The 72,089-nt window shown below is 40.3% G+C and overlaps 1 protein-coding gene and 1 pseudogene across 1 annotated transcript; one reads left to right on the forward strand and one right to left on the reverse strand.

Annotated features, from left to right (window-relative positions):
- Positions 1-18,129: 18,129 nt before the first annotated feature.
- LOC148010204 (protein THYLAKOID ASSEMBLY 8-like, chloroplastic) lies at positions 18,130-49,509 on the reverse strand. The gene is made up of 2 exons (XM_087672682.1): positions 49,022-49,509; positions 18,130-18,874 (listed from the first exon to the last, which is right to left on the reverse strand). Exons 1-2 carry the CDS (start codon positions 49,418-49,420, stop codon positions 18,494-18,496), a joined length of 780 nt encoding a protein of 259 aa, XP_087528808.1. The 5' UTR covers positions 49,421-49,509; the 3' UTR covers positions 18,130-18,493.
- LOC148010205 (uncharacterized) lies at positions 36,227-38,386 on the forward strand (annotated as a pseudogene).
- Positions 49,510-72,089: the final 22,580 nt, after the last annotated feature.

The following is a 72,089-nucleotide window of genomic DNA, read 5'->3' on the forward strand; positions in this document are numbered from 1 at the left end:
ATACATCTGATAAACACTTTGTTCGGCTATCGTGTAAAGGCCATGGAACATTTTCAATGTGTGAAATTGGATAGCATGAATCATCACATCTACACATAACGTAGAGTTTGTAAATCTTGCATTTCTCCAAACCATTCAACATGACTAATCATATGATTAGATCCACATGAATCAACATACAATACATCATCGTATGTCTTCTCTCTTGTAACAACATTCATCATATGATACATAACAAACAGACACTCATTTTTGTCTTCATTCTATCGTAAAGATTATGCATAGTTTCCTTGCTACAATTTACCATTGTGGATATTATATTTCTTAGTATAACAATGGGCTGCAATGTGACAAGTTTTACCATAATAATGATAAAAAATACCATAATTACCATAACCTCTATTATGCCATCCACCTCTTCCTCTTGAGCTTCCTCTACCTCTAAAGTTTTCATAGCCTCCTAAAACTTGTATTTCACCGAATTGTTGATTCAACCTGTTTTGCTAGTTATCACCAACACGTCTCATACTGTCTTCTCTTAAAGAAAATCTGCCATGCCTCCTTCCCTGAATTTGAGTAAAATTCTTGGACCTATTCACCACCTCTTTTAGACAATTCACCCCTACATATTGATCTCTTCAATAATCATAATAGAGACCAACTCATCAAAAACTAGAAACGCGGTTTTCATACATACACAGAAATGACAAATGATTTTCAAGCCTTCTCATTATTAAGGCTATCCAAAGTAGATGAAACCAAATCTTCATCGTTAGGGATTGCATAAATACTTGCTAGCACATCTGAAATGCTTCTCACTTTCAAAACATACTCATTTATAGACATATTTCCTTTCTTTAAGGTATTCAACTCTTGCGTGAGTTGAAACTTCTATGCCTTTGTATTTACTAAAAACATATTCTCAAAGATTGTCCAAGCTACATGTGAAGTTTTTGTATTTCTTATATACCCCAACATAACAAATAGCCAATACATCACATTTTTATCCTTTGTATTTCATTCTTTCCATGCCTTTAATTCATCTATAATCGTATGGTTACTCAGTTTTGGCTCCTTTTATTCACATGAAATGAACTCATAAATGCATTTTTCAATAACAAAGTTAGTCACATGGAAATTCCATGATGGTTAGCTTTCTTGTCTAGCTTCTCGATGATGGGATTTCCATTGTTCTCTACCACTATCACAAATTTGATACAAAATAGTAAACAAGTCTTCTACATCATTTCACAATAAGTGCACAACAATATACCAAGCAACCTTTTTCACTAGTTTCTCAACTGTACAAGTAATCTGCAATCTATTTGTAGATAAAACTTGTCTTTGTTTCCTAGCAAACATCTCAAGACTTATAGATTCAAAATCTATAACATGTGCATCCACTTTCGATCAATACAAGTGAAATCTCAATATACCTTGAAATTACTTTTCACAATGTTGAGGCTCTAAAATAGAGCCCAAAATGGCCTTAGATGATCAAAAAAATAGCGGCCAAGTCTCATAGGACTTATCTTCAAAATATACACTGCTCTGCCTGTACACTAAATCTCATAAAAATCTAAGATTTTTGCTCTACCCTACTTCTAGTGCCTCAACAAGCACTATCCAAGAGAAAGAGTAGAGGAATGGGAGAGCTTCTTACCTATTGCTTGTTTGCTCAAATCCTTGCTTCTTCTCCTTTTCTTTAGCCTTCAAAACCAGCCTCTCTCAGTGGCATGGCTCTAGTACCATGTCATGAATCATGTGGTGGGGGGACTTGCTTGAGTTGTTGTACTAAACATATACCATACATACAAGAGGAAGCTCACTCAATAATATAAGATGAGAGATGGATGTCAAAAAATTTTATTGTTGGTTTCTTCTTCTTTTCACACAAAATGCGATGTACAAAAAGTATAAATAAGATACGACATAAAGAAAAGTGACCTACTAAGTCAAACAGTGTATAACTAACAATATTTATCGATTGGAACTATAACTATGCCAGATGTAGGTAGGTGCAATAAACTAAATATAATAAGAGATAAGTTAGTGGCCATGTGAGAATCATCATGACCACTGATGATGGACCCATCTAGCTAGGTGGTCCATCATCGATGTCTGCACATGGTGAGCTTGCCATCTCTCCCTCTCCCTCTCCCTCTCCCTCTCTCTCTTTTAATCACCATATTGTTAATCCATTTGTTCGTTGTATGCTTACTCATATTACCACCATTAATTTTCCAAAAGGCCTTGCATTGTCTTAGCCATCAATTTTTGAAGGGCCCATAACTTCCAACTAGTTTTGACATGATACCTTGCAGTCCAGGGAAGTGTTCCTCACTTGAGATTTTTGCTTCGCCCTACTTTTGGTGCCTCTATAGGCACTATCCGAGAGAAAAAGTGGAGGAACAAGAGATCTTCTTACCCATTGCTTGCTTACTCGAATCCTTGATTCTTCTCCTTCACTTCAACCTTCAAAACTAGCCTCTCTCAGTGGTGTTGCTCTGATATCATGTCACAAATCATATGTAGGGGGACTTGCTTGAGTTGCTACACCAAAGACACACCATACACACAAGAGGAAGCTCATTCAAGAACACAAGAAGAGAGATGGAGGCCAAAAGGTTTTCTTATTGATTTCTTCTTCTTCTTTCATACACAATAAAATGTACACAAAGTATAGATAAGATACAACATAAAGAAAAGTGGCCTACTAAGTCAAACAGTTCATAACTAACTATACTTATCAACTGGCATTATAACTATTCCAGTTGTAGGTAGGTGAAACAAACTAAATATAATAAGTGATAAGTCAATCATCATATGAAGATTATAATGACCACCGACGTGCTAAGTGTAGATATACGAACCCATCTAGCCAAGTAGTCCATCATCAATGTGCACACATGTTGAACTCTCTCTCTCTCTTGTTGAGAAACACGGACTCTAGAGCTAGTTAGCTATGGTGGATGTAAATCAAACACACGATACATTATCAAAATGAGAGATTGTAACTCAAGTGAATTAGATTAGCTTGGACTCATAAAGACAATCTTGAGTAACTCAAACTGATATTTCCATTTTCTTGAAATGAGTATCAACCAAGTACATGCCTTTATAGCTTTTTGGATAGTACCACTGTTCCTCACCATGCTTATGGGATTTTGGACCTCTCTTCCTAGAGCTTCTAGAGCATACATCTTTGTCATATCTCTCATACAAAGCGACTTATAGGAAAGTCTCTTTTGGTCATACATCTAGCCTTTATGGCCAAGCAACATTTTCTATTCTCAACACCCCCCCTCAAATGGTGAGTCTCTATCCTTGTTGGCTTTTGCCACCCATGCATATAAACATGGACCAAGAGACTAGCTCTCTGGCAGCCTAATCAAGTTAAGGCTTGAAACTTTACATTTTGGTAGGGTTTTTACATCCACTATGGGAAATTCTTTGTTGTCAACAGCAAAAAGTATCTTTTTCATCTTCTTTGAGCTTCTTTGGCACCCTTTGATGATGTCTTCGATCTTCTTGGTCTTTGTTTTATTTTCTTCATGCTCTTCATTATCTTGTGCTCTAGTCTTCTTTCTGAGGTCCTTTTGATCTTCTTTCTCAATGAGTTTGAGATGGATACAAACAAGTACATTGATGTAGCTTGACATGGCATAAACTTTGGGATGCATAGATTTGGAGATTCCATGCAGCTTTACAAGATAGATATATTTCTCTTTGGAACGCTTTGGCTTAATGAAAGGGCTTGACATGACGTTGAATTTCCTTTTGGACTCTTGTGCATGGTGTAAGCAGATCATTTTAAATGCGGGAAGGTCTTATCGGACTGACTTTTCGCACAGTGGTAGTGTCTAATCCCTTTTACAATGAGGTTTAAATGTTAACACAAATTGGCAACACGATTGATGTGGTGGTAGTACTAGGATTTTTCACCTATTTGAATAAATTCTAAAGTTTGAATATGGCTTTAGACGAGCTGGTTTGGATAACAACATGTGTGCACAGGGTTCTAAGACTGAACCGGTTTGAGAGGACAAAGTGTGAAAATGTATATGTAGTTTGTGAGCCAGTGTGAATTGACTCTATGTGTGAGTGCTCTGGCCTTAGGTTAGATAGACTAAGCTTATGATAAAGAAACAATGTCAGAATGAATCGGCGCAGTTTGGATGCCTCTCAATATGCTAATGAGTTCACCACCTGTCAGCAACCTCTTCATGCCCACGTTCAAATCTTTGATGGGGCTTCCCTGCAATATTGACGCACAAACTTTTTCCATCCACCTCCATTCCGTTCATCTTGTTAAGAGCCTTATTCAGTTCATCTTCAGACGACATAGTGACAGAGCCAAACCCCCATAACCTTCTAGTCTTCCTGTCCAACACGATTCTTACTTCTCCTGGTAGTGCTGCCAGTGATGGCACTATAGCAGCAGTGGCTGTAGGTGGTGGTGTTGCATGAAGAGCCACAGGTGACCACCAACCTCCCCAGTAGCATGGCTATGGACAAATGCTCTTTGGAATTGTCCAGATGGCGATTTCTTGGTCCTAGTTAGAGGGAGAGGGGTGTTGATACAACATCTGCCTCTTCTTGCTACTTTTCTTCTCTATCTATTACACCCACTTTTTCTTTCTCTTCTCTGTCAAACCAAAAAGCACACCTTTTCCTTTTTCTTCAAAGCAAACCCCCATAACCTTCTAGTCTTCCTGTCCAACACGATTCTTACTTCTCCTGGTAGTGCTGCCAGTGATGGCACTATAGCAGCAGTGGCTATAGGTGGTGGTGTTGCATGAAGAGCCACAGGTGACCACCAACCTCCCCAGCAGCATGGCTATGGACAAATGCTCTTTGGAATTGTCCAGATGGCGATTTCTTGGTCCTAGTTAGAGGGAGAGGGGTGTTGATACAACATCTGCCTCTTCTTGCCACTTTTCTTCTCTATCTATTACACCCACTTTTTCTTTCTCTTCTCTGTCAAACCAAAAAGCACACCTTTTCCTTTTTCTTCAAAGCAAAGCCCTTGCTTGCAACTGAAAGCAAGCTCTCAGCTTGAGGCCCCCTCTTCTTCTTCTTCCAAATGACAGCTTCTGAAATGAGAAATGAACCTTAGTACCTTTAATTTGAACTCCAAACCAAGCTTCTTAATTAAGCAGCACCCTAGCGCCTTCTTTCTTGAGCTTCTTCACCTCGTACACAACACTGGATGTTGACTTGAAAGATTGGAAGTAGAGACAGGCATGTGCAAGGAGAAGAATGAGATGGAAAGGGTTTAGAATATGCAAGGAGAGAAGGGAATGTTAGGAAGCTATGCTCACTAGCTATCTAGCTCAGCCATGGCTTTGATATCATGTTGAGAAACACGGATCTAGAGCTAGTTAGCTATGGTGTACGTAAATCAAACACACGATACATTATCAGAATGAGATATTGTAACTCAAGTGAATTAGGTTCCAAGATAGATTAGCTTGGACTCATAAAGACAATCTTGAGTAACTCAAAATGATATTTCCATTTTCTTGAAATGAGTGTCAACCAAGTACATGCCTTTATAGCTTTCTAGATAGTACCAATGTTCCTCACCGTGCTTATGGGATTTTGGACATCTCTTCCTAGAGCTTCTAGAGCATACATCTTTGTCATATCTCTCATACAAAGCCACTTATAGGCAAGCCTCTTTTGGGCATACATCTGGCCTTTATGGCCAAGCAACATTTGCTATTCTCAACATCTCTCTCTCTCTCTCTCTCTCTCTCTCTATATATATATATATATATATATATATATATATATATATATATATATATATATATATATTGTCAATCAATTTGTCCAGTGTATGATCTTGCATATTATCATCATCAATTTTTCAATAAGGCCTTGTATTATCTTAGCCATCAATTTTCGAAGGGCTCATGTCTTCCGACCAGTTTTGACATGATGCCTTGTAGCCACGAAAGTGTTCCTCCCCTAGTGAGCCAGTGGGTTGCCCCAATTCCATGCTTATCTATGATGTAGCTCGCATGAACAAAGTATCATGATCTTCTAACATGAGAGCTGCTTCATTGGTCAAGCATTCATCCTCTTTCCTAAAGCATTTTTGTTCAAGGTTAAAAGTTGCATGCATGTCTGCCTATATTTACTTGCATAATGTACCCCCAAACCTACACACTGCAAGTGGTGGACACCCATCACTATCACTTTATTCCTTATATTTTTTAGTGGTAATAAAATAAGGGAAGGAAGACCACACATTGATGGTTGGAGTTCCCACACACCGGCCTCCTCTTGCTTGAACCTCCATAGCTCTTGCTCTCTTCTTTCTTCCACTTGTGCTTCCATTTTTGCTTCACCTTTCAATTTCTTCAAAGAGATCCAGATTGTTTCGAAAGACCTCAAGTTGGAGGCCAAGCACTTCCTTTGTCGAACCAAGCTTCCGCTTAGTGAAATCAACCTTGGGGATGCAAAATTTCTCTCTTCTTGTAAGAATGACTCATACACTTGCAAAGCCTCAAGTACATAAGCAAACTTCAATTCTGATGACACAAAGGCTTGGAAGGCCATAAAGGAATGTCTTTACAAGCTTTCCTTCCCTGAAAGGCACTTAGCCAGGGTGGACTTTGGAGAATGTATTGGTAGGGGTATGGCATGTAAAGGAGCTCATCATGTTCAACCTTGGTCACTTTTCATTGAGGTTTGGTTTTTGTAATATTTTGCATATACTCTCTCGCTTTCAAAACTTTTATAAATTGTATCTATTTTAGTCTCAAGTATATCTATCAAGCACATATAAGCACAAAAGAATCAATATTAAGCCTCCAACATATCTGTGCCATATGCTATCCACATGCCAATGCCAGTACATGTGTTGCACACATGCACACAAAAGCATATTTTTTTAACCATACACATACACACATACACATATGCACATAAAAGCACATTTTTTTTACCAATTTCTCTTACATGTAGATATATTCCTTACTTCACAAGATTGAATAACATTATTGTAAATATTAAAAGCTAGCAAAATTTTATGGTTCTTGTGATGGACTAAAAGATTTATGAGACAAAGAGAGAGCACTTGTGTGTGAGCTCACAAGATATATTGGCACTTGATATGCACCAAAAACACCCACAACTTGCATGAATCTAATGCAAATCACATCCATAGCTTTTGTAAAACATGAAAATATTTATAAGAGAGAAAGCTCAAAAAATGCAATGATGCTTGGTACACACCTTATGAAATAAGAGCATGTTCCTATACCATCTACGTTGATACGAAGTAATCTATAAGAGAGAGAGAGAGAGAGAGAGAGAGAGAGAGAGAGAGAGAGAGAGAGAGAGAGAGAGAGAGAGAGAGAGAGAGAGAGAGAGAGAGAGAGAGAGAGAGAGAGAGAGAAGGGGGGCTACATTGCACATCCACACTCAATAGGGATCCTCACACCTCTACTTGCATGATGCCAAGAGACTTGGCATGTGTGGTTAAAAGACACTAGGTCTCAGATAAGAAGACCTCATAGTAGAGAAATTTGGATTTCATTGGAAAAACATGAAACGAAAGAGAGAAGGTATGTAGATCCAAACACAGGGGATCAGATATGCTCAAAACATAAGTATAAATGTCATATATTCCATTTTTTATACTTTTGCTTAGCATAAATTTGGGTATAATCAACCCTACATGTAAATCCAAAATTATCGTGTCTATACATAAGAACAATCCTAGACTTATTCAACCCATATAAACACAATAATCCCTATATTGGATCATCAAAGAGCCCCTCTTTCACCCTTATACATCAATCTTACAAGTTTGAAAAGCACTGAACTAAGAAAGTATCAAAACAATTCACTATCTTCATTGTCCAGGAACAACCACGTACATAGAGCACAGCTTTATGGCAACTGTTAAATTTCATGGAAGCAGGAAGGAGAGCAACACAGAGTGAAGCAACATACTTCCACTCTCTATTCTTCTTCTCATTCATTTAGCACACACATAGTGCATATACAACCTTAGGTCATAAAGACCATTCACACTAGAAGTAACACCGACTTATTTAATACACCTAACTGATCTAGCCAGACTAGCTGTGTCTAGCTCATGTCGGTCAACACACAAGTACAAGCTTGATATTCTAACACTCCCCCTCAAGCTCAAGACAGCATATGTACTCCAAGCTGTTGTCTAAAACTACAAAACTTATCTTTACCCAAGGACTTGGTAAAGATATCCGCTACCTGTTCATCAGTCTTCACATGCATAAGATCAACTCGTCCTGTAAGAACCATCTCTCTGATGAAATGGTAGTGTACCTCTATGTGTTTCGTCCTGGCATGATAGCCTAGATTCATAGCCAGGAGTACACTACTCAGATTGTCACATAGCAACTTCACTGGAGTATCTACCTGTATGTCCAAATCAGCCATAAGCTTGAGCAGCCATGAAATCTCGCATGCTGCCAAGGCAGTACTTGACAAAGCAACTGTAGGCTGCTTCTTGCTGCTCCAGCTAATCATGCCGCTACCAAATCCAAATGCATATCCACTCATAGATCTATGATCATATGAGCAACCTGCCCAATCTGCATCCGTGTATCCAATCAATATCAAGGGTTTATCTCTGACATAGAACAGCCCATACTCTATAGTGGACTTAACATATCTCATAATGCGTCTAACTCCATCCAAGTGTGGCTTTCTAGGCTTCTGCATAAACTAGCTTATAAGCCCTACAGCATAGCTCAAGTCAGGCCTAGTGATGGTCAAGTAAATCAAGCTGCCAACCATCTGCTTGTACATAGTCACATCCTCTACTTCAGCCCCAGTGTTCATGTCTAGCTTGACATTCTTATCAAGAGGTGTATCTAGCGGTTTGCATTCAGCCATGCCATACTTCTTCAGCATCTCTATGGCATAGTGCTTCTGCATCAGCCATAACCCAGTGTCAGTTGGAATTACCTCAATGCCTAAGAAATATTTCAATTCTCCCAGGTCTTTCATGTCAAATTCAGATTTCAACATCTTCATTGCATGCTGTATGTCCAAGTCATCATCACCAGTGATTATCAAATCATCAACATATATGACCAGCACTACTAAACCACTATCTATCTTCTTTGTAAATAGGCTATGATCAGCCCTACCAACAGCAAAACCCAATCTCTGCAAGTAGTTACTGATCCTAGCATGCCAAGCTCTCGAAGCCTGTTTCAGCCCGTATAATACATTTTTCAGCCTGCATACATAATGCTGAAAATCAGGTGCACATACCCTTCCGGCTGAACCATATAGACATCCTCTGCTAGGTCACCGTTAAGAAATGCATTCTTAACATCCATCTGCTGCAATTTCCAACCTTTAGCAGCAGCCAAGGCAATCACAGTGCGTATAGTTGCCATCTTGGCAACAGGGCTGAATGTTTCCTCATAATCAAGTCCATACTATTGGGCATACCCCTTTGCAACTAGCCTGGCTTTGTATCTCTCCACACTGCCATCTGAATTGCATTTGATTTTGTAGACCCATTTGTAGCCAATGGTCTTTTTCCCTTCAAGCAGTGGTACTAAATCCCATGTTTTATTTTCAGCCAAGGCATTCATTTCTTCATCCATGGCTACACACCAATTCTCATCTTTCACTGCTTCAGCATATGTACTTGGTTCTTTGACCTCCATCACTTTTGTCATGTACGCATAATGCTTTGCAGAGTAGCCACTGTATGTCAACCTGTCAACAGGGTATCTTACCCTCTGCGAGCGTCTAAGCTGTGGTGCACTACTCGATTCCCCTCTCTCATGAGGCGGAATGTACCTGCTCTGCCTTGTGCCAGGCGTATAGACAGTCAGAATACCAAGTTCGCTGTCTAAAGTATCACTAGACTCATAGCCCGAAGTCATTCTGCCAGGTGTCATCATACCAGATGCATCCTTAATAACTTTCTCTTTTCCTTTGCTGTCCAAGACATCATGTCTCCCCCTCACTGACATACCTGTGTCAGTGGACGGTGAGCTCCTCAATCTCCCTGTCCATGGGGATATGTCTGACTACGAGGTCCTGTCATAACAGTACTCTGCTGTAAATCAATTGTAGAGGCAATAGTGGAAGAAGTATCCGTTGGCACTGTAACTGGTGATACATACCAAGAACCCATCTCATCAAAGATAACATCCCTGCTTACCAAAGTCTCCCTGGTAGAGGGATCATAGCATTTGTATGCCTTCTTCTCCTGCGAATATCCAATGAAAACACACTTATGGGCTTTGGGATCCAACTTCTTCCTTTTCTCATCTGGAATATGCACATAAGCAAGACGGCCAAAGACTTTCATGTGACTTACATCCGGCTTATAGCCATACAACTTCTCAAACAGTGTCATATCATGAATGCCTGCAGTGGGAGTCCTATTCAAAATGTATACGGCTGTCATAACAGCCTCTGCCCAATAGTAAAGTGGCATATGCTTTTCATTCATCATAGCCCTAGCAACTTCCATTAGAATTCTATTCTTCCTTTCAGCTACTCCGTTTTGCTGCGAAGTGTAGTTGCAGGTGAGCTGCCTACGAATGCCATTTTCAGCCAAGAACCCATCAAATTCATTTGATACATACTCCCCACCACTATCAGATCTCAAGCAAGAGATGTAGCATTCAAACTCTTTCTCAACCTGTGCTTTAAATTGCTGAAAAACAGCAAAGACCTCATCTTTTGTTTTCAATATGTAAAGCCAGGTATATCGACTGTAGTCATCAATGAAGGATACATAATATCTAGAACCTCCCATAGATACATTATGAGCTGGGCCCCAAACATCAGAATGCACTAACTGCAATGGACGTGTACTCTGTCGTACATTCCTGATAAATGGCAATCGTGACTGCTTACCAAACTGGCAAGCCTCGCATACATGACCAATATCTGAATATTGGAACTTCAGTAACCCTGTAACCAGCTGTTTCTTTTGCATAATTTGCCGTCTTTGCAAATTTACATACCCCACTCTCTTGTGCCATATTTCCAAATCCCTAACAGTGCCAGAACCATGGGCAAACATAGCTGAATTCAGCTCTGGCAAAGAAGCATCAAGAGTAAACATTCTGCCATTCCTGTGACCACGAGCTATCAACTTGCAGCCATTTCCAAATTCTTCAATAAAGCAGCCATGCTTATTGAATCTAACCTGCAAGTTCTACTCCGTCATCTGACCAACAGATAACAAGTTCTTCGTAATTGAAGGGACATGCAATACATCATGCAATTTTTTCTTTCTACCATTATGGACCACAAGGGGCACTTTGCCTTTATGCTTAATGCTATGCTGCGTGTCATCACCTGTGCATACATAACCATGCTTTTCAGCCACCATATCCGTGAACCAATCACCATGAGGGGTCATGTGATTCGACGCCCCTGAATCAATATACCACACTGCATCATCAGATGATTTTTCAGCAGCCTTATCTTTGACATACTGCATGGCAAACAGTCTATCACCAGAGTCATCTGCCTGACTGGACGTAGCATAATGTCCATGCTGCTTGCCCTTCTGATTTCCCTGCTTCTTCCAGCAATCCTTTGCAATATGCCCATACTTTCCGCAGTAGTGACAATCCTTATCTTTATTTGGATTGTCTGACTGACGCTGCTGCTGCCATGAGCCTCTGCCATGGAAGTTAGATCTCCCCCTGCCGCGAAAGTTTCCACCACCTCTTGCATTTGATGACTGATGATTGCTATTACTATAGGATGCATTCTGCTGGCCTCCTCTGCCACATCCATAGCCTCTACCACGGCTACCACGACCACGCTGATTCGAATAAAAAACTGCATCCTTATTCTTTGAGCTGCTTGACCCTGTAGCTAAGCCAAGCTTCACCTCTTCATGAATCAATAATGCAACCAGCTCATTAAAATCAGGCATCTCAGCCTGCACAGATACTGAAGTGTCAAAAGACTTGTACTCCGGACCCAAGCCATTTAAGGTCACTGCAACCATATCCTCATCTTCTACCTGTGAGCCAACAGATGCCAGCTGATCTGCTATGGTCTTAACCTCTGTGACATAATCTTGTATGGATCTGTTCTTCCTCTCCATGTTATTGAATTTCTGCTTCAGTTGTATCTTCCTTGCACTTGTAGTTGTGCCATAGTATTTGACCAATATATTCCATGCATCTGCTAGGGATTTACAGTTCATGATTTGTATCACCATAGCATCCAAGATACATAATGACAGCCAATGTAAAACTCTGCGAGCTCTTTCCGTCCAGGCTCGATGCGCTCGTCTTTGATCAGCTGTAGGATTCCTATCTGGAACTTCAGGTTCAGCCTCAACACCTGTCACTAAGTCCCAGTATCCTTTGCCTATTAGAAAGTTCTCCATGCGGAACTTCCATATTGCATAATTGTTGCTATCAAGCTTTTCTCCCACAATCTGGGTTACATTATCAGTTCTATCAGCATTTGCCATGTTATAGACACTGCCTGACTACCTGCAAACCAGTAAGTCAACTTGACAAACTTCGGCCCGCAATTGTATGTGACAATTTTCTGCAATTAATTGCAGAAAAAAATAGGGTATTTCGACCCTCTAGAAGCCCAAGAACAGTCCACAACAAGTGGGATACACTGTAAGTAAAACAGTCAAGACAAATGCAATGTAGTTACTTCAGTTGAAACTCTTCCAACCTCACTGCCAGGATATAGACATGCAGTCTGAAAACTGTAATTCTGGGAGTGACCAGCAGTGATTTCAACCCCAAAACTGAGTAATATACATGTCATACATGTCCCAAACCTTCATAGATGGCTGCTAGTACATGTGTCAAGCCATACATAGGCATAAAAACACACAACAGTACATAACCAACAGATACGAATGTTGTAAATACATTCCAGGTTCCAGACAGCCAATGCACTGGCAACAGGGATTCATTTCAGTCCCAATGAACCATAAGACATTCGCATCACTTCAGTCTCCAATGCACAAGCATTTGTCAGTCACAAACCAAGCCTTCAAGTACCTGTATGGCTAATGAACTCAACTAGTTCTTGTAAAAACTAGAGTAACTAATGAGTGCTTTATGTCTGCAATTTTTGACAGTTTTCAGCCTGTCACAAACTCTCAGATCAGGCCACCAAAAGCTCCAAATTTACCAAGAAAAATGACATGTCTTCTGCCAAGCATCACATGCTACATTCAAGCTCAGTGTACATGCCAAATAGCATCCAAATCTCAGACCATACAAGTGTAAAATGTCCCTATACTTTCAATGACTGTTCAGCCCGATCTATTCAAACCTATGCAACTGTATGTCAGCTCACACATGAGCTCCCACAGGGGCAATAGCAAGGTAAGAACCTTCCTTGGTATGCATCCAGCCTGTATTCCACTTGACACATGCTTTGCATCTTAAATCCCAGCCAACAATGGCAGCCTGTTGATAAGTGCAGCCCAGACAAACAGTTCAGCTTGTAGATGACCAAATGAGCATTTGGAGACCCCCAAGCAAGCACACAAGATGCCAAGTATGTGCTGAATTAAATCTGTCCACTTCAGTAGTCAATGCAGCCCCATTTTGGGCATCAAGAACCAGGCGCAACCTGTCAGCAACTCGTTTTTACATCTGCAGTAGGGCTGGTCATTAAAGCTCACTCAAATCAAGCTCTAATGCTTGATTATTATCCCCTCTAGAAGGCTCAAATGGTTAAGTATGTTGCTTCTGCAGTCGTTCCACTCCTGAAGGACAGGCGCATTCCAGCAGATCACGTGTTCAGCAGCTCTGAAATTTCGTTTTTCTTTAGCTACCTATGTTGCTTCAGCCAACCATGTTGTTTCAAGTACATAACTAGCATTCATAAAGTGCTTGATGGTCTTCATTTAGCACAGTAATGCTGCCCCAAATCCACGTTTCTTCCATCAGATGCAACCCTGTCATGCTGCGCTTTCTTCCAGGCCACGTTTGTTTTAAACGACTGCTAGTTTTTAGTGTTGATACTCATTTGCATAGGCTTCAAGACTTACCACTAACCTTACTTGAGAAGCCTTTCTAGACAAAGACCAGAAAGAAGTCCTTCATGCTTCCAGCTATGGTTGTCAAGGCCACACGACAGATCTCTTCACCACTGCAGATGACAGTTGACTCCTTTCCTCTGACTTCAGCTCCTGCAAGTCCAATGCCACACTCCCAGACACACAGTCTTTTGCCGATTCATAGCTCTGATACCATGTTAAATTTCATGGAAGCAGGAAGGAGAGCAACACAGAGTGAAGCAACATACTTCCACTCTCTATTCTTCTTCTCATTCATTTAGCACACACATAGTGCATATACAACCTTAGGTCATAAAGACCATTCACACTAGAAGTAACACCGACTTATTTAATACACCTAACTGATCTAGCCAGACTAGCTGTGTCCAGCTCATGTCAGTCAACACACAAGTACGAGCTTGATATTCTAACAGCAACAATGGATTACTCTATGATCCATGTTTGCATTAGTTTAAAATAGTACTTTTTAGCATACAACATCCCTCAAATAGCATCTCATAAATATGAAGCAAGAAGACCATGCATGCCTCTTGTTAAGACATGTTATTTTATGGTACAGAAAGATAGTTTCAGGATAGCAATAGGCTTGCTATAATTTAGCATCTATTCCTTGTTTTCAACCTACCTAGATCAGCCCTAAACTTGCACAAATAAACCCTAGAGTATGCCCTATTCTTAGCCCAAAAGCATGCCCAAACCCCTTCGTATCTAGCCAAAAAGCATGCCCCATATACCCCTTGTTGTAAAAGCAAGACAACAAGGAGCAACCCAAATCAGGTGCAAATTGCCTTTATTTTCAACCCTCCTTGCTAGGATTCAATGTTGCCAGTAGACTCCACATAGATCTTACTTTAGTTTTTAATTTAATCCTCTCCTTATCCTTATGCAATCCAGTTCATACTTAGCCCTTAATTGCACATGGATAGACTCACACTGTAGCGTTCAGTCTCTGCCCTCTTCCCACATGCATAAATGATCAACAATGTAAAACACCTCTTGTCCATGCACTTCATTCAAGTCATGTTTGTATCTTAATTTCTACCTTCAAATCTACACAAGAACAAGTCTAGCATAGAGCAATAGTTTGTGTGTGTGTGTGTGTGTGTGTGTGTGTGTGTGTGTGTGTGTGTGTGTGTGTGTGTGTGTGTGTGTGTGTGTGTGTGTGTGTGTGTGTGTGTGTGTGTGTGTGTGTGTGTGTGTGTGTGTGTGTGTGTGTGTGTGTGAGAGATAAGAAGGCACATAAATAAGAATAAACAGATGTAAACTTTAATCAGTCTTTTATTTTTCTAAAAGAGGATGTGAAAAAAGTGTCTATTTCTTTTTATAAGGATAGAGAGAAAAGAGCCCCTTTGGGAAGATAAAGTTGTCATTCAAAATATTTGATCTGTGTATCTCACATATAAGCTACTACATACACACCATGAAGGCGAGCATAACACGTTGAGACGTTTCTAGGAAATATTTCTTATATTCCAATTTTAAGTGCATCTTGATCAAAGAAAAGGGTGTGGTGATTAAAAGGACAAATGGAGGACAAGTAGTTGAGTTAGAAAGCCATGTGTAAAGGGCCCTATGCCTACTCAAAAATGCACTCATAAGTAAGGAGAATAGCAGACATTCAATCAAAAGACCACAAATAGAAGCAACATGCCCAAGGAGGATGGGGAAACCCTAACATTTGTTCTAAATCTCCTCTCTACTTGCCTGCACTATCAATGTGAGGCTTCAAGAAGTGCACTAAAAAACTAGCCATCAAGACCAACTTTGCATCCATAGCACACCATGTGCTTGCACTACAAATACAAGTCTTTTGAGAGCATGCTGTCAATCAAAGTAGCACACACAACTTGCATCGATTGAGGTAGATTGAAACCCTATTCCCAACGTACGTTTATTTGCTTGATTTAAGCTTGTATATTCTAGCAACATGTAATTTAGTAGCATAAGAAGGAAGATGTGGATGATGATGTTGTTGGAGATCCATATTAGTTGAAGATAGAATTGAGGCCGATGTTTACACAGGTGATGACTCCAACTATAATTATGGCCTGGCTCGTCTTTGATAGCAGATTGATGAAAGTGTCTTCCTAGATTCAATCATGGCTTCTAGAAGCTCTAGTAGCTTCAAGCTGTCACTATTATCATCTCTTACACAATGCTTGCAGTTTAGGAACATTATATACTTACCACATAGGATCGATATTAGCATGTGGAAGGGAGAGAAAGAGAGGAAATGAGAGAGAGCCATGTTTAAGAAGATTGTACAGATGCCACATAAGATTGGTGTTAGGTTAGTGAAATTTGTTAATTATAATATAGCATAGACAGTACATATGTGATTCATCTCTTCTTCACCATACATAATAATTTCAATGCAACTACATATACCACTCGAGTATAAATGCAAAAAATCATCATTTTCTTACATATGTTTCTCAAGACAAGAAAGCTACAAGCTCTCAAGAAGTTTCCATTGCACGATAAGCAACCATGGCCATAACCATTCATGGAGAGTAGTATGCTATTTGGGAATAGAGCTTTCGTTAAACCCTTTTTCTCTTTTTTTTCCTCTTTTGGTGAATACTAGTTATAAAGGTTACTTTATACACCCCACCCTAGTCCTATGTTAGAATGCCTAAAGCCAAGGTTATTCTTAAACACCCTAAAGCTTTAAGAACCATAAGTTTATCAAAAATAGATGGGCACTAGGTGAGAAACTATTTTATAAAAAAGTATTTAAGAATTATGAAGAATTTGAGAGGCAAATATTTATGATTGAACAAAGGAGTGTGTTTTGAAATTACCCATCTAAACAAACACATCAAGGGGTATCCATAGAATGGGTGTCAATGAAGTCCAATAAGATGAATTCCTTGGGGTTAAATGTGAAAGCAAGATTCATTACATAGGTGACTGTTAAGAAAGATGGTAGGGTTAAGAATATTCAAGAAAAGAATATCATAATATTTATTACAATGAGAAAACCATCGCAAAAGGTCATGTATTTGGTTATTCATGAGTCAATAGCAAAACAATTATTAAAAGAAGACAAGATGGAAATTGCAACATAGGGAGAAGCGAGAGAACCCCATTTGTATGCCACAAGATTTCCAACAAACTTTCTCACCAAATTAAATGTAAGTGATCATAACAATTTATTCCAAGTCCAAGGAAAAAGACCTTGCTTTAGACCAAGAGCCTTTGCAACATTGAATGATATGTGAATCATGTTTTGACCATTTAAGTGCCATTTGATAAAAGTGACGAGTGTTTTTTAGTCCATTATCATTAAATGGGGGAATACAAACACAATACTTCTTAACATGTGATGAACAAACACTATCTGTGGTGAAGTATAAGAAATGACTAGAGTGTTTTTAAGTCCATTATCATTAAATGGGGGAATACAAACACAATACTTCTTAACATGTGATGAGCAAGCACTATTTGTGGTGAAGTATAAGTCCCATTGGTAAAGCAATAATGCAATAACTTTGGATATTTAAACCCATTGTTAGAGTGATATATCTATTGAAATCTCCAAAGCCCATAAGTTGGCCATCTGAAATCCCTTTTTTGTGCATTGCAGCGAGCTATAGGAAAGCGGAGTGAAGGGGATGTAAGAGGTATCAAGTAGATAATTAGGGACATCGTGGTTGCCTATTGTGCACTTTGTTCAAAAATCACAGCCCCTAGTAATTCTTTTAAAAGCACATCACAATATACATATTATGCAAGTCAAAGAGGGATTATTGGGAGCTTAGTCAAGATCCAAAATTAAAAAGTGGGCAACCAAAGATTTGAAATGACAGCTCTCGCAGTTGTCATTAAAGAGGTGAGAATGTTGAAAGGCGAGCTCAATTTTATTCCATACAAGCGCCATAAAGAGAGGAATGAAATGAAAGCATTTTGAGTTACATAATTCAATAAAAGTTGAGAATACATCCATTAAGATTTCTTCAAAATGGACTAGGGGGGCGGGCTTTTTGTTGGTTGTTTTGGGGTTTTGGAGGGAAAGACAGCATGTGTGTGGGCAGGATATGCTATAGTCTGAGAGCAACAGACATTAAAAGAATCACTGCTTTCTTTATATATATAGGCATTCAACAATGATGGATAATACAACTCTTCATCAATACTCGGCTTTGCTAGCCTTGGGCCTGAAAAGCCTCTCAGAAAAAAGCACCATTAAGCTTTTCTAGACCTGCAAACCTCTTCATTCTTGGCCAAATCAATAGCGGAATGTATACAACATAATGATGCTTGATTGGCATATCATGAACAAAATATGGATCTGCTATTATGCATCTGCTCTTCCAGTGCTATGTCCTTGCTATACTTGAGAGTGATGGATGGAAGAACAGATTTGCAACTCCATATATGGCTTTTGGACTGGAGAAAAGAGAGTTCATCTTCTATCCTTACATGTCAACATTGAAGTGCATGCTTCACTAGCTCATCCTCTAGAGCCTTCTTGTATTCCTCCTCGACTGCAGCAACGAGATCGGTTTCTTCATTGCTGCTCAAGCCCCTCCGAAGAATGCCAAATGCCAACTCACAAGGAAAATGCCCCTGTGATTTCAAATCGTAATACACTTCCATAGCTCTCCCTGAATTGCCCAACTGCAAATGAGCATCTATGACTTCTGTATAGAAGTGTATAACTGGCTGCAATCCTTCTTTTTTGGAGAGGGAGTATAACATGTCAACTTCCTCAATCAGCATATTTCGGGCTAATGTTTTGACAAGTTCTGTATACAGTCCATCATCTGGCTTGTACCAAATTTCTTTTCTGATAACCTCAAAAACCTGCCAACACAGGTCACAAAGTAAAAACTTTTACAGTACAATCTTCTAACAGCATTACTAATTACATGTTATACCATCATCCAATATGCAGAAAGACATATCCACATTTCTACTTACTAATCATCTTGTACACATGACATTGGCATTAAAGCATAGCTTAAAATGTCATCAAGCTCATCCCTATACATCAAAAACATGTTTCCTCCTAAAGCAGCAGCTGGCAATTCGGCAAAACTAGTTCCATGTGGTACTTGTTTTCTTTCCTTTTCTGACACATCTGTCTAGCACACTTCTAATCATAGACAATTAAAAGGTCTTCAAACAAATGAACCATATAATCTGTCTAATGTAAACCATGTTCACTAGCTTTGAACATAAGACCAAAAAGGATCTTGTTATAAAGTTGAGAAAGGCATGCTTCAAATCCTTGACGACATTAAGGAATGCTTCATGTGGCAATCTACTAAAATTGCTATAAATGAGCAAAACACAATCTCACGAAAGGCAGAAAAGAGAATGGCAGTGGCAACCTGAACAACACGTACAAACTTTGGAACCTGGAGATTCTTACACATCTACACGATCAACAGACTGATGAAAATACAATGCATAAGGCTGATCTACTTCTAACAGCAGAGAATCTAGGGATCATGAAGAGATCCTGGCAAGATACTTTATACAATCAAAGAGAGTGAAAGGTGGCTGCTGACTACAATCTCTCACTCAATTTAAGCCATGTACAATAAGCTTTGAGATGAAAATCCATCTAACTGGTGGCTGAAATAAGGCAAACTTGGATTGCATATGAGCTGATCCAACCTGCAGTTGATTTGACTGCTTTCATGGCCCCTGCCACATCATTATCTGGTCTGACCAAGGTCCAAGTCCAAACTACAGCTGGTCCACCAGCAGCTTTGCAGCTGCAGCCACATCATCATCAGTCTGTGCCTGTCAGCAATCACCCTGATCATAATCCATTGTCTTGAGTCCAGAGGAAAGATGAAACTTGGGCAACTGTTGCTGATATCCCCTACCATCTCATGTGCGCATCTCCATGTGAGAGTGGGCAGCGGAAGCAAAGGAACACAAAGTGCAGAGGAGAGAGAGAAGAATAACACTCGGAACACAAATACAAGCTACAAACAATCAGCCCTTGCACGTGTAAGTGCCACGTCATTGAGGGCGCCAGGACTGATGGCAGATGATGATGATGATGATGATGATGCAAGTGTTAAAAGTGGGTGCAGCAATGGAAGCATGAGACTCTACTGTAATAGACTGCAACACACGAGAGAAGAAAGAGGCTGCAAAGAAAGAGAGGAACACAAGAATGCTGCAAAGAGAGAACTCAGAGATATGCTCAGGAAATGGAATCCATAAACCATGAGGCAATCGAATACAACACTGAGTCACTAGCTGTGTGGGTACTAGCACCAGCTCCCTCTCTCCAATAGGACCTGCAGATGTCAATGTGCTGATGTGATCAATGGCTGAGGAGAAGGGGCCCCGGCTATAAATAGCCACAAACCTAGGAACAGTCGTCCAGCAAATAATAAAACAATAAAATAATAGCTGGTTGGCCAGATCAGGTCAGCCAGCAATAAATCCTCAGTCAGCCAGAAAACAAGCCCCAATAGCACATGCACAGACTCACTCGTGAGCTAACTAATCTGCTAACAGCAAGCAATGATGATATGACTCAGGCGAAAGATGTAAGGTGAGCAGCCAACAGGAATGTGAACAAGGAGTGAATAGAGAAGAGGGACACAAGGGAAATGCACTAGAATGGAAGAGAAATTTTGAACGAACGCTGAATGATAAAAAGTTGCAACAGTCAGTCCCAACACACAATTTGAGTGTCTGTATGGGCGCCCAACAAAGGTAGGAAGATGAGATAGAAAGAGACCGAGGACTGGCTAAATTATCTGATGACGCAATGGAGTGAGGGGGGCTGCTATGAATAGAAAACCACTATCAAAAATGGCCAACCAGCTGGCCGATCAAGTCAAAAATGATGGCAAGAACAAAAAATGGCCCCAAGGTCACATCACTCAACCTCAAAGTATCTACCCTGCTAATATGCTTGCCCAGAACATGAGGAACAAACTATCATAACTCCAAATGTCCTCGTCTAACTCAGACTTAGGTTCACAAGCAAGAGATGACCCTATATGACACACATGAGTCATGACTATTAACACCCCCTCTCACATCCTCGATGTGACGAAGGCCAAAGAAGATGGAATTGATTCAAGGGTGGCAAGAGGAGTTCCATTGCCAATGAGATCCATCAATGATAAATGCTAGCCAAGTAGTAAGACCTCCTCTCCAAATGAAACCCCGATCCAACTAAAGCACATAGGCCAATGAGAGTGGAGAGACCTCAAATGGATCACCCCAAAGATGTCCAATCAGGAATGGTTGAGCCAAACCTCTAACCCAACTATAAGATAATAGCTAGGACCTATTAAAGGCATTGTAACAGAAAATCCGTAGTTGCATCTCTAAGATTGTTACGCTCTAAAAGGGATGCCAGGATACAAGGGAACCGCAAGAGGAGATGGTGGGGAATGCAAAAGAACTTATGGGATGGGGATGCACACCCCCTCTCCTACCAACTCATTGCAAGAATGGCTTTTGTTGAGAGGTTCTCAATAAATACGGCCTACCCAATGAAGACAAGCCAAGTACCAAGTCTAGTAAGGCCATAAACTGAGAGGAGATGGCATTAGAAAAATCATGCGTGTCTTGTGTTGTCATCTCTTGCCTATGAGCCTCAATCTCACTCAGATGAGGACATTAGAAGCTCTAATATTGTATTTATCTGTCATTTTATGTGCTTCAAGCACTTTAGGTGCTAGAATGATAGAATGAAAGTACACTAGGTCTTAAGTATTTTAGACCTATCCCAAACTCAACTAAAGCTAATTTAACTCTAGAACTAACTCTAGAAGTGACACAACTTATTAATGTAGTTATATTTACACTACAAACCAAATAACTAAAACATTGGGCACTGCCCATAGAATTGGCAAATTCTAACACCTCCTTCTAGTGCCAATGTGGTAGAAATATAAGAAAACCAATCACCAAAGGGTAGCAAATTCAAAGACTTTCGAAAAGCCTCAAACTTCTCAAGAGGAAGTGCTTTGATAAAAATGTATGCAACATTCTCTTGTGTAGGGACATACGTCAAACTAATCTCTCTTACATGGCATCTCTCTCTAACATAATGTTAATGTACCTCAATGTGTTTCGTATAAGCATAAAACACAGGATTCTGTGCCACTGCAATAGCACTATGCCTGTCAAAAAGAATGATGTAGAACCCTCCAAAGAAATCTGTAGCTCAACCAACAATCTATGCAACCATATACATTCCATTCTTGCAGTAAAGACTGCCTTGTACTTAGCCTTGCAAGACAAGATAACCACTACAAGCTATTTCTTGCTTAGCAATGAAATGCATAAACAACCCAGAAGGAAACAATGTCCACTAATAGACTACCTAGTGTCTACATCACCAACCCGATTTGAATCACTGTAAGCTTGTAAGTGCAACTCTCTCTCTCTCTCTCTCTCTCTCTCTCTCTCTCTCTCTCTCTCGCGCGCGCGCGGAAATAATAGTGCATGTAACTAAGTACCTTGCAAGTATCTGAAGATCCACTTCATAGCTTGCCAATGTATGGTCCATGGGCTGTGCATGTATTTGCTCACTTGACATATTGCATACTAAATGTCAGGACATATGTTGCAAAGGTAAATAAGGCAATGTAAATTGCAACATCATATATCTCTTCACCATCATGCATAAACGGCTTTAAGCTTGACTCCATAGGAGTATACATGGGTTTGCAATCTTGCATATTAAACCTATGAAACAACTTATCCACATATTGTGACTATGACATGATACCATGCTGATTTTGGGTGAACTAAATCCCCAAATAATAATGTAGACAGCCATATTTGACATAACAAATGCATGTTTTAATTCAATCTTAAAATCTGCAATTTTTCCCTTCGTAGGTCTGTTGAGCAACATGTCATCTACATTGTGACATTAATGTAACATTAAGTAAAAGTAATACTTAATGTTACATTAATGTCATAAGTGTGGAATGTAACATTAAAAGGGATATTTAATGTTACATTAAGGTAAATTTAGGGGAACATGCACGAGAATGACCGTCCGGGCTCTTGGGCGCCCGAACGGGGTCAAGGGGAGCCTAGAGAGTAAGGGAGTCCAGGAATAGTAGGACTCCAGCAAGTTGACGGCTGGCAAAGAGATAAGATTGAGGGCCAGCACTTATCTAGGCGTGGCTGGGAGGTGAAGAACACTCGTGCTTCCATCAGTCTGAAGAAAGCTTTCTTCCGTAATCTAACATTGGTATCAGAGCCTATGTTTCTGATCAAACAAGAATCTGGGAGGTCGTCAGTCAAGAAGCGGGCCATCAATCAGAAGCGTTCTGTCCTGTCGTGTCTTCACGGCACTTAATTCCTGACTGTCATGCGATCTGACGGAGTACTCCCACCCTGCCTCGTCGCTTCAGAAAACAGGCCGTCAGTCAAAAGTGCCTGTCCCGTCGCGTGTCGTCTGCCCTGTCCCGTTGCGTGCCGTCATTTCTGCCCTGTCCCGTCGCGTGAAAATTGACGAAGCCGTGAAGAAAATGGAGAAGTTTCGTCACATTGGAAGGGCAGCGCCACGTCACGTAAGTGACATTTAGTATTGGTCTAATGTTACGGGACCCGTGGCAGAAAACGTAACGGGCAGAATATAAAAAAAACGTAAGGATTATGGTCACGAAGACCAACCAGACCAGCGTGAAGACCAACTAGACCAGGCGTGCAGCCGCCAGCATCCGCGAGGACCAGGAGTAGAGTCGCCAGCATTCGCGAGGACCAATCAGCTCAGATGAAGCTGCCAGCAGCCGCGTGAAACAGATCAGAAGTGGAGCTGTCAGTATCAGATTGCTGTTGACGGTTAGGACTGCTCCTGAGGCGAATAAGACTGCGACTGCTGTGAGACAGGCAGAAAACTTCATATTCAGCTGAAGCTACAGCCTTCATACATAACTGAAGCCACAGCCTGCCATAAAAAATCAGGGAAGTATTTTATCTTGTATGCAAATTTCTTATTTTTGCTTTCCAATTCCAGTGTATTAATGGCAGAAAAAGGGAAAGAAAGGGTAATGGAAAGTTCTAGTTCCGGGGATCAACCTATGGTAGATCCCCATGAACCAGACATACAAGAAGAACAATGGGAAGAATTTTTTGCCACGAGAGAGCAATTTGATGATCTTTCTGCTCGTGTGCAAACTCAGGGGATTCAAATGGAGTTTTTAACTCAAACACTAACTGAAATAAAATCTCAGTTAACTTTATTGTTGGAAAAAGACAAAAATAAGATAGAAATCTCGGATGTCCCATCTTCATCGAAAGATTTAGATGTGACTATGCGAGATCCTAAGGAACCCCAAACCTACCATAAATTGAGGGATAATCCGGTTTTAAAGGATATGAAACCACCTCAATTTTACGGGGAGGAAAAAGATAGGAATAAAGATACAATCTTTAATTTCCTCCAGAAATGGGAAGATTTACATAAATTAAAAAACACCCCACCACATCTCCAAGCATTGGAGGCCAGTTTAACTTTGGGGCCCAAAGCATATAAGTGGTGGCGAACTTTAAAGGAGGCGAATAAAATACCTGAAACTTGGGCTCAGTTTGAATCCGTATTTTTAAAAGAATTTCTTCCTGAAAATGAAATGGAAAGAAATTGGGAAGATTGGGATTATGTCAGACAAAAGGGACGACCCCTACTGACATATTTGGAGGAATATCGTGAGATAATCCTCAAATTGGAAGGAATTGATGAATTCCAAAAAACAAGAGGATTCATTAGGGGACTGGATAAAGCCTGTAAAAAGGAAGCAAAACGGAGTTTACCTAAGACGCTTGAAGAGGCAATTAAATTTGCATTAATTTATGAAGATAGTACGCGTCCAGGTACACTCACCAGTCTCACTGATATGGAGCCCAAGTCTAAGGAATTAGAAACCTCAAAATTTGTGGGCAAATTTAAAAGAAAAATGCCATTTTTCAAAGGTAAAAAACAACCCTTTGAAAAGAAACCATATATGAGGCCAAAGCTAAGTCCTAATGACTTTGATAAGGCCAAAAAACAAAAATTGTGTTTTAATTGCCTATCCCCTAACCATGCTGCTTGGAATTGCCCTCAAAAGAAAAAGGGGGAAGACAAAGAAAAGGACAAAGGCAAGGGAAAAGAAAAACAAATCCATGTAGTGCAGACCTTAGAATTAAAGGGCCATGAAAAGTATAAATCTTTAGAGATCTTGCACATGGATGTACAACATAAGTGTTGTATGTCAACTTCTTTGTGGCAGCCTACTTTTGGGCCACATGATTTACTTAGAGTACATGGATTGGTAGCTGGAAAACGGGTTAGAGTCATGGTTGATGACTCTGCCACACATAATTTTATAAATTATGCACTTGTCAAAAAATTGAAACTTCCCCAACAAAATAGTGAGCATCAATACGTCGTGCATATGATGCAAGGCCAAGACAATAAAATATGGGATACCATGGTATCCAATTTGGAAATCGAGATCCAAGGATATAAAGATAAGCTTGATTTCCAAATAATGAATATGGAAAGAGCTGATATTGCTCTAGGGAGGGAGTGGCTGTGGGGATTGGAACCATCCTTAAAACGTAGCTATCACCATAATACACTGGAATTTGAAAGGGATGGTAAGACTTTTGTCATTCAAGGTGAACATGAAGTATCTGATAATCCTTTGCTGTGTTCTACTGAAGTTCAGAAGCTGATAAAGAAGGAAGTTTGTGAGGTATATATGCTATGGTCTTTTCCTGTACAAAATATTTTTACTTCCTGTAATATAAAGCAACAATTTTCTTATGTTTGCGAATTGAATGTAAATAATGAATTGAACAGTTTGTTAGATGATTTTAAAGATGTGTTTCCTTCTGATTTACCTAGTGGCCTTCCACCAGATAGGGGTGAAATAAATCACCCAATTGATATAAATAAGGACACACACCCAATTTCAAAACCACCATATAGGTTAAGTGAAACACAGCATCAAGAAGTTGAAAGACAAATTAAGGATTACCTGGATAAAGGGTTTATTCAACCCAGTAATTCACCTTGGGCTTCACCAATTTTATTGGTCAAGAAAAAAGATGGTTCTATGCGACTTTGTGTTGACTATAGAGCACTTAATAAAATAACGGTGAAGAATAAATTTCCTATGCCCAGAATGGAAGATCTTTTTGATCAATTGCAAGGGGCAAAATTCTTCACAAAGATAGACTTAAGATCAGGTTATCACCAAATAAGAATTAAGGCACAAGATATTTCCAAAACGGCATTTCGTACTAGATACGGGCATTATGATTTTTTAGTGATGCCTTTTGGTCTCACTAATGCACCAGCTACTTTTATGAAGCTGATGAATAGTGTTTTACGGCCCTATCTAGGACATTTTGTAGTAATCTTTTTGGATGATATCTTGATCTTTAGTAAATCAAGAGAAGAACATTTGGAACACTTATTATTAGTATTCCAACTGTTAAGAACACATTCCCTTTATGCGAAGAAAACTAAATATGAATTCTTTGCACAAGAGGTCAAATATTTAGGGCATATAATCTCGAAAGAGGGAATCAATATGGATCCAGAAAAAGTAAGGGCAATTATTGAATCGCCACCTCCACGGAACCTGGAAGAGCTGCAGATCTTCCTAGGTTTATCTGGATTTTATCGTAGATTCATTCGAGATTATGCCAAAATAGCTGTTCCAATGACAGACCAACTTAAAGGGAAAGGGAAAAGTTTTAATTGGGAAACAGACCAAAATGAAAGTTTTCAAAAACTTAAGGTAGCTATTGCTACAGCTCCAGTATTATTAATAGTGGATCCCAATAAACCATTTGTGGTTGAAGCTGATGCCAGTGACAAGGCAATAGGCGCGGTCTTATTACAAGAAGGTCGACCAGTTGCTTTTGAAAGCAAGAAATTAGATCGTGCAAAACAGAATTATTATGTTTATGAGAGGGAGCTGTATGCAATAGTACATGCAATGAAGAAATGGAGGCATTATTTGTATGGTGCCAAACTTTTGATCTTATCGGATCATGAAAGCATTAAGTGGCTTAATGATCAACCAGATTTACATGGGCGTAAAGCCAGATGGGCCGAACTCCTCCAAGAGTTCGACTATGAAATAAGATATAGAAAAGGAAAGTATAATATAGTAGCTGATGCACTCAGCAGAATGCCCATCATTAATGAATTGAGTTTTACTCAGTTCACTTCCAACTTGCTTGAATCTTTAAAAGGGAAATGTCAGGTTGATCCGGCATATTCCAACATATGGGAAGCAATAAAAAATGGGGATCCAAATGAAAGTGCTTCTACTGAGGAAGGAATATCTGAGGATGTTCAACTAGGAAATGGAGCATCAGGGGTTGCTCAAACTGGATTCAAGTGGAAGAATTTTACCATTGATAATGGTTATTTACTCTACAAGGGTAGGGTATGTGTCCCGAAAGATATAGAAATAAGGCGCCAGATACTCTTTGAGTGTCATAATACCCCTAGTGCGGGACATCCAGGAGTTAATAAGACTTATAGTCTTATTAAAAGGCAGTTCTATTGGCCTGGAATGAATAAGGACGTCCTTGACTATGTGGTCAAATGTAATAAATGCCAGGTTAATAAAACTGAAAAATTAAAAATGGGAGGACTTCTCCATCCATTAGAAATTCCTTCGGGAAAACGGGAGAGTATCTCCATGGATTTTATTGTTGCTTTACCTAGAACACAGAGGGGGCACGACTCTGTGTGGGTAATTGTGGATAGGTTAACCAAAATGGCTAGGTTTATTCCAACTTCAACTGATGTTAAAACACCAGAATTGGCTAGATTGTTCGTAGAGAACATATACCGATTGTATGGCCTTTTGGCAAATATAGTTTCTGATCGGGATAGAAAATTTAATAGCCATTTTTGGCATGTGGTATTTAAGAAATTGGATACTAAACTTAGCATGAGTACGGCGGATCATCCGCAAACAGATGGGCAAACTGAAAGGGTTAACCAAATTCTTGAAGATATGCTTAGGGCATATGTAAGCAAAAGGCAAACTAATTGGGAAGAGTATTTACCGATAGCAGAGTTTGCATATAACAGTGCCAAACACTCTTCCACTGGATATAGTCCGTTTATGTTGATGTATGGGTTTCAGCCCAGAGTTCCTTTTGCAGTAGGACTGCATAAGGAAAAGGTTCAGGCAGCTAAAGACTTTTTGGAGGATATGAATAATATGTTAAATTTTGCTCAAGAAAATATTAAAAAGGCTCAAAGTCGAGCTAGAGCATATGCCGATCCTCACCGAAGAGACATCTCCTTTGAAGAAGGAGAATTGGTCTATCTTAAGGTGCCTGAACAAACTAAAACTATGAAAAAGGGACATTGTCCAAAGCTTTCACCAAGGTATTGTGGTCCTTTCATAATACTTAAAAGGGTGGGAGAATTGGCTTACAAGCTCCAACTACCTGCTGGTAGTAAAATACATCCAGTTTTTCATGTAAGTAAACTAAGGAAGAAGCTGGGGGATTTGGATAATCTAATCCTAAATGATGATATTGAGGAGTTATTCTATGACCAATCTAATCCACATAAACCAGAAAAAATATTAAATGTTCGTAATAGACGAACGAGGAATACTATTTATCAAGAGTGTTTGGTTAAGTGGAAAGATTGTTCAGAGGAAAGCTCAACATGGGAGCGAGTAAGTACTTTAAAGAAAAGGTTTCCCGATTTACAGTTAGACCTTCCAAATATCGTTTTCGAGGACGAAACCGATTCTTAAGGGGAAGGAAATGTGACATTAATGTGACATTAAAAGTAATACTTAATGTTACATTAATGTCATAAGTGTGGAATGTAACATTAAAAGGGATATTTAATGTTACATTAAGGTAAATTTAGGGGAACATGCACGAGAATGACCGTCCGGGCTCTTGGGCGCCCGAACGGGGTCAAGGGGAGCCTAGAGAGTAAGGGAGTCCAGGAATAGTAGGACTCCAGCAAGTTGACGGCTGGCAAAGAGATAAGATTGAGGGCCAGCACTTATCTAGGCGTGGCTGGGAGGTGAAGAACACTCGTGCTTCCATCAGTCTGAAGAAAGCTTTCTTCCGTAATCTAATATACATAAAGAATGATAGTTAGCAAGTCCCCCCACTTTATTCTTAATGTATAGAGTGGGAGCAGTTGGGACTATTTTTGAATCCTTTGCTGGCCAGATAAGTATCAATTTTAGAATGCCATACACGAGGAGCTTGTTTGAGACTTTACGCAACTTGCATACCATACGCTCTTTCCCCTTAATCACGAACCTTGGAGACTGTGACACATAAACATCCTCATGTAAATCCCCATTCAAGAATGTTGTCTTAATGTCCAACTGATGTACTTTCCAGCCATAATTTACAGCCATAGCAATCACACATCTCATCGTATACTCACACGGTGTCGTGCCACTACACGGACACGGTGTGAAAAACTCTGAAATGCATCATCATCCAACTTTCTTAATAATGTAGAGAGTCAATGTGATCCGAGTCATTAGTGCCAATGTCCATGGCATGGATTATCCAAAAATACTAGATTTTTGAATAATTTAGGCCTATTTTTTATATTATTTATTGTAAAAATCTAAAAAATATAGAAAAGCTTCTAGATTATGATGGCATGCAAAAAGCAAGTTGCTTTTTCAGCCAGTGATGGGATTTTTCATAAAAAAGAGAGATTGGCAAAATCGCACGCGTCGCGATCGCTATTGACAGGCTGAAAACTGCAGTTTGAATTGGAAGAGGAAGGAGTGATCTGAGAGATCCCTGACCAAACAACCTGAAGTTTTACCACCCTTCCGAAGCCAACGGAGCCATTAGATTTGGGTTCCAAGCAGCAGAGAAGGAGTTGTTATTTCCGATCCACGTTTTAGTTCTACGAGGGAGCTCCAAGAGATCTAATGCCTGGAGAGTGCTTTTAAGTAGTGCCAGACAAAGGATTTCAGGTTCCGTCAATACATATTGATTTGATTCATTGTGCTTTGTCATTATTGTGTTTACCTCTTGTGTATTCTTTATCTTCTCTTCCATCTCCTATCTCTACTTCCTTCTACCTCTAATCCTCAATGGATTCGACCTTTCGACAAAAACCCCTCCGACATCGGTGAACCCGACGTGAAAGGTCGTCAAAAGAAAGAAAGACAAGATGGGAGAACCTTCAAATACAATATCCAGTGATGTTTTGCAACAGTTGATGCAAAATATGAATATGCTTATGCAGGTACAACAAATGTAACAGGTGATGCAGGCTTCTGCTCAAACAGAAAGTGTTGTGATAAATGCTTTGTAAGCAGTTGAGCGTGACATGAAGCTATTTAATGGCAGGAATGTATCTGTATATGTACATACATATGCTCAAAAGATAGAATTCTTTGGAGTGGCTCAACTTGCATGGAGCCGATATTTTGTTCAGATCACTGTACATGAACTGAAAGCGCGAATCACTGAATTATACATGCAAAATACTGACTAGGTAGCTTTCAAGAAGACACTCAGGGAAGAATTTAACATTGAAGATACTAGTTTGATTATGTACAAGACTTTTCAAGAGTGGGTTTAATTTTACATTGAAGATACTAGTTTGATTATGTGCAAGACTTTTCAAGAGTGGGTTTTAGAAAGGGTCTTGTGGCTACAAAATTGTTAAGAGAATTTGAAAGTCAATTTGAGAAGTTAGATTTTGCAAAACAACAAGCTTTTGCAAGTCAGAAAATTGAATTGTTTCTACAGGCAACTGATCCTGAGCTTCAAGAGAAGCTTGATGATTTGCTGGAGGATCAGACTACAGAGATAGGTCTGAAAACAAAGTGGAGACATATCAAGGAAGTTGTTACTGCACTTGTGAAAAAACATAGAAGAAGAGAAAGACTGCATGTCTCTAGCTTGCCCACTGTTGCAGGTAAAACATTTGATGTATCCAATAAGCCACCTACTTCTGTGGTTAACCCTATGACTGTACCTACTATTGTTCCCTCTATTAGGAAAGATGTCTTAGATGAATTGATCAAAGGCATGCGGGATCTTCAACTGAAGGTTGCAAAATTGGATGAAAAAGGACGAGGAAAGGGGACGGGCAGCAACCCCTAAGCCAGGAAAAAGATGTATGTAGTGTGATAGTTTGCAGCATGAGAGAAAGGATTCTGTTACCTATCAGGAGGCCTTGGTACGACAGCTCATCTTTTGGAAAGATAGCAAGATCCATGCACAAGAAACGGAATTGCCTCTTGCTTTGAATTTTGGAAAGAGAGGTACGCAGAAGTTGTTAGAAGACTTGGCTATTCGAAATGCTTATGCGATGGTACATGCTTCTACTTTTGGTCTACAGTTGAATAGAATACATGGCCAAGTGATGGTTGGTCCAAAGGCTGAAATATGGACACATGCTTTACATACAGCTGAAAAGAGAAAGATTACTGATTGTGAAATGTCTCATACAGGGCAAGGCATTCATGACATAACTGGTTGAGAATCACCGGTAGATGCATATTTAGCAAAAGGGCAAAACAGAGATATACTTGTGGAAGAGAAACAGAAGAGAGATGAAGATAATACAGGGATATCTAAGGAAGCTACAAGAAGAAGTGTGGATTTGCCTAAAGCTGCAAATCAGCCACCTCCCGAGCATGTTATGGAAAAGGTCAGTTAGGAGCAAAAACAGGATAGCAAGCAAGGGGGTAAATAGCTGGGATATAAGCTGCAGTCTGATATTGAGATAACCATGAATGCCTTGGAATATCCTGTACTGGAAGATTCAGCCACTGCACCCTATAGATTTTCTTAATGCATCTGAAGAGGTTTGTGAAGATAATGTTTTACTTGATGCAGGGACTCAAACAAAGATCAATGACTTGTTGGATGCACATGATTTGCAAGATGATACAATTATCGTTTCTGAAACGGTTCATGAGCTCAAGGATATGTATTTACAAGATGTTAAATGTAATGCTTTACAACTGAAAAATGTTTCGGATGCTTTGTCAAAAGCCTTGATTGACAATTCTAAGATGCTTCAAGATATGGATTGTTTCACTATTTTCGGTGATGGTGAGAATATGTTGAATGCAAGTGAGGCTTAGTTTATGTTGGATGTGGAGCAAAAAGGTTATCAAAAGCAACTTTCCATGCGATGGACTTTGAAAAAGCAGACATGTTGCTATGTATTTGTTGATGGGTGCATTGATAGAATGTATATGGAGATTCAACAACCTCTGGAGTATAATATGCAACCAAGGCCTTATGACCCTAGAGGAGATACTAGGTATGGCTTAAGAATTGTACAAATGCCGAGTATTTTGATCTATGATCCAAGGGGATGCTTTCTTATATGTATGATAAGCGACAAGTTGACATTATGGATGTTTGACCTGGGTAGTGCATCGGCAGCACATACCGGAGGATATACAGGTTCAAAGGGGGTGGATGTCGTGCCACTATACGGACACAGTGTGAAAACTTCTCGAATGCATCATCATCCAACTTTCTTATTAATGTAGAGAGTCAATGTGATCTGAGGCGTCCTGGAGTTTTATCCCCCCTTCTGAAGCCAACGAAGCTATCAAATTTGGGTTCCAAGCAGCAAAGAAAAAGCTGTTATTTCTAATCCACGTTTTTGCTTTACGAGGGAGCTCCAAGAGATCTAATGCTTGGAGAGTGCTTTTGAGTAGTACCAAACAAAGGATTTCAAGTTCTGTCAATACATATTGATTTGATTCATTATGCTTTGTCATTATTGTGTTTACCTCTTGTGTATTCTTTATCTTCTCTTCCATCTCCTATCTCTACTTCCTTCTACCTCTGATCCCCGGTGGATTCGACCTTTCGACAAAAACCCCTCCAACAACGGGATGTAAGAGCAAAAGTTTCCTATTAATCAATATCATTCTTCTCTGCATAGCCTTTTGCTACTAATCGTGCTTTGTACTTGTCAATAGTGCCATCAGCCTTGCATTTGAGTTTAAAAACCCATTTTGTGCCTATGGCCTTCTTACCAAGTGGTAAATCCACAAGATCCCATGTAGAGTTAGTGGCAATGGAATCTAACTCTTGCTGTATGACCTACATCCAATGTACATCTTGCTGAGCTTTATCCAAGGAAGTAGGCTCATCATCATCCAACAATGAGCTCATAAACACATGCTCATCACAATCATCTACTTCCATTATATCAGCCAAATGTGCCCCTCCTACATTATGTGTTGCATGCCTAGCAGCCCGTCTACTACATCGAGGTAATGGGGCATCCTTTTTACTCTCCTAGAGAGTTTGTAACAACCATCTCGAGACTGTTTTTGCTGCATTTACAATAGCCTTTTCATGCTAAATTGCCGCCTCCACTGCATGTCGCAAACCCTCATCAATAGCTTGCTATTCGAGAGCATATGGAGAAGTAACAACTTGTTGTAACAGGTTTATCTTGCCATTTACAACATGCATGGACTCCAAAGAAAGTGATAGAAGGCCTTCAAAAACATCACCAATATCATGTGTAGCTGGCATTTGAAACTCATGTGAAAATGTTACATTTTCAGCAAATATGACATCCCTACTCACAAACACCTTCGTGCATGGGTCATACAGGTAATAGCCTTTGCTTTTCGAACTGTAGCCAATAAAAATGCATTCTTATCATCAAGCTTTCCATAAAGCTCTTTCGGAACATGTGAGTATGCTACACAACCAAACACCCGAAGGAGTAGTCAACTGTGGGTTTCATGCCATGCCAACCTTCAAATGGTGTGATCGTCTTCAAAGCTTTTATAGGTACCCAATTCAATACATGATTGGCATACTAAAGCCCTTTTAACCAAAATTTATGAGGCAACCCCTTTCTTTTCAAGATACAAGTCATTTCCATGAGAGTGGAATTCTTCATATCAGCAACTCCATTTTGCTGAGGAGTTATTCTAACAGTGGCTTGATACGTAATGCCACGATCCAACAAATATGTCTCAAATTCCAGAGACGTACTCCCCCCTTCTATCTGTGCGAAGTGTTTGCACTTTTGAACCAATTTCAGTCTCAAGCTTTGCCACAAGATGTTTAACACACATAAATACATCAGATTTAGCCTTCATCCCATACACCCATGTATACCTCGAGTAGCCGTCAATAAATGTAACAAAGTAAAGACGACCCCCAAGTGCACGTGTCCTCATGGGACCACAAATATCAAAGTAAATAAGTTGCATTTTTCGGACAGCACGCACTGCATCATCCTTTAAAAAGGCAAACATGTGCATCTTGCCCAAAACACAGAAGTCTTCACTGGAGACAATGCATCTACCATATGACACCTTTGAAGGGCCATTAAACTCCCAAAGCTTATATGTCCATAACCACATGCCAAAGCTCCACATTCTGCATAGCGAGCATAAGATTAGTGATTGCCAGAGCATCATGAGACTGTCGATCATAAGTGTCTAACAAGAATAAACCGTTGTACAAGATGTCGGACAACTTGAGTGCATAGTTCATCTCTCTATCTCTGACAATACATTTGTCATTCTCAAAGATGACTTGAAAGCCATGCTTATTGAAGGCAAAAATAGACAACAAGTTCTTTGTAATGTTAGGCACAAACAATACATCTAGAAGCAAGAAGTTTGAACCATCTGCAACAACAATAGCGACTACCCCAATGCCACAAACATCATAGCTATTGTTGTTCATGCATGTGACATGATTCCCAGCAAGGGTTGAATGTAAACAAGTAAGCAAACACTTCCTTAAAGTGATGTGCTTTGAAGCACCACTATAAAAATGAACAATGCTCCTCTACCAAGTTAGCTAAAGCATCAATATCTACTGATTTGCTGGATGATACCTCTTGAACAACCAAACCAAAGTCTTTCTTCTTCTTCTTGGCCAATCTCTTTCGGCACTCATCAATATAGTCACCAAGCTTCTTACAATAATAACATTTTTCCTTCTTTTTAAACTCATATGAGACTTGGACCAAGGGCTGTCCAGTATCACCCTTTTGCTAACTTTGTGCATTTTGCGTAGCTTTACCCTAGCCTTTAAACTTAGAAAGAATAGCCACATCACCTGAACACAATGCAACATTCTTCCAAGTCTGCTCCTCTTGCAACAAGAGACCTTCCAACTCCACAAAAGGGACTGCTACCTCTCCCCCCCCAATGACAACATCAAAAAAGTGTGAAAATCAAGATATGACTCTAAAAGAGAGTTCAAGGTGATGTTCACCAATTCAACATCCTGAATAATCTAATCAACATTGAGCAACTACTCACATAAATCCTATATATGGGTAAGATGATCCATTATACTATCACCCTCATCCATGTTAACATTTGCCAACTCTCTACGAAGGTAGGAGATCTTGGCCTGATTGCGGGCAGCAAACATATGCTCAAGTATGTCCCATGCTGATTTTGAGGTCTTGCAAGCATAGTAGCAAGGGAACGCCGTTCCACCCCCTTGGGAACGTGGGAACACGTTCCACACCAAAAAAATGCCAAAGGAACGAGGGAACGCTGCGTGGAAACGCCTGTGAAGGGGGAACGACCTGGGGAACATAGGGAAAGTAGGGGAACGTGGAGGGGAACGTGGGGAACGCTGGCGGGAACGCCTGTGAAGGGGGAACGACTAGGAGAACGTGAAAGGGAACGTGGATGCTGCCGTTCCCCAAAGGGGAACGTTAAAAAAGTGACGGGTACTATTGCGACTACCGAAAGTGACCACGAGGTGTCCGGATTGTGGCGATTGGCATGCAAACTATCGGACTGTCGGGAGCAGGGCGTTGTGTGCAGCGATTCGCGTGCATTTGTTTCAACCTTTAGGTAAGAGAAAACTGCCCGCTCAACTGCAGTCTCCTCTCTCTCTCTCTCTCTCTCTCTCTCTCTCTCTCTCTCTCATTTCAGAATAATTACAGTTCTTTCTCTCTCTCTCTCCCCCTCCCATTTCAAAATAATTACAGCTCTCTCTCTCTCTCTCTATCTTAGCTTTGTTTTTACAGCTCTCTCTCTCTCTCTCTCTCTCTCAAAACAAGCTTACAGCCTCAGATTTTTTTGTTAACAGCTATCAGCCTTTTCTTTTACTAATTACAGCTCTCTCTCTCTCTCTCTCTCTCTCTCTCTCTCTCTCTCTCTCTAAAACAGCTCTGTTTTCGCAGTAGTCTCTTTCTCTTAAAACAAGCTAAGTCTCATGGAGAATCGACTAATGCTTTTGATTCCTAAATTTATAGAAGTTGTGGCTTGCTTTGGATCAAAGCGTTCGGGCAATAAGCGATCTCAGCCTAGTTGGTGGGACGAGGTTGAGAAAGTGGACCATTATGCATCAAAGGGAGGTGCAAAGAAATGGAAATGCAAAAGGTGTGAGCAATTGAAAATAGGAGAATCCAATCGTGTGAAGCAACACTTATGTCATGTTGACATCGGAGCCCAAATAAATTTCTGCCCAAATACCACACCCGAAATGCGAAGGCACCTCTTGGCAAAGTACCCAAGTAAAGAAGACAAAGCATGTGCAAGGCAAAAGCAAGCAATTGATGCATCTTTTTTTCATGGACAAGCTGATGATATAATCATGGGTGATGGAACCATGCATGGGGGAGTTGGAACTTTTGCATCCCCACAATCCCATCATGGAAAATGCAGCAAGCAACAAACCTTGGGAACAGCTTGGGATCCTCGTAAAAAGGACAGTGTGGATGTAGCTGTGGCAAGATTTTTCTACCATGATCATGTTGCATTCAACATTATAAGATCACCCTACTTCCTTGAGATGGTCCAAGAGATTGCCAAGTATGGTCCAACCTATAAGCCTCCAGCATATGAGACACTACGTATCACTTTGTTGCAAAAGGAAAAGGATGTAATTGAATGTGCTTTGGCAACTGTGCAAGAATGTTGGGTAAAGAATGGTGTCTCTTTGATAGCAGATGGGTGGAGTAATACTCGAAAATGGTCCATCCATGGGATGGTTGGTTATTCCCGAGGAAAGATGCAATTCATTTCCTCACATGATGCCTCAAGTACAGGAGAAAGTGCAGATCAGCTTGTGAAGGAATGGGCAGAAGGTGTTGAAAAAGTTGGGGCTGAAAATGTAATCCAGTTTATTGCTGATGGTGAGGCAACAAATAGGGTAGCAGGTATGAGACTTGAGGAGAGAGATCCGCACATCACATTCAGCCCATGCTTTGCTCATTGTTTGAGCAATTTGTTAAAAGACATTGGTAGCTTGTCATGGATTGATCCCTTCATCCAAAAGGGCAAGGATATAATCAGTTTCATCCAAAGCCATCAGTTCATTCTTAGTGAGTTCCGCAAGAGGTCACCTAAAAAAGATCTCTTAAAGTACTCCGAGACGCGCTTTGGCTATAACTTTCTTATGACAAAGAGACTTGAGAAGGTAAGCTTACCCCTTAAGCAATTGGTGGTAAGTAATGAGTGGATGGGATGGGCTACTTGTAGATCAAGGGCTGGTATAGCAATGGAAAACATCATACAAGATCATGCATTTTGGAATGAATTAAAAAGCATCAATATTGTCATGAAGCCAATCATGCGCTTGATGCGAATTGCAGATGGACGAGAGCCATGCATTGGAAAGGTCTATGAGGGGGCAGATCGCATGATTGAGAAGCTAGGACAGCTTGGTTTGGATGATGCAAAGTATCAAAAAGTCTCAAATTTATGTGAGGCAAGATGGAATGCTTATCACTCACCTATGCATGCAGTAGCATATGTATTAGATCCAAAGTTCCAAGGGTGTGATCAAGAGAAGGATGAAGAAGTAATGTAGGGTTGGGACATAGTGCTTTCTAGGTTGGTTCCAATTGATACTAAGAGAAGATTGGTAAAAGATCAACTTGGTTTTTATAGAAACAAGTTAGGAAGGTTTGGGTCAGCTGATGCACAAATAGATCGGTTTAAGATTGGGGCTGCCTTGTGGTGGAAAGATTATGGGACACGTACACCTAAGCTTCAAACATTGGCAGTGCAGATTTTGTCTCAAGGTACAAGCTCCTCTCCCATTGAGCAACTACGGAGTGTATTTGGGCATGTTGCATCTAAAAAGCACAATAGATTTGGGACAAAACAAGTGAATGACTTGATATTTGTCAGTGCAAACTTGCGCTTGATTGCAGATGTGGCTTCCCTCAAGGCAGAAAAGTTTATAGCTCTTGATGAAGAAGAGTCCTCTAACGATGAGGATGGGGAGACACCTATGCCTACACATATGGCCGATGATCAAGATGCTTTGGAACTTGCAAATGCTGATTTTGATGATGATATGGCTTTCTTAGACAATGTGGATGATAGTCTTTTGGATAGTCTTGCTGCTGGTGGCAGCCATGTATGATCCAATGGTTACTTTGAGAGACTTTCAAATTCCAAGTTGCCATATTTTGTCAACTATACTTGTTACTTGATGCTTCTTGACTCTTTTATGTAGTATAATCCTACATTATCATCTATTTTGGATCTTATAAGTTATGTGCCATTTCAATGTAACCATCCTTTCATCTATGAAAAAGACTATCATGTTTTGCAAATTGTACATGTGTTTTTCAAAGAGCTTTTATGAAATATATAAATGAATGGCTTGAAATATATCAATCATATATATAGTACAAGTCGTTCCCTTTACGTTCCCGTTCCCCTTGGGGCTTTGTTCTCGTTCCCTTAGAACCCCGCATTCCCGTTCTCGTTGCCGTTCCATTGCTACTATGCTTGCAAGACTAAATGTGTAGAATAATAGCCCTTTTCACAGACAATGCTATCAAAGAAAGTGCCTGAACATCCTTTGAATTCCATTTCCTCTAATTCTCTGTAGGAGGGGGAGGAGAAGTAGCAATAGTAGCAGCACCAGCAACCTATCCTCAAGCATGACACTGAGGTGTCTAAGGTGCAAGACCTCCTAGTCCCTGCAAGTCGCCAATAACATAGTCTCTCTCTTTTGGGAATTTGTGCCACATGGCATACATGTAACAATTTTCCCATTTAAACCTTTTGGTCTAAAACTCTCCATGATCGGTGCAAAATTTGACTTCGGCACAGACCAAAGAATTAATCCTCGTACAAAACCGAAGATAATGACGCGAACAGATTTTGAGGTCCAAAAATAGTAACTCCCTAAATTTTAGGGATGGTGATCCCTGCATTCCTCAAGTTGTTCTGAGCAACTTTTATTATTGTGACCACATCAAAAAGTATAATATGACTCAGTTACGGTGACTTTTATTCTGTGAGCATTCTCACATGTGCATCTTCTGTCTTGGCCAGGCTCATTGTCCTGCACCATCTCCAGTGGCTAAGCACACAGTCCCAAACCACTAGCATTCTATTCTTCAGTGCCCATTCAATATGGAACCGGTCCTAAGGCTCAGACAAACCATTAGTCCAATTTGTCCCAATGGCTGCCTCTTCTGGCCATGCAAAGATCCCGGCTTATTCCAAGAGAACTCTGGGGATAACTGTTAGCAGATCAGATCCTGGTCAGTCGAACTGCCACATGGCAGTCCAACCTGGTATTGCACCAATCGACTGCATTTAATGCAGCCGACCTGCCTGTTTTTTCGCCCAGTTTTTGTGGCTATTTATAGCCGATTTTTCCAGCAGTCTTCTACACTTTTCTGCTCGCAGATTACAGACTGGTGGCTCGCGCAGATTCCGTCTCTGTTCGCAGATTTCTGACAGGAGACAGTATAGACTGCAGCGGACTTCGAGGTGAACACCAGGTTGCATTGTCGAGGTGGAGACACGCAGTCCAGCGCACTGCACATGTATATATCTGCATATCTTTGTATACACCACACTTTATACAGCAGATTTTCATCTTCCACTGTCTCTTTCTCTCTCTTCTCTCTCTGCGTTCTCTCTCTCTCAGTCCTACGCTTCTGCACCGCTGCACTCTGACATGGTATCAGAGCAGTGTTAAAGGGCTGACTGAGTGCAGAACCAACCTGAAGAGGAGTTTCTATCGCGACACAAGGCTGCGTTTTCAGCGTTTAAGGGCAGGCAGGAGGGCTGCGCCTCGGAACAAGGCTGAAGCGAGCGTGGGCACGCCGGAAAGGAGTCTAGGTGGTGGATTTGCTACTGTTTACTGCTGTTTAACGAGGAGGAAGTTTGAGTTTTCAGCTTTCAAGTGCAGGTTTTGCTTTTTCATCGCCTCCGGCGGGTGAAGAACTTTCAAGACGCGGAAGAGCCCTAGTAGGCTGAGTTATCACAGTCAGAGGGAGCTACTTTTGCGTTTGTGAAGGCATTACAGGTGAAGATGTCTACCGAGATTGACTTGGAGTTCCAGACGATTATGGACCGGAAGGTACCTGTCTTACCGGCTCTTTCCGCAGATCAGAAGCTCGATGGCGACAACTACCGCATCTGGCGCGTAATGATATTGGCCATCCTTGAGTCCTATGATTTGGCAGAGCTTGTATAGGAGGAGATTGACCGGCCCTCGGTGAGAGATGAGTCCAAACTCTCTTCCAATGCTCGTGCGGAGTTGGCCAAGGCGCAGTCTCACTGGGACAAACTGAATGCCAGGATTCGTTCCTTTCTTTTTCTGTCTTGTACTACAGCCGTGATAGCTCACATCGAGCACTTGACGGTGGTTCGGGAGATATGGCTGGAGCTTGATCAGATGTATAACCGGATGACCCTAATGAAGCGGGTTTCTTTGGAGGTTCAGATATGGACCTTGTCCGTGAACAAGTCTTCCTCGTTGCGGGAGCACATCAACAAGCTTAGACAGCTTCAGATGCAGGTTCAGAATGCGGGGCCGATTTCCTCCAAAGACATGACGATCACACTCTTGTCCCAGTTGCCGCCACGATTCGGTGCTTTCTACTCCGCCCTTATTGCTTCGGGGCGAGAGTCCCCTCTTCGGTGGGAAGAGTTGGTTCCTATGGTCTTGGACCAAGAGGAACAACTAAAGGGACAGAATGCTTCCAAGTCGGAGACACTGACAGGTCAAGCCTCTCAGAAGAAGGGGAAGGACCAAAAGAAGAAGGGGGATAACAAGTCAAAGAAGGACAAGGACAAGGACAAAGAATCCACATGCCATATTTGTGGCAAGATTGGCCATTGGAAGAAGGATTGCCCTGACAAAGACAAGAAGGACACCAACAAGGACACAAAGGATTCTAGAGCGGTGGCTGCACCCCCATCAGCTGCATTTCTTCATCTAGCTGTCATTGAGGACTCTACATCGAATGCTTCTGATGCTGCGATGACAACCCCCCACGCTCGAGAGTGGATCGTTGACAGTGGTGCCTCCCGGCACATGACTCCTTCATCAGATGGTGTTGCCCAGTTGCGACCTTCGTGTGGGCAGATTCTCATCGGAGATAGCTCTTCAGTGTCTATTGCAGGACGGGGTGAGATGCAGCTTATTCCAAATGGACGCGACGGTATCCATACCTCCGAGGTCTTGCATGTACCAGGTTTAGGATATCATCTTCTGTTAGTTCATAAGATTTGCTCCCTTGGACTTTTGGTGGAGTTTGACAGTGATTCAGTGCGAGTCCTTGATCGTGGGTCAAGGAAGGTTCTCTCATCCGGATATGAGGAGAACGGCATCTATAAATTGAAGTCTTCCACCGCCCTCTCTACTCTTCTTCTTACCTCTCAGACACAGTCAGAGCTATGGCATGCTCGGTTTGGTCACCTCAACTATGATTATCTTCGGAGGGCGTCACGTGGACAGCTTGTTCGAGGGTTGCCGGATATAGTGGTGAGCCAGCAGCCATGCGTCTCCTACATTCGTGGAAAGCAGCATAGGGATGCCATTCCCCACAAAGCTTCGCGGCGGTCTACTTCACCGATGGAGCTTGTATCTACGGATCTTTGTGGCCCTATGAGGAACGAGTCCTTGCGAGGGAGCTCGTACTTCATGTTGATCGTAGATACTACAGCAGAATGACATGGGCCAATTTCTTGGCATTGAAATCAGAAGCTTTCTTCCACTTCAAGGATTGGCTTCTCTTTGAGGAGAACCGATCAGGCCGGAGATTGAAGACCTTGCAATCCGACAAGAGTGGTGAATTTGTTTCTAATGAGTTTGCTCGTTTTTGTGCAGATAAAGGTATTCACCAGGAGTTTGCTAATACCAACACTCCTCAAGAAAATAGCATTCTTGAACGGAAAAACCGCACTGTGATCAAGATGGCGCGCACCATGATGGAGCACCGACAGACACCTCAGTTTCTATGGGCCGACGCTGTGGCTACTGCAGTCCACATCCTTAACCGATCCCCCACTTCGGCCGTTGATGGGATGACACCTTTTGAGGCTTACTTCAGGACTAAGCCCGATGTTTCTTATTTTAGGGTCTTTGGGTGTGATGCCTATGTTCACATTCCCAAGGCTCATCGTGATAAATTTGAAGCAGCTTCCCGAAGACAGGTATTTGTTGGCTACAGCTTCCAATCCCAAGGCTATCGTTTGTACAATCCCGTTAAGCGGGATGTGTACACTAGCCGAGATGTGCGGTTTATGGAGGTTCCGGCCATATCCGCGGGTAAGGAGCATCCCGTTCTTGGAGATCCAGGGGAGAGTTGGGCTCCTACTACATTTCCTTTGGAGCCCGTGCCTTTTGATTCTGATTCTGTTTCTGACACAGAGTCTACTGTTCCACCGGTCACCCCCGAGGAGTTACCACCGGTGGATATCCCAGAGTCTTCAGCTGATGGAGAGAGACGAAAGGAGGTTCGGCCTCCTCGTTGGGCCCATGACACACTCCGTGATTCAGGGATCAAGGGGGTCCTTGAGGCGTGGGAACTGCAGGATGGTCCGCGGCAGTCACGGAGGCACCAGGCACATTCTACGGAGCTTGTTTGCTCTAACTATTGTTTGATGACCCGTGTTATGCAAGATCGAGAGCCAACCTCTGTGAAAGAGGCTTTACAGTCCGCACCATGGAAGAAAGCTATGGAAGCCGAGTTGGAGGCTATTGAGAGGAATGGCACTTGGTCACTCGTGCCACGCCCCCCGAATAAAAAGGTGATTGGCGTCAAATGGGTCTTCAAGACCAAGTACCTTAGCGATGGTTCTTTGGACAAGCACAAGGCTCGCCTTGTTGCTAAAGGTTTTGCACAACGCCCACGGATTGATTGTCATGATACTTTTGCCCCCACTGCTCGTATGGCGACTATTCGAGCTATTCTTGCCTTGGCTGGCCACAGGAGATGGCCTGTCTATCAGTTGGATGTGAAGCCAACCTTCCTCAATGGTGATTTGAAGGAGGAGATCTATGTCGAGCAGCCTCCTTGCTTTGGATCTTCAGATGGGAAAGTCTACAGGTTGAAGAAGGCCTTGTATGGCCTCAAGCAGGCTCCGCGTGCATGGAACGAGAAGATTGATTCGTTCCTTCAGTCACAGTTGGGATATTGGCGTTTTAAGGCCTATCCGCAGCTTTATGTACACACTTCCGAGGATGGTTGTGTGCTTTTTGTGTTGTATGTTGATGATTTGATTGTCACAGGTGATCATGCACAGAAGGTCCAAGAGACGAAGGCAACTTTACATCGGACGTTCGAGATGACGGACTTGGGTCTACTCCATTTCTTTTTGGGCCATGAGATTTATCAGTCTCAGAAGGGGATCTTTATCTCTCAGCAGAGATATGTACAAGAGCTCTTGGTTTCTTTTGCAATGGAGGATTGTCGGACCCTTTCTACTCCTATGGATCCGAACTGGAAGGCCTCTTCCCATTCAGCTTCTCCCATGGCGGATGCTTCCCGCTATCGTCAGTTGATTGGATCATTGATTTGGCTCCTCAACACTCGTGTTGATCTTTGTTTTGCTGTTGGGCTCTTGGCAGGGTTTATGAGTGAACCTCAGACGATGCATTGGCAGGCTGCTCAGAGGATACTTCGGTATTTGAGGGGGACGTCTGATTTAGGGATTCATTATCCCGCAGGCACAGGTGGTTCAGATCTTGTTCTTGCAGGTTGGAGCGACTCGGATTGGGCCGGTGATGTGGACCATAGGCGGTCTACTACAGATTACTGTTTTACCTTGGGTACAGGTGTTATCTCATGGAGTAGCAAGAAGCAGCCCACGGTAGCCCTTTCGTCTACTAAGGCGGAGTATCAGACCGCGTCTTCCACCACATGTGAGGCTGTGTGGCTTCGAAGATTGTTAAAGGAGCTTGGCTGCCCCCAAACTCATCCTACTTTGCTGCAATGTGACAATGAGAGTTGCATTGCCTTGGCACGGAATCCTGTTTTTCATGCCCGGATGAAGCACATTGAGATCCAGTACCACTTCATCAGAGAGAAGCTTCTGGATGAGACCATCACCGTGAAGTACTGCAAGACGGAGGACAATCTTGCAAATTTGTTTACGAAGGCACTTCCCCAGGCTCTACTTCGGAGACACTCCAGATCCCTCAGGCTTCTGCCCCGCCCAGGCTCTGAGAGGGGGTGTTAGCAGATCAGATCCTGGTCAGTCGGACTGCCACGTGACAGTCCGACCACGTGGCAGTCCAACCTGGTACTGCACCAGTCGGATGCATTTAATGCAGCCGACCTGCCTGTTTTTTCGCCCAATTTTTGTGGCTATTTATAGCCGATTTTTCCAGGAGTCTTCTACACTTTTCTACTCGCAGATTACAGACTGATGGCTCGCGCAGATTCCGTCTCTGTTCGCAAATTTCTGACAGGAGAGTGCAGGCTACAACCAACTTCGAGGTGAACAGCAGGTTGCATCGTCGAGGTGGAGACACGCAGTCCAGCGCACTGCGCCCATGTATATATCTGCATATCTTTGTATACAGCACACTTTATACAGCAGATTTTCATCTTCCACTGTCTCTCTCTCTCTTCTCTCTCTGTGTTCTCTCTCTCTCAGTCCTACGCTTCCGCACCGCTGCACTCTAACAATAACAAGCAACAGCAACAAAAGAAAAGAAAAATCAAATATTTATATAAGTAAATAAGAAAAGCAACTGTAAAAAGTATCACCACCTAGTGACAGTGGCTAATCCACATAATATCTAAGACAAAGGGGTGGGGATAGTATTGACCTCCTCCCTAATGGGCTCATCAAACCCTCTGAGATGCACATACCAAGGGTATTTCAAAGGAGAATGACAATCTCATCATAGTCAAGTACATACAAGGGAGTTTCTACACACCAACTATGGGTTAATTTATGCCATGGTGGACAAGGATCCTACAACATTGCAATGTGATATTTTGCGTAAAGCCATGGAGCAAGAACTTGAAACCATTAAGCGGAATAGTACATGGAAGCTAGTGCCTTGACCAGCCAAACGAAAGGTGATTGAAGTAAAGTAAGTCTTTAAGACTAAATATCATAGTGGTGGTACTTTGGACAAACACAAGGCCTAATTGATAGCCATAGGATTTGTTCACAAACCCAATGTTGATTTTGACGCCACTTTTGCCTCTATCATACGAACGGCCACTGTTCATACGCTTCTTGCAATTGCTAGCCATAGCAAATAGTCAATCTACCAATTGGATATAAAGTTCACGTTTATCAATGGAGACTTGAAGAAGGAAACCCATGTTGAGTAACTTTTTGGCTTTTCTAGGTCATCTAGACAAGTGCTCTCTATGGCTTTATGCAAGCAACTCAAACTTGGAAGTACAATATCAATATCTTTCTTAGTGAAAGTTCAAAGATCAAGGCCATAGTATCCCAAAATGACATTTTGGACCCTAGAGTTATTTCTAATACATTTTTGAAACTTTGAAGTGCATTTCAAGATCAACAGTTTTTTTTTTTTTCGCTTGGGTTTTTTTTGGGGGGTTAAAGGGGTGAGAGGCATTTTGTGAAAAAGTTTTTGTTTGGGGAGAGAAGAGCTTGAGAGGTCTTGAGTAGACATGCAATGTGTTTTAGTTCTCAACTTTCAATTCTAGCCTTTCAAAAACACTTTTATTACATGTGTTTGCATGCATATCTCACTTCACTAAAGTCATTTATAGTAAGAGAATGGTAGTAGTCACACAAAGATTTGCATGTCTAAGAAGATAATATTAACTCTCAACTCTTGCCACCAACCTACAAGCTCATGAAGGCTTGGTGATCATAAAATTTGAGTCACCTTAACCATAGATGAAATCAACCTTCCTTTCATGAATGGGTAGTAAATCCCTAATTACAACTTAATTACAACAACAAACAATTAATGCAAATCTGAAAAATACAAATTTACCTACTAATCTTGGACAATGCACACCCAATTGGCTCCAAAATTGGCGCCCCTTTCAGTATTTATTTAGCTTTATTTTTAAAAAAAGTTTATTTACAATGGGGTTCTCGGGGTCTCCTTCACAATCTAAACTCCCCTTGCTATCCAAAGTGACCAACAAGTCTTCAATCTCATTTGCCCCTTGATTCGGGCACATAATTTGCCTTCACCCACTTCATAGACGATGGAAATGCTCCAAATTCAATGGCTGGCTAGTCCTCCACCTGAATCCAAGTCTTGGAGCTTCCAATTTCTGGCACGCTTCCCGAGACTGCTACTAAACTCTAATTTCTGCTGTAAATTAGGATTTACATCATAGAAATTTGTAATTTTTCAGTCTCCAAGGGTCCAAATACTGAGATTTTCGGAGCAAGGCTGTGAAATGGATGGGAGATGAGAGAGAAAGCTATAGAGAGAGAAAATTCGTTGGTCGCAAAAAATGACTGAAAATCAATCAAATGCAGCTGCTACCCTGCTACGATAACTTGTAGATACAAAGAACTGAAGAAAATCATTCATTTACTGTTGTTACCCTGTCTCAGCAGTCTGTAGATGCTATCACCTACTGTTGATTGGACTTCTCCAACCCTTGGCTGCTCAGAAGGTCCTCCAATGGCTGCAAATCAAACCAGCAGCATCTCTCTCTCTCTCTCTTTCTTGTAGCTAAATACACTAAAAATGCCTCTCTCTAGCCTCTAAAGATATTTTTCGGTCTTGCATGGGCATTTTCAACAAGTGGCAACCTTTCCAAATGGTTTTTCCAACATTAGCCATAATTAAATATTAATTTTCAATCTTTAAATACTAAAAATTAATCTAATAATTATTTTGATACCCTAAAAAATAATCTGATTGGCCAATAATTAAATTGGCTAGGCAACTTCTATTCCCGAGTATCTCTGTGCCATCTTTGACTATCAGATTGACATTAGGTACCATTAAACGCCACTTCTCTAGTGTCACCAACTGACACTTATAGCCAAGTGAATGACCTAGGCCAACAACTGGCACCAGATGCTACCAACTACCTATGCAGCATAACTTATAGCAACTTTTATCTTTAACATCCCGTGATTTTCTCGGGTCTCGGGCTCGTAAATTTACTCTAACCCTAGTTACACCTCACATGTGCAACATTTACTTAACCATGTGATTAAAAATTAATCCACATGTTAAGTGAGATTTCAAAAATACATGTTCTCATGACAATAGATGAGCAATCATTCTCAAATCTACTGCAATTTCTCATCATTTCCAACAAATCCCAATGACACAGTTCTCAAGATAATTGAAAAACTCTCATTTTTATAAAAAGTCAAAATTGTACCTAGAAATTAGAGCTGAGAAATATCAAAATTTGTCGAGGAAAAAGAGATGAGTAATAAATTAGAGAAAATTCTCTAGCATTCCCGCAATAAAATGCTTACACGGCAATTGTCTTGCTGTTCCAACCTTAGAAAGTACTATAGATCAAGTCACTTTGTTGTCCTTGATGGCTCAACTACTCTCTCAACCAACCACTCAATTCTCTACCTTCAAATCTGCCCCACCAATCTAGAATGAAAGAGAAACAGCCCAACATGAAAGATGTGCTTGCATGTAACCCAAAACTGATCTGAACTTGACATTTTGCCAATTTCCATTTTCATTGAGACATCCACATGCAAATTCAAGCTACATAGACCTTTTAGTCTTACCCTTATTAGATTAACATTAAATGGTACACAACCTCAATTTTAAATTGAAAATTCATAACGTCTTTGAAGTTGAAAGTATTGAAACTTTCCACAAACCTTAGTCTGGATATTTTAAATCATTTAAATCTCTAATCTCCATGACACCAAAGGTCATTTCCAAAAGGAAATTCAATGTCATTGCTAAAGATCTAACCTAGCTACCCCATCGGCACCTACCCCCCACAACTTCTATCAATGTCTACATAGCCAAAGCTAGGATTTCTTGTTAGCAGCCATGTGTGACTTGTGCAGTCATCTCCGACTTGTGAGCCTCACTCTAAGTCAACAAGGATCCATTCACCTTTCCTATGTAACATCTCTATGTCTTTTCCCATGTCTTTTAAGTAAATTGTGTCTATAGTTTTGTATGTGTATGTGTATGTATATGTATGTATAGTTGATTGACAATGATCCCTCAAGGTATTCATCATTTGTGTTTTTTCCTCCTCTTCATATTGGTTATCGTTGTGTACTACATGGCTTGTCTTGCCAATCACGTTGATTTTCACAATCATCAATAAGCAGTTGGTCAATTTGGAATGCATTTGTCTATACAAGTGAGTAGGTTGAAATGACGATGGACAATAGAGAGATTTTCCAGTGATAAGTGAGAGCCAATAGTCCAAATGGCAATTGGCAATTGATCTTCCCCCTCCATCTTCATGGACTCAAGATCTCCCTCTTACTCATTCTAGTGACGCTCTTATGGGCGGTGCCAATCATGCTTCATCTCCATGCTGCCCTGATCTCCCCTCCCCTTCGCCCTCTTGCTTGGTCACATCCCCATTTTATGGCTCCCCATCTTATTCCTCTCCCCCTCTTCCACAACACTATCACCCTTGTCGTACTGCAGCAACCTTCACTGCCATCCCTTATACTCAAACCTCCTTTCCTTCCCTCTCTTGGCCACCATCACCACCGCTGCTGCTCCCCTTACCTTCCCCCTCCTTGTTTTGCCACATATAAAACTATAGAAACAATTTACTTGAAAGCATCAGACAAGACATAGAGAAGGTAAATAGGGAAGGTAATGGATGACCTTCAGGGCAAGTTCACATTCATTCTGCCGTTGGAGCTCCTTGAAGACAGCGAGCATGTCAGGCTTGATGAGGCGAGCCACTTTGGTTTGAAAGACGGAGGAGGTGCGCATGGCGTCGCCCTTGCATCTCTTGAGCTCTCGTACGGCACGCACCGCTTCGTTGGAGAGGATCCTTCCTTTCCACAGAGGCCCCCGGGGCTTACCAGGGTTTCTGGAGCTGCAGACGACCTGGGAGCTGTAGTGACGCCTGCTGCTCCAAGGGCTTGTGGCGATGGATGGCGGCAGGCAGAGTTCGCCCGCCCCGCACAGCCTGCAAAGACCAGGGGAGAGGTTGCCTGTGAGCTTGCTGTCCGGCGCTAAGGCCGACAGGCCTGTACTCCGTTGCTGATGAGACAACATGATCTGATTTGTCTGTCGCCCTTTCTATTCATGCCTTGGCACATCCTGAAAATATCTCATCTCATCGCATTAATAATAAAGTACCATGTTTCCAATCTCTCAAAGCCTCTTACGACACACTCTCCACACGATCAACGAGTTATCTTACTATTATATTATTTTTGTCATAGGTTCAAAAACCTTGAACTTTTAAAAGGCTTCTTGAATCTACTCTTTTTTCAAAAAAAAAAATCAATCAAAACAATACCCTCCCCTCCCTTTTTTCTCACATGTAATTTCTCATTTTTTCTTTTCCCTCTCTTTTTTCATTAAAACCTTCCTTTCACCTCTCTTTTTAATTAAATTCCTTCCCTCTCCCACTCTCTCTCTCATGTGTAGTGCTTAGGTTCTCTCTCTCTCTCTCTCTCTCTCTCTCTCTCTCTCTCTCATATTAAACTTTTTTTAATTAAACTTTTTTTAAAAAAAATTAGATTCTCTATTTTTCCCTTTCTTTCTCTGTGTTAGATTAATTTTTTTAAATTAAAATAAGGTGTGTGAGAGAGAGAGAAAGAGAGAGAAATATACAAAAAGCAAAAAAGAAAGAAGAGAAGAGGGAGGGGAAACAAAGAGAAAGAGAATTATAAAGAGAGAGATGGGGGAAAAGAAAATAATAATTTAAAAAAGACTATTCTCTTTCCCCTCTCCTCTCTTCGTCTTCTTTTTATTATTATTATTATTCTTCTTCTTCTCTCTCTCTCTCTCTCTCTCAAAGTGTGAAAATTTATATTTGAAAATTTTTAATTTTAAAAAAAATTAAAAATATTTAATTAAAAAAGTTTAATCTAAGAGAGAGAGAGAGAGAGAAATTGATTTAAAAAGAAGTTTGATTTGATTAAATGAGAGAGAGAGAGAGAGAGAATATAAGTCTTAGACATGAGAAAGAGAGGGGGGAGAAATTTAATTAAAAAGGGGAGGGGGAAAAGAAAGAGAGAGATTATAAGTGAGAGAGAGGTGAGGGGGTTTTAAGTTAAAAAAGGGGGGGGAGGGGAAGGCTTTAATGAAAAAAGGGAGGGGGAAGAGAAAATGAGAGATTACACGTGAGAAAGAGGGGAGGGGAGAGGGTTCTGATTGAAAAAAATATGTTTGATCTTGACTAAATTTTCTACTTGCACTAGGCTGCCCGTGTGTAAAAAAATATTATTTATTACCTTTTACAAGGCTATTTTCCTTCATAGCCTTACCATGTATGTGTTCATAAAAGGCATGGAATATTCTACCAATATGCTTACTCGTACCTACTTTTTCCCTCACATATGCATCATATAAGGATGGGTTCAGATTAAGTGGATAGCCACATTTAAAAATATATCTACACAACATGGTGTTGATGTGTTAAAAGCATATTTGTGAGTATGATGTATATTACAAGCTACAATACCACAAGGTTTGAATCCTTGCCACCATTGGACGCTTTTTTTCATACCACACATACCAAGTCACATGCGAAGAATTTTAAGAAATACAGTTTGATCGTGACCTCCATTGGATGCTCATGTTTATGCCACACATACAAAGTTGTTGCAAAGAAGTTATAGAGATACGGTGTTGTGACACTTGGTGTGTAAAAGTGTCAATAGGATCATTAAATTGTTCTTGACCAGCATCATCCTCATTTTTAGTGGCAGCCATAAATGCATTTGCCTCATCATTATCATCCTCTAAATCTTCAAAAACTAACATACTGTGGACCTTGGCTTTTACATTCTTATATACACATTGTTACATGGTCAGCTATATACTTTTCACCACATTTGAAACATAAGCGCTTTTCCTTCCTTTCTTTGTATAGGTCCATAAGAATAGACTTTGGATTACCATTGACTAAAATATTTCTAAACTTGATGTCCCCTTGTTTATAATCCATTCTTGGATAGTCTATTATACTAGAATTGCTCTTGAAACATTGAATAATAAATAAGTTGGCACTCTAGAGTCCCCACTTAGTGCATGACTGCTGCCATAAGCATTGCCAACGTGTCCCTATTTTAAAACAATCCTTGGATGTCCAAAAGTAGGCTAAAATGTAGATTCTCATCTATACTTCCTTCCATACCATTCCACAAGCTCAATGGCTTTGAAAAGAGTGGTAGGATTTTGCACCATAACGTCAGTTGACAATGAAGGTTCTAGACTATACATATACTTGTAGAATTTAGCTTCATCGCTTATACTCTCTACATACATAGTGAGGTTGAGAAATTGGTTTGTATAATCCCACACACTTAGGCCTCTTTGCTCTACTACATACCATCTTTATGCCAATTTCTCTTATTCAAGAGGAGAAACAAAGATCTCATCCATAAGTGCTTTAAATGCATCCTAATTCTCCACTAGTATGTTCTCCTCCTTAATGTATCTCCACCAAGTATGCAAAAACCCTTCCAAATGTAATGAGACATAGTGGATCTCCATATCATTAGTCTTAAGGAATATATCAAAACAGGACTTCAACTTTAAAATCCATTCCTTTAGGTCGGATGGTGAAGTTAACTTATCCATTGTACTTTGCTAAAACTATTGTATCTTTCAACTCCCTCTCATGAAAAGGTTATTGTCCCAAAATATGTTGATCATGGTTTGTAAACGCCCCGAACAACGTAGTATGCTTAACAATTATGATATTCGCTTGTTTTCAAGATTTAATATAAAAGAGAATGAACACTTAAAGCTGAAAATGAAAATTACTCACAAAATTACAGCCATGAAAATGTAAAAGTAATGGAGACAAGATTGAGGGTTGAAGATGGGCAACCCCCCCCCCCCCCCCCCCCCCCCGAAGGAATGCATTTCTGCTCAACCCAAGTCCCTTAGGGAAGAGTTCAGTTACAATCAACCTGAGAGTGAGAAGAAGTAATTCTCACTCTCACAAGATCATGCAAAGATGTACAAAAACACATGCATTATCTATTATGCAATGATAAGAACTGATTTCTTTACAGTATGAGAGAAGAAAAAGGGAAATTCAGCCTTTCTCCATCGTTGATCAACAGTACATGGATAGGGCTTGCTTCTTGTAGCTAAAATGGAAGAAAAAGCTCGAGAAGGAGGTGTTGTGATGAATTTACAGGCTTGTTGTCCTGTAAACAGCAGTGATAGAAGAGGGAATATGGAGGAATTTGATAATTAAGAAGTGGGGGATGATGATGGGGATGGATGGGGCCAGTTTCTGGCTATCTGTGGGTGTTGTACATGAGTTTACAGCAAAGAAAAATGATGATCAATGAAGAAAACGAGCTCTTATTTATAGGAGAGGGGAGAGCTAGTACAAAAGGGGAAAGTGGAGTAGCACAAGACAAGTGTCCAGCCACATGTCATGAGATGTGACAAGTAGTGGGACACTTGAAAACTTGTGTGACAAGTGTCTTGACACTTGTCTCTTCTCTATGGCCTTCCTTTTTGGGTTGAATACTGTCAAGAATAGAAACAACCAAATTTAGTAAGCACAGTCGAAGTACAGAACTTACTATTTTTAGAATGACATCCCTATTTTTTAGGACTAGCATTTTTAGGCTAATTCGAGGCTCCTAAATTTTAGGGACCTCCTAAAATTTAGAGACCCCCCCAATATGGGTGTCATATGAAAGCTTTTTCCGTGTACATCGCAAAAATGGTATCCGAATCTTCATGTGACTTTCCTATGCAAAGAAATGTGTATTTCAAGCTTTCAGTCCACACATGCACATTATACAAGCATTTCATGATCATGCCATCTTGTTGATTGTAACTGTCTGTTCTAGTGGATCTAGCCCACACTTCAAGGCATCAATCCTTTCTGTGTGCGAGTCTAACCCTGATATACGGGAGTTCTAGTCACAGGCGCCCAATCGGGTCATATAGGTGGAAGTGTGAACTATCTTTTCTCTAACCCACCGCGTGGGTCCACCATAACCTGTGACCACTCATCAGTGGCCAGCTCCAATGCACTTTTCTTTATATCTAATTAGTGCAAAGGAAATAAATTTAATAAATCATTATATAGACAAATTAATGAAAAAGGATACAAATTCTGTTTCTATAGAGTTGTGACATGGTTGGTAGATATTGGACTTCCAAGATGTGATGGTACTCTTCCATAAGGTGGCTAAGAATTAGTTTGGAACCTTCTTGATGGTAAATGACCCCTAGGATTCAACCCATAAGCTTGTGGATTAGCACCATTTATGATGCCCAAATAGTCATCATTCCTTTGTGAAGTCTCTCCTACTTCATATTGACTATTTAGAATACCTCTTCTTCAATAATATCTTCAACATTAAGATTGGGTGACTAAAGTAAAATTGATGTATCACTATTTGATTATGTTTTTTTCCTAGCATCCTTAGTTCTCATTTGCATTTGCATCTGTTGAGAGAATTGAGCCATAATTTATGCATTAGATTATATCAATTTGTTAATTCAATCCTTAGTTTGGGTTGTGAAATCCTTCAACTTTTCAATAGAAGACTTCGTTTGATGGCTAAATAAGACCATTTTCTCAACTCTTAATAGTAGCTCTACATGTCTATTCTCATGTTCACATATGGTATGATAAAGAGTGCTTAGTTTTCCTTGTATTTAAGGCTCTTTAGGATTCTCTTGAGGTGTGTTTTCTGTTGAGATATCGATCTCCACTAGTGATATGCCAAGGTGACCGTTGTGCATTTATGTCACCGACTTGTCAGTTGCAGATGCGGTTGGTACACCGCCCATGAATAATAGCTAGATGACAGCTATCCTTATCTACTCTAGTTCGTGGCTCAGTTAGTATGCCACCTTAGTTAGTTGAGTTTGGTTTGAGACCCATATATAGGGTTCTTCTATTTCTATGTACTAGAGTTCTTTTTGGCTTACACAACTAAGAAGAGGAAAACTGTTTTCAACCTCCACCTTTGTGTGTATTCCCCCATTGTGCAAGCAAGAAAGCTACAAGTGAGACTCCTTCCTTCTCTCCCACAATCTTGACATGGTATCAGAGCCTTGTTCGTGGTAAGGAGCTCAAGAAAGCAAGTCAAGTTCGCGGTGTTCTAGTAAGAGGACCAGTGTTGCTTTCATTTTTCTGTTATGGGAGCAAGTCTCTACAGGTAGCACAGCCGGAAAGTGCAAGAGTGCATTGTCTCAGATTGAGACGCCCTTCGCGGTGTAGCAAGAGGGCAGTAGCTCTGTTTTTTTTATTTGAGGCCATTTCAGGGCCTGTTTTGGAGGTGGAAGTTTTCTGCACGCACTTAGGAAAAGGCCCAGTTTTATGCTGTGCGACCATTGTTCTACAGGTCGATGAAAAGTTACTGTAGGAATTGCATCATATACTTGTGCGCAAAGACATTGGGAGTTACAGAATCATCCCTGTTGCCTGTTGATACAAAATCATCACTAGGAAGTGACTGTGTGGTCAAATACCACTTTCGTCAGTTTTGCAGATTTGCCCTTGTCAGGCTGAAGCTGTGTTCTTTGCAGTGACAGAATTTTTTGCAGTGTTCTGTAATGGCGCATGATTCTCTTTCACAGATTGTCACTGAAAAGCTTGACAAGAACAACTTCCAAGCATGGAAGTTTAGAATGATGAATTTCCTTATGGGAAAAGGATATTGGGAATTCGTTGCAGGAAATGAAGAAGAACCAGTTCTTCCTGATGTTTCCAATCAACAACAAATGCAGGCATTTAAAGCATGGCATGAGAGAGCCAGGAAAGTTATGTACTGGCTGTCTATCAGCATTTCAGACTCTATGATTGTGCATATTCAAGATGCAAGTATGCCAAAGGAGGCATGGGATACTTTGTCAAAAATGTATAGCACAAATACGCAAGCCAGGAAAATGCAGCTCAAGCAAGAGTTGCACAATGTGCAAAGAGAAAATATGAGCATCAATGACTACCACATGAAGGTGAAGAAGATTGCAGATGCACTTGCTTCCATTGGGTCGCCAGTGGAAGATGATGATTTAGTTTCTGTGACCTTGAATGGTCTAGGAAAGGATTATGCATAGTTCCGAACATCCATTTATGTCCGTGAAAGATTTCTTGATTTTGAGGAGTTGATTGCTCTTCTAATTTCTAAGGAGCAGAGAAATGGTGGTGCATCTTCTTCAGGAGGAACTTCAAAAGAAGCTGTCTTCTACTCAAATGCTGGAAGAGGTAGAGGCAGAGGTAGAGAAGGCCGATCTGGAGGCTGTGGTAGAAATCAGAATATGCAGCAAACTCAAGAAAACCAGTCCTGTGGAGGAGGATATGGTAACTCTAGAAGCAGGGGGAGCCAAAGAGGTCGTGGTAAATGGCAAAGAGGCCAAAATGCAAACAACAATGTTGAATGCTACTACTGTGGTAAAATGGGTCATATGGCTAAAGACTGCTATAAAAAGCAGAATGACATCATGAATGGAAAATTGCAACAAGAGAATTATGCACCTTCTAGTAGACAGGGTGATGATAGAAATGAGCATTTGTTTATGGTGCAGCACATGAACAATTCTGTGACAAGTGCAGAAGAAAGCAATGATGTATGGAATGTTGACTCAGGTGCATCAAACCACATGACAGGTCATGCAGAATGGATGGAGGATGCAAGGAAAATGAAAAAACTAGGATTTGTGGAAACTGGTGATAATACTGCACATCCTATTGTGCAGATTGGAAAAATTCTTTTGTCTATGTAGGATGGGAAAAAGAAATACATGTCCGATGTATTTCATGTCCCGAATATCACCAAGAATCTGGTTTCTGTTGGTCAAATGGTTAAGCAGGGCTTGCAGGTCAGATTTAATCATCATGGATACTTTGTTGAGGATATGAAAAATAAAGATCGCTTGATAGCAAAAGGAAAGAAGAAGGGCAGAATGTTTACGTTGGATGCAGACATGCCTGAATTGAGTGCAGCAATGTTTGCACATGGGATCGATGTAGTTGCAGATATTGATATCTGGCATAAACGCATTGGTCATGTTAATGTACAGCGACTTAAATCAATGCAAGCCCAAAGTATTGTTGCAGGATTGCCTAAATTCAAGGTTGCAGAAATGCATAAGGTATGTGAAGCCTGTCAATTTGGAAAACATGCAAAGAAACCATTTTCTAGACATGTTCAAGAGAGTAAGAAGCCATTGGAATTAATCCACTCTGATGTGTGGACTACTAAAGTTGCATCTCTTGGAGGCTATCATTATTTTGTCACTTTTATTGATGACTGTAGCAGAAAAGTTTGGGTGTATTTTATGAAAAAGAAAAGTGAAGTTTTTGGGCATTTCAAAACTCTTAAAGCTATGGTTGAAAAAGAAACAGGCCTGCAAATAAAATGCCTAAGGTCAAATGGAGGGGGAGAGTACCTCTCAAATGAGTTTGCAAGGTTCCTGCAGGAGCATGGCATAAAGCAGCAATATTCATGTAGTCATACCCCACAACAAAATGGAATTGCAGAAAGGAAAAACAGGCATATTGGAGAGGTATCTCGTGCCATGCTCAACAAAAAAGACTTGCTAGATTTTTACTGGGCTGAAGCAGTTGCTACATCAATCTACATAATGAACAGGACTCCCACTGCAGCAATATATGGAATGACTCCAGAGGAGAGGTATACTGGTAGGAAACCAGATATTCCTCATTTGAAAATTTTTGGTTGCATTGCCTATGTTCATGTGCCAGATGAGTTGAGATCCAAGTTGGATCCAAAAGCTGAGAAGTGCATCTTTATTGGTTACTCTCTGCAACAAAAAGGGTATAGATGCTATAACCCTTCTACTCATAAGTTTACAGTGAGCAGAGATGTTGTTACTGATGAGATGAGTAGCTGGTATAAACCAGTAAATGTGATTGATGATGTAGATGCACAAAATGGTAATGCTGCACAGAATTCACAGCAGCAGTCACAAAATATTAGTGGACCTGGAGCGTCCTCTAGCAGTGGTTCACATTCTTCGCCATGGACAGGCAGATTGAGATCAGGAGAATCTTCTCAAAGCAATGCATATAGTGGTATGCAAGTATCATGAAAAGGAAAAGGAAAGGTAGATCAGCCCATGTTTAATGTGCATGCAGGTCACTCTTATGTGGATGGTGAATCCAGTGGCTCAGAACAGAGCATTGATGATGAGTTGGGTATTCCTTCTATTGTTACACCTGGAGTAAGGAAGACCATGGATGTTTTGAGAGCACCTGGGAGTGAATCTACTTTGCGCAGGCCTACCAGAGCTAGGTATCCTGTGGATAGGCTGAAATATGATGGATTTACAACCATTCACTATGCATATATGGTCAAAGTGATATAGGAACCAGAACCCACTTCTTTTGAGCAAGCCATGGGAAAAGAAAAATGGGAGAAAGCCATGGATGAAGAAATGGATGCCTTGGAAGCAAATGCTACATGGGAATTGGTACCTTTGCCTAAAGGTAAGAATGCAATTGGTTGTAAGTGGGTTTATAAGGTGAAGCACAATGCAGATGGTTCTGTGAACAGATACAAGGCAAGATTAGTAGTCAAGGGGTATGCACAAACATATGGCATTGATTATGAAGAAACATTCAGTCCGGTTGCAAGGATGGCAACCATAAGAGCAGTCATTGCTATGGCTGCATCAAAGGAATGGTCTTTACATCAGATGGATATAAAGAATGCCTTCTTGCTTGGTGATTTGCAAGAAGAGGTATATATGGAGCAGCCACTAGGTTATGTGCATGCTGTTCATCCTGAGTTTGTTTGCAGGTTGAAGAAAGCATTGTATGGTTTGAAGCAAGCACCTAGAGCATGGTCTGACAAGATAGGACAGTATCTTGTCACTATTGGCTTTCAGATTTCCAAGGTAGATTTCTCACTTTATGTGAGAAAAACAGAGAAAGGTATTATGCTACTTGTCATTTATGTTGATGATTTGATTATGACACGTGACAGTGATGAAGATATTCTTCATGTGAAAATGCTATTGAAGCAGAAGTTTGAGATGAAGGATTTGGGAGAACTGCGTTATTTCTTGGGCATTGAGGTGATTAGATCACCAAGTGGGATATGGATCTTGCAGAGGCAATATGGATTGGACATGCTGTCCAAATATGGGATGACAGGCTATAAGCCTATTTCAGTTCCTTTGGAGTAGAATGTGAAGCTGAGCGCAGATGCAGGTGAGCTTCTGGAAGACCCTACTATGTACATGCGCATAGTAGGAAGTTTGATTTATATGACTATTACCAGGCCAGATTTGAGCTATGATGTTGGATTGGTAAGTAAGTTTATGCAGGCTCCAAGGAAACCGCATTTGGATGCGGCTAGACGCATACTTAGGTATGTGAAGTCCACATTGCAGTATGGATTATTTTATGAGACTGGGGTTTAGATACAGTTGCATGGATACACTGATGCTGATTGGGATGGTAGCATTTCTGATAGACGATCTACTAGTGGATATGTGTTCTCTTTTGGGAGTGCTGCAGTTACTTGGAGCAGCAAGAAACAGCCTACAGTTGCCTTGTCGAGCGCACAGAGGCTGAGTACAGGGGTGCAGCAATGGCTGCATGTGAGGTAGCTTGGTTGCATAAGCTACTTTATGATATGCATCGGCCTATAGATGGGCTAGTTGTCATTTATTGTGACAACATGAGCAGTATACACTTGGCAAATAACCCAGTCTATCATGCTAGAACAAAGCACATTGAGGTGCATTATCACTATGTGCGGGAGAGGGTTTTACTAGGTCTTATTGATCTAGTTTATGTCAGCACAGAGGATTAGGTAGCTGTCATATTTACGAAGGCATTGGGCGCAGAGAAGCTGCGCAAGTTCAGAGACCTGCTTGGTGTGCAGGAATTGGGATTGAGCTCGAGGGGGAGTGTTGAGATATCGAGCTCCACTCGTGATATGCCAGGGTGACTGTTGTGCATTTATGTCACCGACTTGTTAGTTGCAGATGCAATTGGTACACCGCCCATGAATAATAGCTAGATGACAGCTATCCTTATCTACTCTAGTTCATGGCTCAGTTAGTATGCCACCTTAGTTAGTTGAGTTTGGTTTGAGACCCATATATAGGGTTCTTCTATTTCTATATACTAGAGTTCTTTTTGGCTTACACAACTAAGAAGAGGAAAACTATTTTCAGCCTCCACCTTTGTGTGTATTCCCCCATTGTGCAAGCAAGAAAGCTACAAGTGAGACTCCTTCCTTCTCTCCCACAATCTTGACATTTTCCAATAAGGTATCTTTGATTTATTGGGTATATTCATCCTAGGCCTTATTCTTTCCTTTGTGGCATGTCATAGTAGTGTAATCCTGTAGGACCCCTGATCAGTAAAACAGCTATAACTTGAGACTTCGATTACAAAAAAATTTGATTCAAATCGATTTTAAGATTAGCACTAGGACGTTAATATATGTAAAATAAAAAAAACTGTAATACAATCTCTGTGGGTAAACTATCCAGCCCTACACCTTGTCTCAACCTATAAGTGCCATGTTTTCATATGTAGGACCAAAATAAGTGTCCCTAAAGCTACCAGACCCTATGGAGAGATGGATAGGATATGTGGGTAACCTATAGTATATGTACATATATCCCAATGATGAGGATCTCCAGATGCGATATATGTGTGAGGGATGAAACAACATGACAGGCTCCCTATAAGGGCTCCAAATCACTAAGAGGCGGGCAAAGTTCCCCGTAGGTCGATTGGTTGCACCCCTTTGGGACCTTTAATAGTGGGGGAGTGTCACCTCTCTATTGTCCCACTATCTCCTTCGGCATCCACCTTTTTTCTCAATGGGAATTTCAATATGATAGAGATACACTACTCTAATCAATCAGCATGATATGTATAATTGGAAATATCCATTCATCTCATTCCATGTGATGCAATAAAATGGATTTGGAATTGGCAAAATAAATAGAGAGAGGGCCTTACCATGCAGTGACTCATTGCTTGACTTACCCTATACAATGGATTTTAGTATATTTTTACCATGAATCAATCAATCATCATCGGCAAGACATTAGATTAGACTAAACAATTCAACCAATCAATTGGTTCTTCAACAAATAGGATTAGATGTAATACTAAAAGACCAAGCAAAAGCTTCTAATTCACTGTTTGAATCAAGGGAGTAATGCAATCCATGAATGGGATGGTTTGACATGTTGAAATTTGGTGGAAACTTTTCAATTCTTAAATCTCCCAATCAAGTAGATGAAGTTTAGCAAATGGATAGGTGAGAGAGATCAAGAATTGGTCGAGAGTATCTCTTGTTTAGCTTGACGAAGACTTGAATACTCCCTAATGATTGAATCAGCTCCTAATGCTCAATGTTGGGAAAATAACCTTCAATCCTTGCTCCTTGAATGCTTGAAAGAAAACTTGAAGCATTATAGATTCAAGATTGAAGCTCGATCCCATTTGCTCCAAATCTTGACTCAAGAATAGACCCCATAGCTCAATAATGTCCCATTTGCACCAAGAATGCTTCAATCTTGATTATGAAGGGTCAAAACCATATAAATTCTCTTGAATAGAAAGGCCTCAACCCTTGTTGATCTTCAAAAACCATGAATTTAATGCTTGAAGAAGAATTCCCCAAATTTTTCCTTCATGGAAGCTTGGAAGAGTCAAGAAAGCTCAAATGCTTCAAATGCTTAAAGAATCTTGATGGATACTTGCGGTAGATAAGCTCGAAAGATGAAATAGAGTAAAACCCCTTTGAGATTGAAAAGCTTTGTTCAAGCTTTAATGGCTACCCATGGATTGCGCAGTTAGTTTGGAGAAAAAGAAGAAATCCATGTTTGAAGCAAAAGAAGATTCCATAGCTCATCCAATATGCTGAGCTTGATGTAGATGAAGACTAGAAACAATCAAATGCCCTTAGGAGGAAGATTTTCTACCATGTTTGTTGCTATCTAGGATAGCGAATCAGTACAAAAAGCTAATCTCTTACTAATGTGGTACCGCCAAAGCAAGGCAAAATGGTGTACAGCTTGTTGCACTTGATGCTTGGAAGACTTCTACACAGTCCATTGTTGAAAAGAAGCAAGATTCATGGAGAAACTTGAAGTTGAAGGTTGATGGTTCCATGGAGGTCTCTGACATGAAGAAGAAGAAGCTCTTTTCCAAAAAGTAACTATGGTTTATTCTTCAACTAAGTCCAATTAGTCCTTATTTTACCAAGTTACCTTCAAAATAGCCTGTAATGGATGCACAACCTGCTATTTTAGATATAGTTTGGCTAAATCTCTCCAAGATCTTTGTCAGAGACCCAAGATTAGTCTTTGCTCCAAGTAGAATGCCTACAAGTACTTGCCATGTGTCTCCTATACCTGTTTGTCTAAGATTTAATGGTGGAAAAATAGAGAAAAGATCTTTAAAAATGAGAAAATCAAATGGATTAAAAGCCTATGCTCTAATACCACTTGTGAAGGAAAGAGTTGAAAGGTGAGAGAAAGAAGAGAAAAGGAGAGAGAAAAGAGGTGAGAGAATTAGTGACGAGAAGAGAGAACAACTAAAAAGATAGGAAAGAAGAAAGAGAAGCTATGGAAACTATGAACAAGGAGGTGAGATGAGAGACATTAATTGTATTATTGCAAAAAGATATGAAAAAGTACATGTCTCACACCTTTTATACCTATGCTAGTGTAACTAGGTATTATTAATAATCTCCCACTGAAATATATCTTCCCAGCTTCTTACATTTCAATTTCCCTCTAATTCTAATAGGAGATTTCAACATGGGTGAAGACATTAAAAATAGATTTTAAAGAAAAGGTTAGGTTGTCTCTTCCAAAGAGAAAGAAATGTGGGTCTACCTAAGAGCTAGTAGAAGTTGATTGTATAAATCTCTGCTTGGTCTAATAAAAAAGAAGGTCAAAACCTTAGGACAAGTAGCCTTGTTGGAGCCTATATTTCTTCCAGAATACTATCCACTTATGTTAGTTCCAACACTAAAATCAATCACCATATAGCTCTATCCAACCATTAACCTATCCAACTCACACTCTTCAACATGAATGACCTCATTAGGTCGGGCTGGTTTCATGTTGACCTCGGGCTTTTCAAAATTGACACAATTATATTAAGCATAGACAATATATGGGGGTGGGCCTTCTCATCCCTTCTCTCCCCTACAGTTGTCTAGCAACAAGCTATAACAAATGCAAGACTTGCTCAGAAACATCAAGAAACAAATAGTTGCTCTCAAAAGATTTCTTAGGGCATAGAAATATGCTAAATGCGAGGTCTTGGAAGCCCAAATAGAGCAATGCCATCTAGAAACTCAAGATGCACTCATAAACCTTTGAGCTAAACTTAAAAAGGATGAAAAACTAGGAGTAAAAAATCAATCCTCTTCATAAAAACTTGGTGGGCCAAAAAACTTGATCATCCATCTAAGGAGATTTTCCATATCCTTTTAAAACACAAGGAAAGATAAATACTTCCCCTTCTCATGGATGAGAATGACAATAAGGCTTGTAGTGAACCAAATAAACTTGGCCTTGGTCCATGACTACTTTTAAAATATTTTTAGCTTGCCTCCATCCTATATTGATGATAAGACTAGTACATGGGCTAAAATTGTCCTCTCTGGGCCAAAACTATTCCCTCAAACCATTACTGATATCCTTGACTAGGATTTTATTATGTATGAATTTATGACACCATCAATGACTTGAAAAAGTGCAAAACCCTTGGTTTAGATGGCCTCCTCAATGAACTCTATCAAGAATTCAAAGATACCCTATTAATAACCCTACTAGATGTTTGGAAGGAATCTCTACACTTTGATACTCTTCCCCATTGCCTCAATGCAAGGGTTATCAAGCTAATTCATAAGAGGGATGACAAGACTCTCCTCTCCAACTAGAGACCTATCACCTACCTTAATACTGGATATAGAATATTTTCCAAAACATTGGCCAAATGGACCTTAGCTTGCCTAGACCAATGGATAAGAAGAGAAGAAAAATGATTTATTATCAAGAATTTATCTTCTTCAAAATCTACTTTGACAAAGCATATGATAGGCTAGAATGGGACTTTATACTTTAGTCCCTTCAAAACATGGGACTTGGGAAACATTTTATTAAGTTTGTTATGACTTGCTTTGGTAATGCATCAGCTAAGGTTGTTGTAAATGGCTTTCTAATTGACCCTTTCCCAACGAGAAAGTCCATAAGATAGGGATGTCCCCAACCCCTCTTCTTTTTGCCATTTTTTTGGATGCCCTGGGATGGCTGGTACAAAAGGAAGTTGAATTATGTACACCAAAGGTATCGAGCATTCTTCCTAGTGAGAATCATTGTAGTGGGATAATAGCTAGGAGGATTTGAGAAACACTATGGCATTGGGATTTCCAAAGTTTAGTGAGGATTTCCCCCAAGACCCAATAGATGAACCCATATTTGTTAATGTTAGGTAATATTAAATTTGCCTCTAAATTTATGTTTAATAGTTTAAGCTTTTCTAATTCCATTGTTTCCTTGCCAAGGAAGGCTTATGATTAGCTAATGGTAGTTGAAGATAGAACCAAAATTATTAACTAAGATATCATTAAAACAAAGAACTATTTATTATTTAACGAGGGGATATAGAAAATGTATGCTCCTTTCTTATTTGAATTGTCTAGGACAAGCAATGTTTTTATTCACATTATTGGATCTTATAAGTACCTTTTCAAGATGTAAATATTTTCTTTTTGAATATTTGGTTTTTTCAAAACTATTCTATTGAATGGGGGTATAGTTAGCAATGATGATAGATCCATAAGAACATTATTATGCTACAACTAAACTTAATGAGAAATGGCAAATCAATTGGAACCGTGCATACTGGTTTTCTAGGTTCTCCAACCTTTGGTCCCCCAACATTCTTGCTAAAAAATCACCTTGCTATGGCTAATCATTCATAAGGGTTTATGGGCACATGAGCAAGTTATCATGCTTGACAATGGAGATGATAAGTGCTGGAGATGAAAATATGAAATTAAAACTCTAACCCATCTCTTTCCTATTGCAAGTTCAATAGAGAGATTATCAATGTTCCACATGCAATTATTAAAATTGTTCATCCTCTCCCTATCACTTGGAAGGAATGGTTGTTAGAAAAAGCTAATGGCCTTCCAATGGAATTTTTGGCATCCATTCAAGCCTACTTTCTATGGGCCATTTGGTTCTAGCACAATGATGCAATATTCAAATGTACTTTTTCTTTTGATTTTTACTTTACGAAGTCTAACTTCCTTTGGCGAATAGATTCATAGAAGGAAGGGTTGGTTAAACAAATAAGGAAGAAACAAAAATTGGAACAAATAAAAGCCAAAACCCAAGCCATCCTAGACACTATAATTGAAGAACAAGAGTTATGGAACATCATTATGGCCATAAAAGATGTAGCTAGCACATACTGATTTGTCGAAGACTTGGATGTCCCACCATGACTTTTCTTTTGTCCTTTAGTCTAGTCACTCGACTATCTAGTCTCCTCATAGTCATACACTTATGAAGCCCATGGCGCCTCTCAATGTTGCCCATCGAATCCTCCAACATTATACTCAATCCTATTTTTCCCTAAATGATATAAGCAAAGTTTTTCTCATGCTATGTTTAAGCTATACCTTACCTTTGGTTGTAAAATAAGAAGCCTTGTCTCACGGTATTTTTTTACACACGGGCTAATCCTCAAAGCTATTTTTTCGATATTCTACCTTCCTTGATATTCATACTTTGTTGGTACTTAATTCATTATCTTAATGGTTTACTTTAAATAACGGCAACTACACAAATACAATTCTATTCAGTTTCTTAGAGCATAAAAAGTTCTCTAGTTTTTTTCAAAGTCACTTTACCTTTTTCTACAATAATTTTTTAAAAAGAAAAGCATGAAAGTAAATATATTAACAACTAAGAAAGTTACATGACATTACACGGCTAGAAAACTAGCTTTGAGGAGTAGCTAGTGAGAAATCATTGACAAAATATTTTTGTGACTAAGGAGCCAACAGCTGCTTGGAACTTAGCAAAAATGTGAGATTAATGGTTTTGTAATTAGGAGGCTATAAAGCATATAGATATGATGGAGGCTTAACACTTATGTAGACTAGATGAGACTGAGTAGTACAAAGGCAATACAAGCAAATGCAAAGGAGGGTAGGAAGGGAACATGAATCAGTAATTGTGTGCAACATCTTTGATCACCATGAAAATGTTCTAGAGCTCTTGTTCATTAGCTATGATGTCCAAAATGGCTTGAGCTTTAGCACACATCTTCTCCAAATGTTAGCTTTTCTTTATGTGGTTAATTATAGCATCCCTTTTAGCATCAACGTGCTAGAAAAAATTCAATTTAGTAGAAGCCAAATAAAAAAGAAACTTCCTTTAAAGATAACATCATTTCTCTCTAGCCAAATAATCCATAAGAAAAATGCACGAATAAAATAAAATATATATCTCTTTCTATTATTATTAGAAGCTTGAGATTATCAATGTTCCACATGCAATTATTAAAATTGTTCATCCTCTCCCTATCACTTGGAAGGAATGGTTGTTAGAAAAAGCTAATGGCCTTCCAATGGTAAATTTGACATCCATTCAAGCCTACTTTCTATGGGCCATTTGGTTCTAGCACAATGATGCAATATTCAATTGTACTTTCTCTTTTGATTTTTGGTTTACAAAGTCTAACTTCCTTTGGCAAATAGATTCGTAGAAGGAAGGGTTGGTTAAACGAATGAGGAAGAAACAAAAATTGGAACAAATGAAAGCCAAAGCCCAAGCCATCCTACACACTATAATTGAGGAACAAGAGCTATGGAACATCATTATGGCCATAAAAGATGCGGTTATCACATATTGATTTGTTGAAGACTTGGATGTCCCACCATGACTTTTCTTTTGTCCTTCAATCTAGTCACTTGACTATCTAGTCTACTCATAGTCATACACTTATGAAGCCATCGTGGCTTTCAATGTTGCCCATGGAATCCTCTAGCATTGTATTCAATCATATTTTTCCCTAAATGGTCTAAGAAAAGTTTTTCTCATGCTATGTTTAAGCTATACCCTACCTTTGGTTGTAAAATAAAAAGCCTCGTCTCACATATTTCTTTACACGACGCTAACTTATCCTCAAAGCTAGTTTTTGGGTATTCTATTTCCTTAATATTCATACTTTTTTAGTACTTAATTCATTATCTTAATGGTTTATTGAAAAAAAAATGGCAACTAGATGATTTAATTTCTTGGAGCATAAAAAGTTATGTAGTTTTTCTCAAAGCCATTTTACCTTTTTTCGCAATACTTTTTTTCCTTGAGAAAAGCATGAAAGTAAATACATTAACAGCTAAGAAAGTTACATGACATTACATGGCTAGTAAAAGTGGCTTTGAGAAGTAGCTAACGAGAAATCATTGACAAAATATTTTTGTGACTAAGGAACCAGCAGACTAGTTATTGCTTGGGACTCAACAAAAAGGTGTTGAAACATTACAAGATCTCTATTCCTACCCGAATTTTATGCGTATGTCTATGAGATGTGTCTATCAGTGACCATGAGAGTTGTACTTGATTTATCAATGTGTGACGTGAGTTTTTAAAGTCATTTCACATGTCAGTTGACACCAAATATGTCATATACCCCTTGTTGGACATCTAAGTAGCTAGTTTAGTGTTTAGGGCCAAAGTTTAAATGAGGTATGATGTAAGTATTGTCTCCAAGATGATCCTACATTTTGTAGCACAAATCATGGGTCTAATTGGATCGCCAACAAATAGGGAAGAAACACACAATCGGAACTCTAGCATGCTTTCAAGGACAACTCAAACATAGGGAAAGAGGGCCAAATGCAAGGAAGAACTTCAATATATGTGTGGCTCCATGTATGTTACAGATCTAGGAGAGATTTGGGACTGTTATATTCCTATTACATAGAAATTTGCATGACTATCTCTTGATAGGGTACTATCTCTTGCATGTTGAGTACACGAAAAGAGGGATCTTGTGGACAATTTTGGATTTCTATTTTCATATTGTTGTGTGAAAAGGTGTAGAGATTTCATGCTGAAAATATGAGATTTTTGAAGCTTTGGTTCAAGGAATACACAGTTATTCAAGTTGATTTGATTCAAGTGTGCCTTGGGGTTCTAGGGTCCTACATATAATGTTTGTGTGGAGATTGTTGTATTACAGTCACTAAAGCTTTTAGACTAAAGCATTTGGTTTTGAGCTATTGCCTCAGAATTGTTACTTGACAGAGCTATCATCTTGGTCATAGGGTTGTAAGTTTGAAAGTGATAGTGAAGTTGTATAGAAATCGAAGCAAAAGATCTTTGCAAGTAATAAATAATATAGTTTGGTTTCTCTCTTGCTTACTTCTATTGTTTATAGTTTTTTTTCTCTCATATATTAAATCATATTCTCAAGACCAATTGTGACCTCCATGGACAAACAATCCAAAGAGAATGTGAATCAAACAAGTGTTCCATCTAGTATTGTCTAAACAGACCCTAAGATTGGTTACATGTTGTTATGGAAAAACACTACAACACACAAAAATTGGGACACTGTGCCCTATTTATATGTTGTAATTGGGCATGTAGTTTTTGGGCCATAAACACATCTAGGTGGAGCGTCTTCCCTATTTGGAGTCCATATCCATGCTTAGCTCATATAGGGATAATACTCACTAAATGAAAAGCACAAAGTGTAGCCAACGAGGCTTGAACATTTGCCAAATTGACTCACTCTTCATAGTCTTAACCAATGGTCCAACCACTTCTTCATGTTGGAAAAGGGCACAGACTATGCATGTGCACTTTGACAAGCTCTTTTCTCACTATCTTGACCATCTAGAGCAATGTGTAACTGCCCTAAGAGCCCATCACATATGGGCAGTCCCCTGCCTAATAGACTATGTTTTAATGCCCAACTACCTTTCACTACAACTTTCAATGCAAAGTCATATCTTTATGTAATGCGTACATTCTATTATGTGGCCATGGCTAACATTGATGATATGGCAGGTCCTCCTCCTTCAACGGTAGCTCTGTTGTCTTTATCAACAACTTTTCGTTCTTTTGATGCTCCTAATCACCTAACACATGACCACATGAATTATGGAGATGTTGTAGATGTTGAAGATGCTTTTGTTGGTGTTGTTCATGAGTAGAAAACACCTTCACGTTGTCTAGTGATGTTGATTTTGACCATGAAGATGATGGAGAAGATAAAGAGAATGATGCTACAAATGATGAAGAAGATGGTGTGGAAGCTAATGCTGCAATTGATTATGATCACAATGGCGATAGAAAAGCTGATGGTAATGATGGTGACACTAAGTGATGGTGGAAACAACTTGGCCACATAGGTGATGGTGCAGATGCATGAACAACAGAGGCAATTGTTTCATGATAGCAAGGCATGTAAATAATCAATTGATTGTGATGGTGATGAGATGATGATGAAGATATTGGTGATGGAGGTGATGAAAAGCATGACATCAATGATGAAGACCGATAGGCACAAAGAAAGCAAGAGAGATGACAAAGACTCAGCTATGGTGCTCTTGATAATTGTGATGATGTTGACAACAATCATGACGACGATGATGATGACCGAGAGGAGTAGACAAGGAAAGTTGGGGAAGACAATCTTCAAATTGGCATTGCTGGAGTATGAATGCGATGATGAGATCATCCCAAGGTGGAAGGAGAAGAAGATGATTCAACTTTCTAATCTTGTTTTTTTGCTTATTTATTTATTTATTTTCAACTAAAGCTAAGTAAAGGAGGGCCAAGCCCTCGTTCCTACTCAAGAACCCTCTCTCTTTCTCTTATGCAATTCCCCACATATGAGGGCGTAGAGGTGAGCACAAGCTCAACCGCCAATACCCATGGACCGCTTATTGTTTCAAGCATTTCAAGTGAGCTCTAATGGCTATATCTCATCTAGCTAACATGCCTTCGAACCTACGAGTGTAGTGAGCTTACCTCAATGCCGAAATGAGTTGCCTCCTCCCTCACACACACCAGTAGCTCCACAATCCTAGATGCTAGCTCAAGCATCCTCAAGTCTCCTCCATCGAGCTCCATCCACCATAGCCACACATGCGCGGGAAAAGATAAGATAAGAGAAGAGAAGAAGTGAAGAGGAGATGGTGAAGAGCTTCACCCTCTTGATCCCTCACTCCCACACACTCACACTCTCACACTCTCACACTCCCTCTCTCAAGAACACACACACAAGCAAGGTAAAGAGAAGAAGAGAAGAAGAGAGGACTCTTGTTAGCCACACACCAAAGAATGAGCTTCCATTCACTTTTTGACCTTTATATACAAGCCCTAAAATCCCATGGGCACCCATCCCTTTTTACATGACCGACCATTGTAGAGAGGTCCTATTTCCTATTTCCCTATTCTTGCCTCATGCCTTAAGTCCACAACCGTCTATTCTTTTACAAATGGCATAGGAAGGAGCCTGGAGCTCTTTTATAAGAGTTTTTTGGGGCACCTTCCATTTAAAATTGCACTTTTGTCTCAGCTTAGTTTTAGGGGCCGCCTCTGCGCCTTTTCTCATTTTTTAATCATTTTTTCACTCTTTGCTTCATATTTCTGACATCTCGAATTGAGGTTAACGTTTTTGAGGCGCCTTCTATTTAAAATTGCACTTTTTCATCAGCTTAGCTTTAGGGGCCGCCTTTGTGCCTTTGCTCTTTTTTTGTCTTTTTTTCTCTCTTTGCTTCATATTTTTGTCATCTCGAATTGAGCTTAACATTACCCCCCTTCGAGATGGGTGCCAGTCCCATGGCACTTCGAGCTCTTTGTTGTGGAAGGGTGGGCTCTGGGCAAGTAGCTGGTGGGATGATGATAGGGCCACATGTGGACTCTATTGATTGGGAAGCTTTGGTAATGATTTGGATGGAGAACCCAAGGTATGTCGAGTGAATGATGGGGGCCTTCGAAGTTGGTGGTTTGCAACATCTTGTTGTACCTGAAAGGAGAAAGTGCTCTACCTAAGGGGAGTGTCTATCTCACTGTGCAGTACTCTGTGCTTGCGCTGGTGGAACGGGGAGCTAGGTCTAACCAGAGGCAAGCCTGGGTTATGTCCCCCACTTGAGGACCCCATTCATGCGAAGGCATGATGCGAAGGGAGGTGCGGTGTGTGTAGCTTAGGGTGATAGGTCTAACCATGGTGAGTGTTACCTCCCTAAGAGCTTAAGGGGGTAGATACGAGTGTAGTGACTTATAACATACCCATGACACCAGATGCAACACCAGTCAAGCAGCGACCATACCCTATGAATCCAAAACACGCTCATATAATCAAGGAAGAGATTGACAAGCTGATGAGAGCGGGATTCATCTATGAAATTGAGCACACAGACTTGGTGTCACCCATAGTCATTGTAATTAAGAAAAACAGAAAGATTAGAGTGTGCGTCAATTACAAGAAGGTGAATGCTGCCACTAAGAGGGACAACTACCCATTGCCATACACCGAGCACATGCTCGAGAGAGTGGTGGGCGAAGAGGCCTACAATTTTCTAGATGGCTTCTTTGGATACAATCAGGTACAGGTTCATCCTGACGATAGGCATAAGACTACATTCGCCACTAAGTGGGGTGTCTTTGCCTACATAGTCATGCCCTTCAGGTTGACTAATGCTCTAGCCACCTTTCAACACCTTATATGCACTATATTTAAAGACATGCTCATGAAAGAGCTAGAAGTCTTCGTAGACGACTTGTGTGTTCACTTAACCTAGAGAGAACACTTAGATAAACTCCGAGTAGTCTTTGAATGTTATCGCCTATATCATCTCTCTCTGAATCCCTTAAAGTGCAAGTTTTGGGTGAAGCATGGATGCATCCTAGGGCATGTGGTGTCGAAGAATGGCATTGCTACGGACTTTTTGAAAGTCAAGGTCATTGTTGATATTCCATCCCCAACCAACTATAAGGGAGTTCAATGCTTCTTAGGACATACTAGGTATTATTGGCGATTTGTGCTAAATTATGCATCGTTTGCTAGACCTCTGTACAAACTATTGATTATGTTCGAATGGACTGAAGAATGCCAATGCGCATATGAGGAATTGAAAAATACTTTGACCACAACACCGATTCTATGAGCCCCAAATTGGACCATTACCTTCCACATGCATATTGATGCTTTGAAATTCGTTGTGGAGGCAGTGTTGTGCCAACTTGGCAAACACAATCTTAACGATCCAGTAAGCTTTGCTAGCAAACAACTCACTGAGACCGAGATAAACTACTTGTCGATGACAGAAAGAGAAGGTCTGACCATGGTATTTACCTTTCACTTTCTTTGTGGACCATCAAGCCTTGCTATATTTAGTAAACAAACCTTGTGCAACATGACGCATAGCTCAATGGCTCCTTTTGCTTTTAGAATTCGACTTCTTCGTGCTTGTATGAAAAGGAAAGTAGCACTACATGGCCGACCACATGTCACGCATCCCCACGAGAGAGGCCATTGAAAAAGGCATCGTCAATGAGTTGCCAGACATGCACTTGTTTAGCCTATCTAGCGAGAGAGATTTATTTTGAGCCGACTTGACACCATATTGGGCAGACAACATAATCCAAGTGCTTGAGCATGGACTACCTGAATGACCGATGGAGAAAGCCCAACTTAGGTAACTTATTCTCAAGATCCAACCCTATTAATTGATAGCAGGCC

The sequence above is a fragment of the Lygodium microphyllum genome, chromosome 30 (assembly GCF_053477565.2).
Source record: "Lygodium microphyllum isolate KBCC chromosome 30, Lygodium_microphyllum_v1.1.10, whole genome shotgun sequence".
In the NCBI taxonomy this organism is placed as follows: Eukaryota; Viridiplantae; Streptophyta; class Polypodiopsida; order Schizaeales; family Lygodiaceae; genus Lygodium; species Lygodium microphyllum.

Bases quoted from the DNA above. Each gene is read 5' to 3' on its own strand.
- LOC148010204 (XM_087672682.1), bottom strand. From the start codon at position 49,420: ATGTTGTCTCATCAGCAACGGAGTACAGGCCTGTCGGCCTTAGCGCCG. The intron at 18,875-49,021 runs GTCATCCATTAC...CTGTGTTGGCAG, and splicing joins AATGTGAACTTGCCCTGAAG to GTTTTTGAGGTTATCAGAAA.